Source organism: Oncorhynchus masou, chromosome 19 (genome assembly GCF_036934945.1).
Source record: "Oncorhynchus masou masou isolate Uvic2021 chromosome 19, UVic_Omas_1.1, whole genome shotgun sequence".
Classification (NCBI taxonomy): Eukaryota; Metazoa; Chordata; class Actinopteri; order Salmoniformes; family Salmonidae; genus Oncorhynchus; species Oncorhynchus masou.
The window spans coordinates 14,299,946-14,356,804 of NC_088230.1; the positions used below are offsets into that span (position 1 = coordinate 14,299,946).

General features: G+C 42.9%; 1 protein-coding gene across 1 annotated transcript; it reads right to left on the minus strand.

Annotated features, from left to right (window-relative positions):
* Window positions 1–19,635: 19,635 nt before the first annotated feature.
* Window positions 19,636–56,387, minus strand: LOC135505844 (ankyrin repeat and SOCS box protein 2-like). The gene is made up of 10 exons (XM_064925032.1): window positions 56,306–56,387; window positions 51,330–51,632; window positions 41,315–41,484; window positions 40,465–40,620; window positions 39,765–40,010; window positions 39,434–39,605; window positions 34,822–34,869; window positions 21,625–22,198; window positions 21,226–21,379; window positions 19,636–19,811 (listed from the first exon to the last, which is right to left on the minus strand). The coding sequence occupies exons 2-10, from the start codon at window positions 51,623–51,625 to the stop codon at window positions 19,654–19,656; spliced, it is 1,974 nt and encodes a 657-aa protein (XP_064781104.1). The 5' UTR covers window positions 51,626–51,632; window positions 56,306–56,387; the 3' UTR covers window positions 19,636–19,653.
* Window positions 56,388–56,859: the final 472 nt, after the last annotated feature.

Genomic DNA, 56,859 nt, shown 5'->3' on the forward strand with positions numbered 1-56,859 from the left:
GTCGTTTGACTTAGCAAACGAGGATCGGATGTCGTCGACCTTCTTTTCAAAATGGTTGACGAAGTCATCTGCAGAGAGGGAGGAGGGGGGAGGGGGAGGAGGATTCAGGAGGGAGGAGAAGGTGGCAAAGAGCTTCCTAGGGTTAGAGGCAGATGCTTGGAATTTAGAGTGGTAGAAAGTGGCTTTAGCAGCAGAGACAGAGGAGGAAAATGTAGAGAGGAGGGAGTGAAAGGATGCCAGGTCCGCAGGGAGGCGAGTTTTCCTCCATTTCCGCTCGGCTGCCCGGAGCTCTGTTCTGTGAGCTCGCAATGAGTCATCGAGCCACGGAGCGGGAGGGGAGGACCGAGCCGGCCTGGAGGATAGGGGACATAGAGAGTCAAAGGATGCAGAAAGGGAAGAGAGGAGGGTTGAGGAGGCAGAATCAGGAGATAGGTTGGAGAAGGTATGAGCAGAGGGAAGAAATGATAGGATGGAAGAGGAGAGAGTAGCGGGGGAGAGAGAGCGAAGGTTGGGACGGCGCGATACCATCCGAGTAGGGGCAGTGTGGGAAGTGTTGGATGAGAGCGAGAGGGAAAAGGATACAAGGTAGTGGTCAGAGACTTGGAGGGGAGTTGCAATGAGGTTAGTGGAAGAACAGCATCTAGTAAAGATGAGGTTGAGCGTATTGCCTGCCTTGTGAGTAGGGGGGGAACGTGAGAGGGTGAGGTCAAAAGAGGAGAGGAGTGGAAAGAAGGAGGCAGAGAGGAATGAGTCAAAGGTAGACGTGGGGAGGTTAAAGTCGCCCAGGACTGTGAGAGGTGAGCCGTCCTCAGGAAAGGAGCTTATCAAGGCATCAAGCTCATTGATGAACTCTCCGAGGAAACCTGGAGGGCGATAAATGATAAGGATGTTAAGCTTGAAAGGGCTGGTAACTGTGACAGCATGGAATTCAAAGGAGGCGATAGACAGATGGGTAAGGGGGAGAGAGAGAGAATGACCACTTGGGAGAGATGAGGATCCCGGTGCCACCACCCCGCTGACCAGAAGCTCTCGGGGTGTGCGAGAACACGTGGGCGGACGAAGAGAGAGCAGTAGGAGTAGCAGTGTTATCTGTGGTGATCCATGTTTCCGTCAGTGCCAAGAAGTCGAGGGACTGGAGGGAGGCATAGGCTGAGATGAACTCTGCCTTGTTGGCCGCAGATCGGCAGTTCCAGAGGCTACCGGAGACCTGGAACTCCACGTGGGTCGTGCGCGCTGCGACCACCAGATTAGGGTGCCGCGGCCACGCGGTGTGGAGCGTTTGTATGGTCTGTGCAGAGAGGAGAGAACAGGGATAGATAGACACATAGTTGACAGGCTACAGAAGAGGCTACGCTAATGCAAAGGAGATTGGAATGACAAGTGGACTACACGTCTCGAATGTTCAGAAAGTTAAGCTTACGTAGCAAGAATCTTATTGACTAAAATGATTGAAATGATACAGTACTGCTGGAGTAGGCTAGCTGGTAGTGGCTGCGATGTTGACACTACACTAATCAAGTCGTTCCGTCGAGTGTAATAGTTTCTACAGTGCTGCTATTCGGGGGCTAGCTGGCTAGCTAGCAGGTTGATTGCGTTACGTTACCTTAAAAGAACGACAATAGCTGGCTAGCTAACCTAGAAAATCGCTCTAGGCTACACAATTGTCTTAGATACAAAGACGGCTATGTAGCTAGCTAGCTACGATCAAACAAATCAAACCGTTGTACTGTAATAGTTTCTACAGTGCTGCTATTCGGGGCTAGCTGGCTAGCTACGTTAAAGAACGACAATAGCTGGCCAGCTAACCTAGAAAATCGCTCTAGACTACACAATTGTCTTAGATACAAAGACGGCTATGTAGCTGGCTAGCTACGATCAAACAAATCAAATCGTTGTACTGTAATGAAGTGAAATGAAAATGTGATACTACCTGTGGAGCGACGCGGAATGTTGACCGGGTAGTTGAAGTTCAATTCGGTAGAGGTTGGCTAGCTGTTGGCTAGCTAGCTAGCAGCATCTCCTACGTTAAGGACGACAAATAGCTGGCTAGCTAACCTCGGTAAATTAAGATAATCACTCTAAGTCTACACACTCTAAACTACGCAATTATCTTGGATACAAAGACAGCGAAGACAACTATGTAGCTAGCTGACACTACGCTAATCGAGTCGTTCAGTTGAGTGTAATAGTTTCTACAGTGCTGGTGGACAGTGGATGTTAGCTAGCTGCTTAGCTAGCTGCTGGGCAGATACGTTAGGACGACGAAATACGATAATTATGCAATTATCTTTGATACAAAGACGGCTATGTAGCTAGCTAAGAAGAAATTGCTAAGATTAGACAAATCAAACCGTTGTACTATAATGAAATGTAATGAAAAGTTATACTACCTGCGGACCGAAGTGTAGATGCGACCGCTCGCTCCAACCCGGAACCGGAAATATTGGCTGGATTACAGAATATTACAGAATATCAGCCAATATAGTTACAGTCGCATCATCAATGAGTCTTTTGTAGAGCTTAATGGTTAACTCAGTAATAACTTCAGTACTAAGGTTAGGGGTAAGTAAAGTACTTGTTTAATTGTTTGTTTTGGTGCAGAACAAGAAATTAAAGGCTTTTGCAGAAAGCCTGCCGTTGACAGAAAACACAATGTATAGTTGTATTTCCAAAAAGTGGAAATATAAGTGTGAAAATGTGTATGCCTATTGGTAACTTCAAAATAGGAAACAACTTGTCCATTGCTGTTTACCACTTCTCCAAGTAGATCTTGGATTAAAAGTTAACTTCATGTGAAGTAAGAAAATCAATCTTACATAAACGTTATTTCAACATTGTTCAACATTTGCTAAAGTACTATTTAGAAAGACGGTCTCAGAATTTCTTCTTCAACTTCAACTTTTGACCAGCTGAAACAAGTTGCACAATTTTTCTTGAGGAAACTGACCCTTTCTAGCTAGCTAGCAAGCATAGCTACACACAATAATACCAAAGTCATTATCAGCATGTGAAGTAGCTAGTTAACAGTAAAATCAATTTAGGAGTCTACAATCTCACCATGTTCAACCTGCAGATCGATGTGCCAGATAGGTGAAGGCAGGGGTGAAAGTAGATTTGATTTCTTACCGGTACGGGACACCCAAGTGCTCACACACATTTTTTTATAAAGAAGCTAATGATCCTCTGTGGCCAAATCATTCTTTCTGGTGTAGTACCTATTTTGAATGATTTGATCTATTTCTGTATAGGCTAATTAGGTTAATTAGGCTATATCATTTTGGCTATTTAATTCAATTTACTTTAGGGAATGTTTAGCTTTCCCTATCCTTATGAACACTCCACATACATATTTTAACTTCTGACCCACTGGGAATGTGATGAAAGAAATAAAAGCTGAAATAAATCATTCTCTCTACTATTATTCTGACATTTCACATTCTTAAAATAAAGTGGTGATCCTAACTGACCTAAAACAGGGAATGTTTACAAGGATGAAATGTCAGGAATTGTGAAAAACTTGAGTTTAAATGTATTTGGCTAAGGTGTATGTAAACTTACGACTTCAACTGTAGTGCAGTAATATCTAATAAGTAATATCTAACAATTTCACAACAAAACAATACACACAAATCTAAAGTAAAGGAATGGAATTAAGAATATATAAATATTGGACGAGCAATGTCGGAGCTGCATTGACTAAAATACAGTAGAGTAGAATAGAATACAGTATATACATATGAGATGAGTAATGCAAAATATGTAAACATTATTAAAGTGACTAGTGTTCCATTAATAAAGTGATCAGTGATTTCAAGTCTATGTATACAGTGACTTGCAAAAGTTTTCATCCCCCATTTTCTTGCATTACAACCTGTAATTTGAATGGATTTTTCATGTAATGGACATACACAAAATAGTCTAAATTTGTGAAGTGAAATTTAAAAAATGACTATAAATCAATAAATTCTAAAAAATAAAAAATGGAAAAGTGGTGCGTGCATATATATTCACCCCCTTTGCTATGAAGCCCCTAAAAAAGATCTGGTGCAACCAATTACCTTCAGAAGTCAAATAATGAGTTAAACAAAGTCCACCTATGTGCAATCTAAGTGTCACATGATCTGTCACATGATCTCAGTGTATATACACCTGTTCTGAAAGGCCCCAGAGTCTGCAACACCACAAAGCAAGGGGCACCACCAAGCAAGAGGCACCATGAAGACCAAGGAGCTCTTCAAACAGGTCAGGGATAAAGTTGTGGAGAAGTACAGATCAAGGTTGGGTTATAAAAAAATATCCAAAACTTTGAACATCCCACGGAGCACCATTAAATCCATTATTAAAAAATGGAAAGATTATGGCACCACAAAAAAACTACCAAGTGAGGGCCGCCCACCAAAACTCCCAGTCCAGGCAAGGAGGGCATTAATTAGAGAGGCAACAAATAGACCAAAGATACCCCTGATGGAGCTGCAAAGCTCCACAGTGGAGCTTGGAGTATTCGTCAATAGGACCACTTTAAAGCCTTACACTCCACAGAGCAAGGCTTTACCGAAGAGTGGCCAGAAAAAAGCGATTGCTTAAAAACTTCTTAGGGCTGCAATCCCGTTAACGGGATTGATATGACAACAGCCAGTGAAAGTGCAGAGCACCAAATTCAAACAACAGAAATCTCATAATTAAAATTCCTCAAACATACATGTGTCTTATATAATTTTAAAGGTAATCTTGTTGTTAATCCCACCAAAGTGTCTGATTTCAAATAGGCTTTACAGCGAAAGCACCACAAACTATTATGTTTGGTCAGAGCCAAGCCACAGAAAAACACAGCAATTTTTACAGCCAAAGAGAGGAGTCACAAAAACACAAATAGAGATAAAATGAATCACTAACCTTTGATGAGGTTCATCAGATGACACTCATAGGACTTCATGTTACACAATACATGTATGTTTTGTTCGATAAAGTGCATATTTATTTCAAAAAATCTTAGCATACATTGGCGCGTTATGTTCACTAGTTCCAAAGACATTCGGTGATATTGCAGAGAGCCACATCATTTTCCAGAAATACTCATTATAAATGTTGATGAAAATACAATTGTTAGACATGGAAATATAGATACACTTCTCCTTAATGCAACCGCTGTGTCAGATTTTTAAAAAGCTTTACGGAAAAAGCAATAATCTGAGTACAGCTTTCAGACAACAAAGCAGCCAAAAAGATATCCGCCATATTGGGTAGTCAACATTAGTCATAAATAGCATTATAAATAGCATTATAAATATTCACTTACCTTCATCAGAATGCACTCCCAGGAATCCCAGTTCCACATTAAATGTTTGATTTGTTCGATAATGTCCATCATTTTTGTCCTAAGAGCTGCTTTTGTTAGCACGTTTGGTAAACAAATCCAAAGTCATGAAGCGCATTCCCTAGTTGCAGATGAAATGTCAAAAAGTTCCGTTACTGTCCGTAGAAACATGTCAAACGATGTATGGAATAAATCTTTAGGATGTTTTTAACATAAACTTAAATAATATTCCAACCGGAGAATTCCTTTGTCTTCAGAAAATTGAAATGCGCCTGACCAACACGTGACTGCTGGCAGACCTCTGACTCATTCCTCTCTCATTCGGTCCCACTTTACAGTAGAATCCTCAAACAAGTTTCTAAAGATGGTTGACATCTAGTGGAAGCCTTAGGAAGTGCAACATAACCAATATCCCACTGTGTATTCAATAGGGGCTGGGTTGAAAATCGACCAACCTCAGATTTCCGACTTCCTGTTTGGGTTTCTTTTCAGGGTTTTGCCCACCATATGAGTTCTGTTATACTCACAGACATCATTCAAACAGTTTTAGAAACTTCAGTGTTTTCTATCCAATACTACTAATAATATGCATATATTAGCAACTGGGACTGAGGAGCAGGCCGTTTACTCTGGGCACCTCTGGGCACCTTTCATCCAAGCTACTCAATACTGCCCCTACAGCCATAAGAATTTAATTAAAGAAAAAAATAAGCAAAAATGTTTGGTGTTCACCAATAGGCATGTGGGAGTCTCCCCAAGCACATGGAAGAAGGTACTCTGGTCAGATGAAACAAACATTTAGCTTTTTGGCCATCAAGGAAAACACTATGTCTGGCAAAAACCCAACACCTCTCATCACCCTGAGAATACCATCCACCAGCATGGTGGAGACAGCATCATGCTGTGGGGATGTTTTTCATCGTCAGGGACTGGGACACTGGTCAGAATTGAAGGAATGACGGATGGTGGGTCACTTGAGTGGGTTAAGTCACTGACGTGGTCTTCCTGTCTGGGTTGGCGCCCTCCCCCTGGGTTGTGCCGTGGCTGAGATTTTTGTGGGCTATACTCGGACTTGTCTCAGGATGGTAAGTTGGTGGTTGAAGATATCCCTCTAGTGGTGTGGGGGCTGTGCTTTGGCAAAGTGGCTGGGGTTATATCCTTCCTGTTTGGCCCTGTCCAGGGGTATCATCGGATGGGGCCACAGTGTCTCTTGACCCCTCCTGTCTCAGCCTCCAGTATTTATGCTGCAGTAGTTTACGTGTCGGGGGGCTAGGGTCAGTTTGTTATATCTGGAGTACTTCTCCTGTCTTATGCGGTGTCCTGTGTGAATTTAAGTATGCTCTCTCTAATTCTCTCTTTCTCTCTTTCTTTCTCTCTCTTGGAGGACCTGAGCCCTAGGACCATGCCTCAGGACTACCTGGCATGATGACTCCTTGCTGTCCCCAGTCCACCTGGCCGTGCTGCTGCTCCAGTTTCAACTGTTCTGCCTGCTGCTATAGAACCCTGACCTGTTCACTGGACGTATTACCTGTCCCAGACCTGCTGTTTTTAACTCTCTAGAGACAGCAGGAGCGGTAGAGATACTCTTAATGATTGGCTATGAAAAGCCAACTGACATTTACTCCTGAGGTGCTGACTTGCTGCACCCTTGACAACTACTGTGATCATTATTATTTGACCATGCTGGTAATTTATGAACATTTGAACATCTTGGCCATGTTCTGTTATAATCTCCACCCGGCACTGTCAGGATTTGGCCAGGGTTGTTCCGGGTTTTGGTCAGTAGATGCCCCCATTGTGCTTTTTGTCCCTATGTTTTTCCCTTGATCCCCATTATTATTTGCACCTGTGTCTCGTTTTTCCCCTGATTGTATTTAAACCCTTTGTTTCCCTCAGTTCTGTGCTCTGTGTTTGTATGTTAGCACCCTGCCCTAGTGTTCTGTGTGCTCTTGTCGATTCCGGGTGACGTTCTTGTGGTATTCTGTTTTTTGTTTTTGTTTATTTTTGGTGAGTTTCTTTTGAGGTCTTTTTGTGTTTTACCTACCACCTTTTGGATTTGCCATTTTTTGTATTTTAGGATTTTTTTCTTTATTAAATACACCGTCTTAAGTACTGCTGTGTCTGCCTCATCTTCTGGGTTCTGCTGTCTATTCGTGGCTCAGTGGGTTAAGTGACTGTTTCTCACTCCGGAGACCCAGGTTTGTAACCGGGTCCTGACAGAAACACAGAGCCAAAAATGAACCCAGAGGCAGCCAGTTCCCAGGACCTTTTTGCCACGCTGTCCCACCACCAGGAGACTGTCCAACGCCACGAAGCCGCCCTGGTTCAGCAAGAGGCCTTAATGGCTAGACATTCTCATCTTCTGTCGGAGATGCTGACTTCCATTAAGCAAATATCTGATCGACTTACCCCGGCAACAGTTCCCGTCCCAGTACCTCAAGTTCACGTACCCATGGCAGTTAACCCCCTGGCTGAACCTCGTCTTCCACCTCCCCAACGGTTCTCAGGTGATCCAAGTGCTTGTAAAGGGTTTCTCACTCAATGTTCTCTCTCCTTTGAGCTGCAACCCTCGTCGTTTCCCACCGACCGGTCTAAGATCGCATACATCATCACCCTGCTGTCGGAAAAAGCCCTGGCCTGGGCTACTGCTGTGTGGGATGCCCATAGTTCCTGCTGTGCCAGCTACTCTGCCTTTGCTGAGGAATTCAAACGAGTGTTTCAAGGCCCAAGCAGTGGTTCTGACTCAGCCAAACAGCTCCTGACTCTCCATCAAGGTTGGCGCAGCGTGACGGACTATGCCATCCAGTTCCGCACGGTGGCAGCAGCGAGTGGCTGGAACAACGAGGCGCTCACGGTGTGCTTTCTGAAAGGCCTTTCCGACACTATCCAAGATGAACTGGCCACTCGGGAACCACCGGACAATCTCGAGTCCCTGATCAAGTTGGCCTCACGCATTGACCAGCGTCTGAGAGAGAGAGAACTCAACCGTAGACCTCTAGCCCCTATCAGTCCCAGCTCCGAGTCCCCACCTTTATCATCGCTGGCTCCACCGGAACCCATGCAGATTGGACGCATCTCCCAGGCTGAGAGAGACCGCCGGATGAGGGAGCGACGCTGTCTATATTGCGGCAAAGCGGGCCATTTCCGTTCCACGTGTCCCGGGCTCCAGGGAAACGCTCTGTCCCGTACAGACCGGGGGGAACTGTAACGGGAAACATAACCTCCTCCCATCCGTCCAACTCCCGTCTGCTCATTCCAGTCACCCTCTCCTGGGACAACCACAAGCTTCACCTTCAAGCCTTGGTAGACTCTGGAGCCGCAGGTAACTTCATGGATGGTGTCTGGGCGAAGGAGAATGGCGTTCCCTCTGAGCCTCTAAGTGACCCCATGAGGGTTACTACATTGGATGGAAGCCCTTTGGGATCTGGACTTGTCACTCATGTCACTACCTCCTTGAGACTTTCAGTTTCACAACACCAGGAATTGATGAACTTTCATTTGATCTCCTGTTCCGAGTTCCCTCTCGTCCTTGGATACCCCTGGCTTCACAGCCATAACCCTCACATCGACTGGTCTGTGGGCACTATCAAGCAGTGGGGTCCTACGTGCCAAGCTACTTGTATTTTCCAGAATTCCCGAGTTCTACTCCCGAGTCTTTAGAATCCATCGACCTGACCCGAGTTCCCGAGTGTTACCATGACCTCAAACTGGTGTTTAGCAAACAGAGGGCCACCATGCTACCACCCCATAGACCTTACGATTGCCCCATCGACCTGTTTCCGGGCACTTGCCCCCCAGGGGTCGGATCTTTTCCCTATCTCCACCCGAACGAGCTGCTATGGATACCTACATCAAGGACGCTCTGGAAGCAGGCCTCATGCGTCCATCCACCTCCCCGGCGGGAGCAGGGTTTTTCTTTGTGGCCAAGAAAGACGGTGGATTACGTCCTTGCATCGACTACCGGGGACTCAATGACATAACCGTCCGTAACCGTTACCCGCTACCCCTTATGGCCACAGCCTTCGAGCTGCTCCAGGAAGCAGTTGTTTTCACTAAGCTTGACCTGCGGAACGCATACCATCTTGTGCGGATCAGACCTGGTGACGAGTGGAAGACCGCTTTCAACACGCCTACTGGTCACTATGAATACTTGGTGATGCCCTTCGGCCTGACCAACGCCCCAGCGGTGTTCCAAGCGCTCATAAACGATGTGCTTAGGGATATGCTTAACATATTTGTGTTCGTTTACTTGGATGACATCCTCATCTTTTCGAGCTCCCTTCAAGAACACACTAAGCATGTCAGACAAGTACTCAAACGCCTCCTGGACAGCCATCTGTACGTTAAGCCGGAAAATGTGAATTCCATTCATCCCGAGTACAATTCCTGGGATTTGTAGTGGAACCCGGTCGAGTCCAAATGGACCCCAGAAAGGTAGGGGCGGTAGCGGATTGGCCCACCCCCAAATCCGTTAAGGATGTTCAGCGTTTCCTGGGCTTCACAAACTTTTACCGCAAGTTCATCAAGAACTTCAGTTTGGTGGCAGCTCCTCTCTCAGCTTTAACCAAAGGTGGCAATGCAAGGTTTTTTTGGGGAAGAGAAGCTGAGACGGCCTTCCAAGGACTCAAGCAGCGCATCCTCTCTGCTCCCATCCTGATACTACCGACTACGGATGAACCATTTGTGGTGGAGGTAGACGCATCAGAGGTTGGTGTTGGAGCTGTCCTGTCTCAGAGGGGTGAAGACAAGAAGCTTCATCCGTGCGCTTTCTTCTCACACCGGCTTACCCCGACTGAGAGGAACTACGATGTGGGGATCGTGAACTCCTAGCGGTTAAGATGGCATTGAAGGAATGGAGACACTGGCTCGAGGGGGCTTCTCACCCGTTTCAAGTGCTTACGGACCACAAAAATCTGGAGTATATCCAGCAGGCGAAGCGATTGAACTCTAGACAAGCTAGATGGTCTCTTTTCTTCAATCGATTCCAGTTTATCCTCACCTATCGGCCCGGGTCGAAGAATCTCAAACCGGATGCCCTGTCCCGAGTCTACGCTCCTGCCATTCGAGATGACACGGACATGCCTGTCCTTCCTGCTGCTAAGATTGTGGCTCCGATCTCGTGGCAAGTTGAGGATACCGTGAGACGTGCTCAAGCTAGCGAACCGGACCCTAAAGGAGGCCCTGCCAATCGGTTGTTTGTCCCCAAGGCAGTGAGGACTCAGGTCCTTCTGTGGGGGCACTCCTCTCGCCTCACCTGTCATCCGGGCGTAGGTCGCACCTTGGAGTTCATCCAGCGTAAGTTCTGGTGGCCTACCATAAGAGAAGACGTTGCCACTTTCGTCAATGCCTGCCCCGTGTGCTGCCAGGGCAAATCTTCTCACCTCCGCCCTCAAGGACTCCTTCACCCTTTACCTGTTCCCCACAGACCCTGGTCCCATATCTCATTGGACTTTATTACTGGACTTCCTCCATCCCATGGCAATACTACTATCCTAGTCATAATCGACAGGTTTTCAAAGGCGGCCAGGTTCGTCCCTCTGACTAAGTTACCTTCTGCCAAGGAAACGGCTGAGTTGGTAATTAATCATGTGTTCCGAGTCTTCGGCATTCCTCAAGATGTGGTTTCTGACAGAGGTCCCCAGTTCGCCTCAAGGTTTTGGAAGGCCTTCTGCCAACTCATGGGGGCTTCTGCCAGTCTATCTTCAGGGTACCATCCGGAGTCCAACGGCCAAACAGAGAGGATGAATCAAGAGCTGGAAACCACCCTCCGATGTATGACTCGTGACAACCCGTCCACATGGTCATCCTTTATTGTTTGGGCCGAATACGCGCACAACACCTTGCGCTCCTCCTCCACTGGTATGTCCCCGCACGAGTGTCAGTTTGGCTATGCTCCTCCATTGTTCCCGGACCAGGAGGCAGAAGTCAGAGTGCCTTCAGCCTTGAGGTTCGTCAGACGCTGTCGGCTTATGTGGAGGAAGACCCGTCTTAATCTGATGCGTTCCTCACAGAGGTATCAACAACAAGCCAACAGACGTCGCCGTCCCGGGCCTACCCTGCGCCCCGGCCAGAGAGTCTGGCTCTCCACAAGAGACTTACCTCTACGGGTGGAGTCTCGCAAGCTTTCCCAAAAATACATCTGTCCCTTCAAGGTTGCCAGGAGAGTTAACCCAGTTTCTTATCGCCTACACTTACCCAGATCCCTTAAGATTAATCCCACATTTCATGTGTCATTGTTAAAACCTGTTGTTTTTCTCCCCTTGTCCCGGCAGACAGACCTCCCCCTCCGCCTCGTGTCATTGGAGGCCAGCCGGCTTATACCGTCCACCGGATCCTGGATTCCCGCCGGGTGCAGCGGTCCTGGCAGTATCTGGTGGACTGGGAAGGCTACGGTCCTGAGGAGCGCTCCTGGGTTCCTGCCAAAGACATCCTGGGCCCTGACCTCATTCGTCAGTTCAGGGTCCTCCACCCTGAGAGAGCTGGTAGGAACGTCAGGAGCCGTTCCTAGGGGGGATTCTGTCAGGATTTGGCCAGGGTTGTTCCGGGTTTTGGTCAGTAGATGCCCCCATTGTGCTTTTTGTCCCTATGTTTTTCCCTTGATCCCCATTATTATTTGCACCTGTGTCTCGTTTCCCCTGATTGTATTTAAACCCTTTGTTTCCCTCAGTTCTGTGCTCTGTGTTTGTATGTTAGCACCCTGCCCTAGTGTTCTGTGTGCTCTTGTCGATTCCGGGTGACGTTCTTGTGGTATTCTGTTTTTTGTTTTTGTTTATTTTTGGTGAGTTTCTTTTGAGGTCTTTTTGTGTTTTACCTACCACCTTTTGGATTTGCCATTTTTTGTATTTTAGGATTTTTTCTTTATTAAATACACCGTCTTAAGTACTGCTGTGTCTGCCTCATCTTCTGGGTTCTGCTCTCTATTCGTGGCTCAGTGGGTTAAGTGACTGTTTCTCACTCCGGAGACCCAGGTTCATAACCGGGTCCTGACAGGCACAGCCAGAAGAGGACTGGCCACCCCTCATAGCCTGGTTCCTCTCTAGGTTTCTTCCTCGGTTTTGGCCTTTCTAGGGAGTTTTAGCTTCTACACCTGTATTGCTTGCTGTTTGGGGTTTTGGACTGGGTTTCTGTACAGCACTTTGAGATATCAGCTGATGTACGAAGGGCTATATAAATACATTTGATTTGATTTGATGCTGTTAAATACAGAGAAATTCTGGAGGGAAACCTGTTTCAGTCTTCCAGAGGTTCACCTTCCAGCAGGACAATGACTCTAAGCATACTGTTAAAGTAACACTTGAGTGGTTTATTGGGAAACATTTAAATGTCTTGGAATTGCCTAATCAAGCCTAGACCTAAATCCAACTGAGAATCTGTGGTAAGATTGCTGTACACCAGCGGAACCCATCCAACTTGAAGGAGCTGGAGCAGTTTTGCCTTGAAGAATGGGCAAAAATTCCAGTGGCTAGATTGTGCCAAGCTTATAGAGACATACCCCAAGAGACTTGCAGCTGTAATTGCTGCAAAAGCTGGCTCTACAAAGTATTGACCTTAGGGGGTGAATAGTTATGCATGCTCAAGTTTTCTGTTTTTTTCTTGTATTTCTTGCTTGTTTCACAATAAAAAAAAATATTTAGCATCTTCAAAGTGGTAGGCATGTTGTGTTAATCAAATGATACAAACCCCCCAAAACTAACTTTTAATTCCAGATTGTAAGGCAACAAAATAGGGAAAATGCCAAGGGGGGTGAGTACTTTCGCAAGCCACTGTATAGGGCAGCAGCCCTATGCAGAATCTGTTTTTCAATCTCTCCATCCCAGTTTTGATGCAGCTGTACTGACCTCGTCTTCTGGATGATAGGCAGTGGCTCAGGTGGTTGTTGTCCTTGATTATCTTTTTGGCCATCCTGTGACATTGGGTGCTGTAGGTGTCCTGGAGGGCAGGTAGTTTGCCCCTGGTGATGCGTAGGGCAGACCGCACCACCCTCTGGAGAGCCCTGCAGTTGTGGGCGGTGCCGTTGTCATACCAGGTGGTGACACAGCCCAACAGGATGCACTCAATTGTGCATCTGGAAAAGTTTGAGGGTTTTAGGTGACAAGCCACATTTTCTCAACATCCTGAGGTTGAAGAGGCGCCTTCTTCAACACCCTGTCTGTGTGGGTGTACCATTTCAGTTTGTCAGTGATGTGTATGCCGAATGAACTTGAAGCTTTCCATCTTCTCCTCTGCAGTCCTGTTGATGTGGATAGGGGGGGTGATCCCTCTGCTGTTTCCTGAAGTCCACGATCAGCTCCTTTTTTTTTTATGTTGAGTGAGAGGTTATTTTCCTGGCACCACACCTTCAGGGTCCTCACCTCCTCCCAGTAGACTGTCTCGTCATTGTTGGTAATCAGGCCTACTTCTGTTGTAGTATGGCGGCCCATCAGGAAGTCCACGACCCAGTTGCACAGGGCGAGGTTCAGACCCAGGGCCTGGTGTTGAATGCTGAGCTGTAGTCAATGAACAGCATTCATACATTGGTATTCCTCTTGTCCAGATGGGACAGGGCAGTGTGCAGTGCGATGGCGATTGCATCATCTGTGGATCTATTGTGGCGGTAAGCAAATTGAAGTGGGTCTAGGGTGTCATGTAAGGTAGAGGTGATATGATCCTTGACTAGTCTATCAGAGCTCTTAATGACGACAGAAGTGAATGCTACGGGGCGATAGTCATTTTGTTCAGTTAACTTTGAGTTCTTGAGTATAGGAACAATGGTGGAGGGAGAGATTGAATATGTCCGTAAACACTCCAGCCAGTTGTTCTGTGCATGCTCTGAGGAAGCAGCTAGGGATGTCGTCTGGGCCGGCAGCCTTGCGAGGGTAACACACTTAAATGTCTTACTCACATCGTCCACGGAGAATGAGAGCCCACAGTTCTTGGTAGCTGGCTGCGTCGATGGCACTGTGTTATCCTCAAAGAGGGCGAAAAAGGTGTTTAAGCAAGAGGTCAGTGTCCGTGACGTGGCTGATTTTCCCTTTGTAGTCCGTGATTGTCTGTAGACCCTGTCACATACGTTGCGTTTCTGAGCCGTTGAATTGCGACTCCACTTTGTCTCTGTACAGACGTTTTTCCTGTTTAATTGCCTTGCGGAGGGAATAACAACACTGTTTGAATTATACTACAGCCAATGTGTTGGTAGAACTTCGGTAGAGTTTTCCTCAGATTAGCTGTGTTAAAATCCCAGACTACAATAAATGCGACATGTGTTGTGTTGTGTAGTGGCTTTGCTGGCATGCATCCCCCCAATATTTTTGTTTGCCCCCCCCCAAGATGTACATGCTAAAATCGTCACTTGTCAGTATAGATAATCTTTGCTACCATGGATTTTTGGAAAGATATATATCATGACGTTGGCCTGTTGGGGGAGGTTTATGACCCCGTAAATACCTTTCCCCCTTTCTCTCTCTCTACTTTATGGAGTTGACTCTTGGAAAGCCTTTGTTAACATAGAGAGTCTGGTAACATCAAAAGGTGGGAAACGGAACCATAATCCAACCAGTTGAAAATATGAGTTGGTACTTAATGAATATGATGTCAGGTCAGTTGTTGTCTGAGACATTACTACTAATGATAGTATGTCATAAACTGTATCTTGGAAAGTCTACACATTCTAGTTATCAGATTCACATGGAATTGTTGTGAAATGTAAATGTTTAAATAGGAAACTATTTGTGATAAGATTAAATGTAATTTAAACTTCTTAATGAGAGAATGGTTTGTCATAAAGTAAACTCAGAGGGGGCTGAGTGAACAGACATTGGTTGTAAACTATGAAACACGTCCTTCTATTTACCACGATATAAGCCCGTTGACAAAAATCAAACTTTGTGTTCCAAGGACGAGAGGATGACGGTCCCTATGTTGAAAAGGCTAAGATATGAACCTAACGAAATTAGCATAGAATTTCAACGTGAAGATGATGATCGACACGCCAAAAGGATGAATTTTGACCATACCAGCCAGAGTATAGCATGAGCTTAAAGTATGGCAACTTGGTATGAACTTTAAACTCTTATTCACAACTGTTATTGTGAAGTGGAAACAATGTCTAGGAGCAATAATGGCTCAGCCACGAGTGGCAGGCCAAACAAGCTGACAGAACATGACCGCCGAGTACTGAAGCGTGTAAAAATCGTCTGTCCTCGGTTGCAGCACTCGCTACCGAGTTCCAAACTGACTCTGGGAGCAAGGTCAGCACAATAACTGTTATTTGGGAGCATAATGAAATGGGTTTCCATGACCAAGCAGCCGCACACAAACCTAAGATCACCATGTGCAATGCCAAGCGTCAGCTGGAGTGGTGTAAAGCTCGTCGCCATTGGACTCTGGAGCAGAGGAAACGTGTTCTCTAAAGTGATGAATCATGATTCTCCATGTGGCAGTCTGACGGACGAATCTGGGTCTGGCGGATGTCAGGAGAACGCTACCTCTCCCAATGCATAGGCTAGGCCCCTTAGTTTCATTGAAGGGGAATCTTAACGCTACAGCATACAATAACATTCTAGACCATTTTGTGCTTGCAACATTGTGGCAAAAGTTTGGGGAAGGCCCTTTTCTGTTTCAGCATGAACATGATCCCATGCACAAAACAAGTTCCATACAGAAATGGCTTGTTGAGATCGGTGTGGAAGAACTTGACTGGCTGCAGAGCCCTGACCTCAACCCTATTGAACACCTTTGGGATGAATTGGAACGCTGACTGCGAGTCAGGCCTAATTGCACATCATCAGTGCCTGACCTCACTAATACTTGTAGCTGTCCCTGCAGCAATGTCCTATCATCTGGTGGAAAGCCTCCCAGAAGAGTGGAGGTTGTTATAGCAGCAAAGGGGGGGACCAACTCCATATTAATGCCCATGATTTTGGAATGAGATATTCAATGACCAGGTGTCCATATACTTTTGTTCTTGTAGTGTCTTTGATACCATTCCACCAATTCCTCTCCAGCCATTACCACGAGCCCGTCCTCCCTAATTAAGGTGCCACCAACCTCCTGTGATCTACAGAAGTAGTTATGTCCAACGCTAGAGGGCAAGAGGGATGAAGGTATAAACACAACTTTATCCATAGAGCAATCGGCTGTGAAGTCATTTGGCTCCGTCATGAGGAGTTTGTCTGAAGTGAAGTGCAAGCATGCACACACACACATTCTAATCAACAATTATTATTTATTCAGGAATGCTAGACCTTAAAACTGGTATTCATTGCATATCCCAATGAATACAATCAATGAGTATTTTTTAAATGGTTAATTACTGGACTAATGGATTATTTGAAGACTAATGAGCAACCCATAGAAATTGATATTCAAATTATGTTTATTTTTTCCACAGACACAAGATTGAATTCTTTCCATGATCGGAAATACAAGTACATGGAGGTCACCTTCTAGAGAAATATACCCAAATATTAGAAAGAGGTGACCCGTACCTCAGATGTCATACAGAATACTGCAAATACACAAATTGGAATCTATTTACACATATCAAATTAAATATAGTGCTTTGTTCTCATATTCTCAATCTCTCCTGTGAAATTTACTCTCAGAAAATGCTGTAAACCTTAATGTTCAACTCCTATATTTGGCATAAGTTAAACTGTAAAAATGTAATATTTACAAAAACACAACGTACAGTGCCTTGCGAAATTATTCGGCCCCCTTGAACTTTGCGACCTTTTGCCACATTTCAGGATTCAAACATAAAGATATAAAACTGTATTTTTTTGTGAAGAATCAACAACAAGTGGGACACAATCATGAAGTGGAACGACATTTATTGGATATTTCAAACTTTTTTAACAAATCAAAAACTGAAAAATTGGGCGTGCAAAAATATTCAGCCCCTTTACTTTCAGTGCAGCAAACTCTCTCCAGAAGTTCAGTGAGGATCTCTGAATGATCCAATTCTTCACAAAAAAATACAGTTTTATATCTTTATGTTTGAAGCCTGAAATGTGGCAAAAGGTCGCAAGGTTCAATGGGGCCGAATACTTTCGCAAGGCACTGTATATACTGAAATCGTTGAAGTCGGAATTTTACATACACTTAGGTTGGAGTCATAAAGTCTTGTTTTTCAACCACCACATATTTCTTGTTAACAAACTATAGTTTTGGCAAGTCAGTTAGAACAGCTATTTTGTGCATGACACAAGTAATTCACTTATAATTCACTGTATCACAATTCCAGTGGGTCAGAAGTTTACATACAATAAGTTGACTGTGTCTTAAAACAGCTTGGAAAATTCCATAAAAGGATGTCATAGCTTTAGAAGCTTCTAATAGGCTAATTGACATCATTGGAGTCAATTGGAGGTGTACCTGTGGATGTACTTCAAGGCCTTCCTTCAAACTCAGTGCATTTTTGCTTGACATCATGGGAAAATCTAAATAAATCAGCCAAGATCTCAGAAAAAAAATTGTAGACCTCCACAAGTCTGGTTCATCCTTGGGAGCAATTTCAAAACGCCTGAAGGTACCACGTTCATCTGTACAAACAATAGTATGCAAGTATAAACACCATGGGACCATGCAGCCGTCATACCGCTCAGATAGGAGACGCGTTCTGTCTCCTAGAGATAGAGACTTTGGTGCGAAAAGTACAAATCAATCCCAGAACAACAGCAAAGGACCTTGTGAAGATGCTGGAGGAAACAGGTACAAAAGTATCTATATCCATAGTAAAACGAGTCCTATATAGACATAACCTGAAAGGCCGCTCAGCAAGGAAGAAGCCATTGCTCAAAAACCTCCATAAAAAAGCCAGACTACGGTTTGCAACTGAACGTGGGGACAAAGATCGTACTTTTTGGAGAAATGTCCTCTGGTCTGATGAAACAAAATAGAACTGTTTGGCCATGGCCATAATGACCATTGTTATGTTTGGAGGAAAAAGGGGGAGGGTTGCGAGCCAAAAAACACCATCCCAACCATGAAGCACGAGGGTGGCAGGATCATGTTGTGGGGGTGCTTTGCTGCAGGAGGGACTTGTGCACTTCACAATATAGATTTTAATCACGAAGAGAGAACATTATGTGGATATATTGAAGCAACATCTCAAGACATCAGTCAGGAAGTTAAAGATTGGTCACAAAGGTGTCTTCCAAAAAGACATTGACCCCAAGCGTACTTCCAAAGTTGTGGCAAAATGGCTTAAGGACAACAAAGTCAAGGTATTGGAGTGGCAATCACAAAGCCCTGACCTCAATCCCATAGAAAATGTTTGGGCAGAACTCAAAAAGCGTGTGCGAGCAAGGAGGCCTACAAACCTGACCCAGTTACACCAGCTCTGTCAGGAGGAATGGGCCAAAATTCCCCCAACTTATTGTTTGAAGCTTGTGGAAGGCTACCCGAAAGGTTTGACCCAAGTTAAACAATTTAAAGGCAACACTACCATATACTACTTGAGTGTATGTAAACTTCTGACCCACTGGGAATGTGATGAAAGAAATAAAAGCAGAAATAAATCATTTTCTCTACTATTATTCTGACATTTCACATTCTTAAAATAAAGTGGTGATCCTAACTGGCCTAAGACAGGGAATGTTAATTAGGATTACATTTCAGTAATTGTGAAAAACTGAGTTTAAATGTATTTGGCTAAGGTGTATGTATACTTCTGACTTCAACTGTACATATAAGGTAGCCTAAAATAGTTAAATGTTTCCCCAAAAATACTGTGCAATCAAATAGGCAGCTTTCCAAACCTTGACAAAAATCCATTTGTGTATTTATTTCATATTTATCTTTCATTGAGAAATTGAATAGACTATTCTCAATAACAATATTATGAAGTCTCAACTAAGGTTGAACTTATGCAAAACAATATCACAAATTCATAAAAGCTTGCCTTACAGGGTCCTATAACGCCCCAAAATTACTGTACACTTAAACATGTACATTTTCTAAACTTGACACAAACCCATTTCAATATTTGTTTAAAAATGTTGCTTAAGTTGGTCTCACTGAAACAAACAAGTAATTAATATGTTATTACTATAATTACCATTTTACCATGTACTTGTGAATACCTAGTAATTTAAATAAAAGTAATTACTAGAAAGTACCTAGAAATGTCTACAACAGTCAAATAAAAATGCTACGAACTTTGGTAAGTCTACCTGTCGGGTGAGATTATTAAATTACTATACAAGTCTGATCTTAAAGTTTAATTGTGAAATGTAAATGTACTCAACATTACTGCTCAAATATCAGTAAAAATATTCACACCATAAACACTGATTATGTCAATCGATTTTGTGCGGCATTCCCTGTGTCATCTCTTGTTTTGACTATGATGTCACTCTCTAGAATGCACAAAACTCTTCTTGGTTGCGCTCTTCGTGGTTAAGGTACTTGATTACTCGTGGTGGGAGGGGCAGTTTGTTGATGCACCTCAGTCTGTGGAGTCCAACCTGCTGCCGGATCTTCAGCCTACACAGCTGCATCAGTGGACGCGGGGGCGCTGTAAGCCAATGGCAACAGATACGGTAATATGTGACGCTTGTACATTATATAAACAGTAAACATATAAGATGTGCACAAGTCACTCAAAATAAGTGCCTGTTTGGGCATTGGTGTGTGTGGCTGTGTGTGCACGCGTGCATGATATCCCCCTCATCACAGAAGTAACCCCAGCAGCTGCTAGACATGAGCTCTGGGATCCAGGTCACGGCACCACTGTAACAGGCTGGTATTGAACCCTGGTTATCAACCATGCATACCACACATACCGCTACACCAAAATTCTACCTTCTGTTGTGTAATAGACTCTATGAAAAAGGGTTATTTGGCTGTAAGGGAATTCTTAAGGGTTCTTTGGCTGTAGGAGAACCCTTAGAATAACCTTTTTTGTTTCCATTTAGAAACATGTTTGGTTCCAGATACATTTGAAGTCGGAAGTTTACATACACCTTAGCCAAACACATTTAAACTCAGTTTTTCACAATTCCTGACATTTAATCCTAGTAAAAATTCCCTGTCTTAGGTCAGTTAGGATCACCATTTATTTTAAGAATGTGAAATGTCAGAATAATAGTAGAAAGTGATTTATTTCAGCTTTTATTTATTTCTTCACATTCCCAGTGGGTCAGCAGTTTACATTCACTCAATTAATATTTGGTAGCCTTGCCTTTAAAATTGTACACCTCCAATTCACTCAAAGGATGCCAATTAGCCTATCGGTAGCTTCTAAAGCCATGACATCATTTTCTGTAATTTTCCAAGCTGTTTAAAGGCACAGTCAACTTAGCATATGTAAACTTCTGACCTACTGGAATTGTGATACAGTGAATTATAAGTGAAATATTCTGTCCATAAACAATTGTTGGAAAAATTACTTGTGTCATGCACAAAGTAGATGTCCTAACCGACTTGCCAAAACTATAATTTGTTAACAAGAAATTTGTGGAGTGATTGAAAAATGTGTTTTAATAACTCCAACCTAAGTGTATGTAATCTTCCGACTTCAACTGTATAACCCTTTTAAATTCCATGTAAAACCCGCTGTAGAAAGGGTTCTGTTCTACATGGAACCCAAAAGGATTCTACCTGGAACCAAAAACAGCAGCCAAAGAATCCTTAAAGTTTCTAGACAGCACTTTTCTAAGAGTGACTGCGTCTGTGTGTGTGTGTGTGTGTGTGTGTGTGTGTGTGTGTGTGTGTGTGTGTGTGTGTGTGTGTGTGTGTGTGTGTGTGTGTGTGTGTGTGTGTGTGTGTTTGTGTGTGTGTGTAAGAGTGATTTTCTAAGAGTGACTGCGTGTGTGTGTGTGTGTGTGTGTGTGTGTGTGTGTGTGTGTGTGTGTGTGTGTGTGTGTGTGTGTGTGTGTACAGTATGGGTATGTGTGTCTGTGCTTGTTTGCAAGTCTGGGGACACTCACTTGCTTTCTCCTTGATGGCTTCCCAGTCCCCAAAGCTTTCTAGGTGTTCAGTAAGTCTGGAGCAGAGTTTCACATGGCCAACATAATCCAGGAGTACGTCTATGATGGGTCCTGCCCAGCGGTTTATTGCCTGAGTTGAGATTATCTCACAGAACTATTGATGGAAAGACAAAAAGCGATGGTAGGCTATGGTATATTGTATTTTTAAGTCCCCAAAAGAAAGTTTTCCAAATACCTGTGCTAACATGACAGCATAACAGTTACATAGGAGATTACAGTGTAGGTAAACATTGTTACATAGTACTTATAGCTGTTATACCTGGCTGTGTTATAATTAGTACTACTATGTAGTATAATAACTATACCAATCTATTTAACTCCCATGTACATTTTGTTTACCTGAACAGTTTTCACAGTATTCCTGCGTGTATCGTTATTATAGCGCAAGTCATCCCTCTCAGATGTCTCTTGAATGGGTGGATGTGGACCACTGCCGTAAGTGCAGCTAAAACAGGAGTGGGCATCACAGCCATTGTCCATCAAATACTTCAGCATGGACAGGTACTTCATACTGAACATGACAGTGGCCGGGAATGAGGTGGGGTGAGTCAGGACGTAGGCGTTAACGTTGGCCCCATGCTCCACCAACAAAGTGACCAATTCGATACTACCCTGCCTCACGGCCACCAGTAGCGTGTTGAAGGTGTCTAGGTTGGGGTTGGCACCGGCTTCTAGAAGCATGGTGGTCGCTTCCACATTGCCGTTGGCGACGGCAAAGTATAGAATTGTGCTGCGATGATCCTCGTACATCTTGGAGCGGTCCTCTGACAGCATGGCATTGACATCGTAGCCGGCCTCGATTAGGACCTCCAGGACTTCATCCCTGTTGCACTCTGCGGCAAGATGGAGGGGACTGATGCCACTGCGATTCACTCTGGACTTGCTGGTGGCTTTGATCAGCAATGACACGATACTGAAATAGAAAACCACACAGGGGAAATTAGAGGGTGCCCAGAGTTGAGGATCAAGGGGTAGGGTTGCAAAATTCCCCCAAAACATCCACGTTTTTCAGAAATCCCAGTTGGAGTTGTCCCAGATGGAGAATTCCATCCCTGGTTTTAACCCTCCTGATTGTGGGTATCCTCCAACCGGAATTGTGTGCTCTATGAACTGAATGATTACTGTAGCATTTTCATTAGTTCAGAATCCCTTTCTAACTTATGTTTCTTCCAGTTGATGTGCGGACTCCTGGAGGAATGTGCAAGGCAAGTCGGTAGTCGGAAACATAAACTAGGGGGTAGGGTAGTGTAAAGGATAGAGGCAAGGGGCAGAGCACAATCATTATTAAAAAATATATAACATGTGGTTGCAAGCACCAATGAACAGGGTTCACTGGATCACAGAAAGGTCAAAAGATCAGTTGAATAACAAAGCAAGCACTCTATCATGTAGAAACTATCTTCCTTTACATGGAATCAGTGAAAGCATTACCATGTTTATCTCACAATGCCACAAGGATGAAGCAAGTTAAGTTTAGTCTAGTGCTGTGGGTTGATTATATTTCTCAAATTCATTAGAGGCTACTTCACTGAATCTATAGGTACAATACTCCCATATTAGAATGTAGCAACTATTTTTTCTCAAACCCATTAAAGACTGATGTAATGAGTCTAAATACAAAATCTGGAGTGAATCTGAAGTATGGTTCATGAGGAAAGATGATTGCAGATGATTTTCAGCATTAGTGTTACATATGCAAATGAGTTGTTAATATTTTTTTTTTTGAGACATCAAAAAATCTTAGGGATGTCCATGATAGCGATAACACGTTTCAAGTTGAAAATCCACTGTGGAGCCATTTTACAGGGGTTTAAATGTACACCTAAAATCTGATTTTTGATTTGTCAATAACTCAGTCATCTTTTTACCAATCCCTTAGATTTTCTCAAACTAAGTTAAGAAATGTACCATGGGCATACATTCTAAATGGTTAATTTGGTCCTAGTGTTCATGACAATAAGAATTTTTAAGTGTTTTTAGCATATTGTAGCATATCAATTTTATGTTCTGAAACTCTTTAGGGACTATTGTGATGAGTCCAAAGACCACATTTGGAGTGAATCTGACTTTTAGTCCACAAGAAGATTTTTAATGATTATTTAAGCACTAGCGTTATATAGGCAACAATTAATGATGCACTATGCAGAAATCACGCAAACATTTCCTTTTTGCTAAAATTTGAATAAGTTGCGTAATTTCAGTTCATGTGACAAAAAAGCAAGTGTAGTATAGATAATCATTGTATCATCTTTCCGTAACCAAAAATATTGTATTTTCAGCTGTGAAGCTGGTGTACAAAAAATGTACTTAATAAGGGGAAGCATAGCAATAGCACACACAGAACAGATCTACTGCCTCATAGACTTGCTTTCAATGAGAATGACAGATCAATAACTCACATTTCTATGTGGATTTTGTCAGGTCGCCCAAAAAGTTACACATTGCTGCTTTAAAGGGATAGTTCAAGTTTACAAAATTATATATTAGTTTCCTTATCTTGTAAGCAGTCTATGGACAAGGTATGAAATGTATTCGCATTTGTGGCAAAAACCCAAATAGAAATCATGGGACCGATATTACAATATTTTCGTCAAATCATCTGAAAGTATCGAAAAATGTATTACAATGCTTAACAAAGTCACTTATAGATGATTTGGGTGAGCTATCACTTTAAGAACCTTAAAATGGTAAAAAAGAAACAAAAATAGCTTCTTAGCAAATAGCATTTTCTCAATCAAGAATTTAGCTTGTTCTGTCTTGCGTGTGGTCTGTGTGGGGATGGGGAAACTGAAAAGTAGCTGTAATTGGCATAGAGATTTGAAACTATTTTATTAACTAATTTAACACCTGGAGATGTCACCAGGCATGCCAAAACTCCATCCTACCAAAACAGGCTGAAAACAGACTGAAATAGTTAAGTATTCCTTTTAAAATAATGACACAATGGTGGAAGACTGTATATAAGCAATTTGCTCACCTTGTTCAAGCCCATGATTACATACAGTGCCTTCGGAAAGTATTCAGATCATTTGACTTTTTACACTTTGTTACGTTACAGTCTTATTCTAAAATGGATTAAATAAATCCTCAGCAATCTACACAATTCCACATAAATGACAAAGCAAAAACTGTTTTTTAGATACCTTTGCACATTTATTAAAAATAAAGAACAGAAATACCTTATTTACATAAGTATTCAGTCCCTTTCATATGAGACTCGAAATTTAGCTCAGGTGCTTCCTATCTCCATTGATCATCCTTGAGATGTTTCTTTTTGTGGTAAACTCAATTGATTGGACATGATTTGGAAAGGCACACGTCACGTCCTGACCATAGAAAGCCTTTATTTTCTATGGTAGAGTAGGTCAGGGCGTGATTCCCAATTAAAGGCAGCTGGCTATCGTTGTCTCTAATTGGGGATCATACTTAAGTAGAATATTTTCCACCTGTGTGTTATGGGATATTGTTCTGAGTTAGCACTTAGCATCTCATTAGTCACGGTTCGTTGTTTGTTTCTTTATTTGTTTTGTTCTAGGTTTTTCACTTTAATAAATTATGTGGAAACCATATCGCGCAGAAGCTTGGTCCGACCATCATTACGACGAACGTGACAACACATCTGTCTATACAAAGTCCCACAGTTGACAGTGAATGTCAGAGCAAAGACCAAGACATGAGGTCGAAGGAATTGTCTGTAGAGCTCCGAGACTGGATTATGTCGAGGCACAGGCCTGGGCAAGGGGACCAAAAAATGTCCTAAAGAACACAGTGGCCTCCATCATTCTTAAATGGAAGATGTTTGAAACCTCCAAGTCTCTTAATAGAGTTGGCCACCTGGCCAAACGGAGCAATCGGGGAGAAGAGCCTTGGTTTAGGAGGTGACCAGGAACCTGATGGTCAGTCTGACAGAGATCTAAGCCTTTCCTCATTAAACGCATGACAGCCAGTTTGGAGTTTGCCAAAAGGCACCTAAAGACTCTCAGACCATGACAAACATCATTGCACCATGCCTATGGTGAAGCATGGTGGTGGGAGCGTTATGCTGTGGGGATGTTGTTCAGCAGCAGGTACTGGGAGACCAGTCAGGATCGATGCAAATATTAACGGAGCAAAGTACAGAGAGGTCCTTGATGAAAACCTGCTCCAGAGCGCTGGGGCAAAGGTTCACCTTCCAACAGGACAATGACCCTAAGCACACAGCCAAGACAACGCAGGAGTGGCTTCAGGACAAGTCTCTGAATGTCCTTGAGTTACCCAGCTAGAGATCGGACTTGGAACATGATCAAACGTCTCTGGAGAGACCTGAAAATAGCTGTGCAACAATGCTCCCCATTCAACCTGACAGAGCTTGAGAGGATCTGCAGAGAAGAATGGGAGAAACTTCCCAAATACAGGGGTGCCAAACTTGGAGTGTCATACCCAAGAAGACTTGAGGCTGTAATCGCTGCCTAAGGTGCTTCAACAAAGTATTGAGTAAAGGGTCTGAATACTTTTGTAAATGTGATAGCAGTTTTTTATTGTTAATAAATGTGAGAGAAAAAAATCCTGTTTTTGCTTTGTCATTATGGGGTATTGTGTGTAAATTGATGAGGAAAAAAACACAATTTAATACATTTTAGAATATGGCTGTAACCTAACAAAATGTGGAAAATGTCAAGGGGTCTGAATACTTTCCAAAGGTACTGCAGATGGCCATGAAATGAGCGGCTCCCACGAATGGAGTCAATAAATCATCAGTATCACCACAAGCGAAACTGCAACATTACCAGCTATTAAGACTTAAATTATTAAATCATTAGCTCTTGCTGAAGCAAGCACACTGTTTTTTAATGTTTTAGTATTATATAAAACTAGAAAAGTACATTTCCTGAAGAAAATGTGGTGTGCTTTGAAAGTTGGTTTGGTGTCACTAGCTTGAATGGTTCAAGAGTCACCGTCGGTGAGTTGTTTTATGCTAATTTATGCAAATATATACAGTACCAGTCAAAAGTTTGGACACACGTTCTCAATCAAGGGTTTTTCTTTATTTTTACTATTTTCTACATTGTAGAATAATAGTGAAGACATCAAAACGATGAAATAACACATGGAATCATGTAGTAATCAAAAAAGTGTTAAACAAATATGTTTTATATTTGAGATTCTTCAAAGTAGCCACTTTTTGCCTTGATGACAGCTTTGCACACTCTTGGCATTCTCTTAACCAGCTTCACCTGGAATGCTTTTCCAACAGTGTTGAAGGAGTGGTAAATTACAATACTTCCCATTTAAGCCTATGGAGCTCTTACAAACATTTATAATGGTTATAGTTCTAGCATGCTAGCAGATTGCCACGACTTCCGCCGAAGTTGGTGCCTCTCTTTGTTCGGGCGGCATTCGGCAGTCGACGTCACCGGCTTTCTAGCCTCCACCGATCTACATTTCTTTTTCCATTTGTTTTGTCTGTATTGTACACACCTGGTTCCCATTACGTTTGAATTATTTCCCTATTTAACCCTCTGGAGCCATCATGGTTTTGTACATGTTTATTGCTGTCAGTTGTCTCGTTTATGTGATTCTGGATTTTCGTTCTCCTTGTGGAAGATTATTTTTGAGTAAAATTACTATTATTACTCATCTCTGTATCCTGCGCCTGACTCCGCCTTACCCACATCACCTAGACTCTGACAGAAACAAGCACCTTCAATCTACCTATGGAGGAGCACGTCCAGCAGCACAGCCATGGATCGCGTGCTGCAAACCATGGAGTGATGGGAGAGGGGAGTTTTCCAGCAACCCCATCATCATCACCCCAGCTCCCACAACAACCCACACCGCTGTCCACCCCTCCTTCACCTGAATCCAGTGCGATTCGGCTCGCGCTCCCAACGGTATACGATGGACGGCTGCCGGGTGCCAGGGGTTCCTACTCCAACTGGGGCACTACCTGGTAACCATTCACCCAGCTCTTTCGGGACGCGAGAGTGTAAACGCCCTTATCTCATGTCTGACTGGTAGAGCACTCGAATGGGCCAACGCAGTCTGGGGAAGGGAAGGACCGACATTTGACAATTATGAGGATTTTATCCACCACTTCCCGGGCAGTTTTCGATCATCCACCTGAACCAAGAGCGGCGGGGGAATCCTTGTATCATCTCAGATAAGGGATGAGGAGCGCACAAGACTTCCCTCTAGACTTTCGAACTCTGTCAGCCGGCGCGGGATGGAATGAGCAGGCCCTGATCGACCACTACAGGTGTGGTCTACGCGAGGACGTTCGTAGGGAGCTAGCCTGCAGGGACACCAACCTTTACCTTTGACCGGCTGGTGTACCTATCCATCGGGCTGGATAACCTTTTGGCCTCCCGCGGACGTCCAGATTGAGGTCCGTCAGTTCCATCCCCCCAGCACCTCAGATCCAATGCCAATGGAGCTAGGAGGTGCTGCTATGAGGGGGACCGGAGGGGGGAGGCATTCCCTGCACCACCTGTGGCCACAGAGGGCACACTGCTGGTTGGTGCTGGGGAGGTTCTCCAGGGAGTCGAGGCAGCAGGCAGGGCACTGGTGGATCATCCCAGGTGAGTAGGCACCCAACACACCCAGAGCTTCCTGTTTCACACGTGTGATTTTATAGATTTTCCTGAGTTTTCCCTGCATTCCCAGCATAAGGCGCTAGTAGATTCCGGTGCAGCTGGGAACTTTATTGATCGTTCATTTGCAATTAGATTAGGGATCCCTATTGTTCCTGTTGATGTGCCCTTCCCTGTACATGCCTTAGATAGTTGTCCTTTAGGGTCAGGACTGATCAGGGCGGTCACAGCTCCACTATGTATGATAACGCAGGGGATCATAAGGAGAGAATTAGTCTCTTTCTGATCGATTCACCTGCGTTTCCTGTGGTGTTGGGGCGTCCCTGGTTGGCCGATCATGACCCCACTATTTCGTAGAAACAGGGGGCTCTCAAGGGATGGTCACGTCAGTGCTCAGGGAGGTGTGTAGGTGTTTCCATAGGTGCAACTATGGTGGAGAGTCCAAACCAGGTCTCCACCATGCACAACCCTCTGAATATGCCGATTTTGCTCTCGCCTTCTGTAAAAAGAAGGCGACTCAATTACCACCCCATCGACGTGGGGATTGTGCGATAAATCTCATGGTAGACGCAGCATTTCCCAGGAATCACGTGCATCCTTTGTCACAGGAGATGGCAGCTATGGAAACATATGTCTCCGAATCTCTGGGACAGGGATACATTTGCCCTTCCACTTCACCTGCCTCCTCAAGTTTCTTTTTTGTGAAGAAGGATGGAGGGTTATGCCCGTGTATTGACTATCGAGGTATAAATCAGATCACTGTGAAGTACAGTTTCCCGCTGCCTCTCATAAGCAGTGTTACAGTCATTGCACTGGGCGTGCTTCTTCACAAAATTGGATCTCAGGAGCGCTTACAACTTGGTGTGTATCCGGGAGGGGGATGAATGGAAGGCGGCATTTAGTACCACCTCTGGGCACTATGAGTACCTTGTCATGCCGTACGGGTTGATGAATGCTCCACCAGTCTTTCAATCCTTCGTAGACAAGATTTTCAGGGGCCTGCACAGGCAGGGTGTAGGGGTGTATATAGATGACATTCTAATATACTCCGCTACACGCGCCGATCATGTGTCCCTGGTGCGCAAGGTGCTTGGTCAATGGTTGGAGCATGACCTGTAGCTCAAGGTTGAGAAATGTCTGTTCTTCCAACAGTCCGTCTCCTTCCTAGGGTACCGCCTGTCCGCGACAGGGGCGGAGATAGAGAAGGACCACATTTCAGCCGTGCGTAATTGGCCGACTCCAATCACAGTAAAGGAGGTGCAGCCGTTTCTAGGGTTTGCCAACTACTACCGGAGGTTTATCTGGGGCTTTGGTCAGGTAGCGCCTCCCATTACTTCTGTGCTAAATGGGGGACCGGTGCGACTTCAGTGGTCAGCTGGGCCGGACAGGGCTTTTGGTCACCTGAAGGCTCTGTTTATCTCGGCTCCCATGCTGGCTCATCCTGATCACTCTTTGGCATTTATAGTAGAGGTGGACGCGTCCAAGGCTGTGCTAGGGTACGCCACCAAAGCTCCGCCCTGTGCTTTTTTTCAAAGAAGCTCAGCTCGGCGAAGCGAAACTATGATGTGGGTAACCGGGAGCTGTTGGCTGTTGTCAAGGTTCTGAAGGCGTGGAGGCATTGGTTTGAGGTGGCTAAACACCCTTTCCTCATTTGGACTGACCACCGCAATCTGGAGTACATCCGGGTGGCGAGGAGACAGAACCCTCGTCAGACAAGGTGGGCCATGTTTTTCACCCGTTTTGTTTTCACCCTTTCCTACAGACCAGTTCCCAGAACACTAAGGCAGACACACTGTCCCGGATGTATGACACAGAGGAGCGGTCCACGGATCCCACACCCATACTTCCGGCTTCTTGCCTGGTGGCACCGGTGGTATGAGAGGTGGACACGGATATCAAGCGGGCGTTACATACAGAGCCCACTCCCAAACAGTGTCCAGTTGGGCATCTGTACGTTCCGTCTGATGCCCGCGATCGTTTGATCTGTTGGGCTCACACGTCACCCTCCTCTGCTCATCCTGGCATCGGTCAGACAGTGCGCTGTCTTAGTGGGAAGTACTGGTGGCCCACTTTAGCTAAGGACGTTAGGGTTTATGTTTTCTTGTGCTTGGTGTGCGCCCAGTGCAAGGCACCTAGACACCTACCCTGAGGGCAATTACAACCCCTACCCTTTCCACAACTGCCGTGGTCACACTCATTGGTGGATTTCGTGATGGACCTTCCTTCGTCACAGGGAAACTTTTTTTTTTAAAGTTCTGCCGTCTCCTTCCTTTTCCCGGTCTCCCTAAGGCTCTACAGACTGCAGATGCCCTGTTCACCCATGTCTTCCGGAACTATGGGGTGCCTGAGGATATAGTTTCTGATCGGGGTCACCAGTTCACGTCTAGGGTCTGGAGGGTGTTTATGGAACGCCTGGGGGTCTCGGTCAGCCTCACCTCAGGTTTTCACCTGAGAGTAACGTGCAGGTGGAGAGAGTTAACCAGGATGTGGGTAGGTTTCTGCGGTCCTATTGCCAGGACCGGCCGGGGGAGTGGGTGGCTTTCATCCCCTGGGCAGAGATGGCCCAAAACTCCCTCCGCCACTCCTCCACTAACCCATCTCCTTTTCAATGTGTACAAGGTTATCAGCCAGTCCTGGCACCATTCCATCAGAGCCAGATTGAAGCATCTGCGGTGAACGAATGGTTTCGGGCGCCTAGAAGAAACATGGGGCGCTGCCCATGTGCGCCTGCAACGGGCCATCAGGCGGCAGAAGGCAAGCGCCGACCGCCACCGCAGTGAGGCCCCGGTGTATGCACCGAGGGATCGGTTTTGGCTCTCGACCCGAAACCTACCCCTTCGCCTGCCCTGCCAGAAGCTGGGTCCGTGGTTTGTGGGGCCATTTAAAGTCCTGAGGAGACTGAACAAGGTTTGTTTATAGGTTACAGCTCCCTCCTGAGTACCGTATTAACCCCTCGTTCCATGTGTCTCTCCTCAGGCCGGTGGTGGCTTGTCCCCTCCAGCAGTCTGAGGTGCAGAAGGTTCCTTCACCCACTCTGGACATCGAGAGGGCCCCGGCGTATACTGTGTGAGCCATTATGGACTCAAGGCGTCAGGCGAGGGGCCTTCAGTACCTCGTGGAGTGGGAGGGGTTTGGTCCGGAGGAGAGATACAATAAAAGGACAATAATAGGCCACTCTAAAATGTGCAGTTTTGTCACACAACACAATGCCACAGATGTCTCAAGTTTTGAGGAAGTGTACAACTAGCATGCTGACTGCGGGACTGTCCACCAGAGCTGATTCCAGATCATTTAATGTTAATTTCTCTACCATAACTAGCCTCCAATCTAATTTTAGAGAATTTTGCAGTACGTCCAACCGGCCTTATGGTATGGACAGGCATAAGCTATGGATAACGAACATGATTGCATTTTATTAATGACAATTTGAATACACATAAATACCGTGACGAGATATGGCAGGCCCATTTTTTTAATAAGGTATCTGTGACCAACATATGTGTATCTGTATTTCCAGTTATGTGAAATCTACAGTTTAGGGCCTAATTTATTTATTTCAATTGCCTGATTTCCTCATATGAACTGTAACTCAGTAAAATCTTTGAAATTGTTGTATGTTGAGTTTATATTTTTGTTCATTTATATATTAATTTACTTCTGCCCAATGCATTCAACAAACATTTTGCATTTTCATGCATTTTTGCACTTGAAGTCTATTCAAAATAAATAATGGACACCAGTAGTGAAATCACAGCGTTGGACCGAGGTTACCTGAACGTATCCTCCTGAACTTGAATTGCGTCATCAGTAACCAATCAGAATGGTTATCTGTGGCAAGCTCACATAATGTAGAATGATTCATTATATTTCTATAGACAAGATGGCATTTTGCATAGCAACAAACTGAAGTTGTTTGCACTTTTAAAACATTATCTTTTGCTAAATACATGGAATGTAACGTCTTTCCATCTTGCTGGTTTGGAAGTTATAATCCATGTGTCAGTGGAACAATTTGTCCTCTTTAGTGAGGCAAAGGTTTGATGGTAAATTGTTCCCTACAAGCCCCTGATCAAATTATATCTGATATCATTTACATACATTTACATTTAAGTCATTTAGCAGACGCTCTTATCCAGAGCGACTTACAAATTGGTGAATTCACCTTCTGACATCCAGTGGAACAGCCACTTTACAATAGTGCATCTAAATCATTTAAGGGGGGGTGAGAAGGATTACTTTATCCTATCCTAGGTATTCCTTGAAGAGGTGGGGTTTCAGGTGTCTCCGGAAGGTGGTGATTGACTCCGCTGTCCTGGCGACGTGAGGGAGTTTGCTCCACCATTGGGGGGCCAGAGCAGCGAACAGTTTTGACTGGGCTGAGCGGGAACTGTACTTCCTCAGTGGTAGGGAGGCGAGCAGGCCAGAGGTGGATGAACGCAGTGCCCTTGTTTGGGTGTAGGGCCTGATCAGAGCCTGGAGGTACTGCGGTGCCGTTCCCCTCACAGCTCCGTAGGCAAGCACCATGGTCTTGTAGCGGATGCGAGCTTCAACTGGAAGCCAGTGGAGAGAGCGGAGGAGCGGGGTGACGTGAGAGAACTTGGGAAGGTTGAACACCAGACGGGCTGCGGCGTTCTGGATGAGTTGTAGGGGTTTAATGGCACAGGCAGGGAGCCCAGCCAACAGCGAGTTGCAGTAATCCAGACGGGAGATGACAAGTGCCTGGATTAGGACCTGCGCCGCTTCCTGTGTGAGGCAGGGTCGTACTCTGCGGATGTTGTAGAGCATGAACCTACAGGAACGGGCCACCGCCTTGATGTTAGTTGAGAACGACAGGGTGTTGTCCAGGATCACGCCAAGGTTCTTAGCGCTCTGGGAGGAGGACACAATGGAGTTGTCAACCGTGATGGCGAGATCATGGAACGGGCAGTCCTTCCCCGGGAGGAAGAGCAGCTCCGTCTTGCCGAGGTTCAGCTTGAGGTGGTGATCCGTCATCCACAATTCGCCACCTGGTCGTCAGAAGGGGGAAAGGAGAAGATTAATTGTGTGTCGTCTGCATAGCAATGATAGGAGAGACCATGTGAGGTTATGACAGAGCCAAGTGACTTGGTGTATAGCGAGAATAGGAGAGGGCCTAGAACAGAGCCCTGGGGGACACCAGTGGTGAGAGCGCGTGGCGAGGAGACAGATTCTCGCCACGCCACCTGGTAGGAGCGACCGGTCAGGTAGGACGCAATCCAAGCGTGGGCCGCGCCGGAGATGCCCAACTCGGAGAGGGTGGAGAGGAGGATCTGATGGTTCACAGTATCGAAGGCAGCCGATAGGTCTAGAAGGATGAGAGCAGAGGAGAGAGAGTTAGCTTTAGCAGTGCGGAGCGCCTCCGTGATACAGAGAAGAGCAGTCTCAGTTGAATGACTAGTCTTGAAACCTGACTGATACTACCTGTGGAGCGAAGCGGAATGTTGACCGGGTTGTTGAAGTTCTTATTCGGTAGACGTTGGCTAGCTGTTGGCTAGCTAGCTAGCAGTATCTCCTACGTTAAGGACGACAAATAGCTGGCTAGCTAACCTCGGTAAATTAAGATAATCACTCTAAGTCTACACACTCTAAACTACACAATTATCTTGGATACGAAGACAGCAAAGACAACTATGTAGCTAGCTAACACTACACTAATCGAGTCGTTCAGTTGAGTGTAATAGTTTCTACAGTGCTGGTAGACAGTGGACGATTAGCTAGCTGCTGGGCAGATAGCAGTGTAGACTACGTTAGGACGACGAAATACAATAATTACGCAATTATCTTTGATACAAAGACGGCTATGTAGCTAGCTAAGAAGGAATTGCTAAGATTAGACAAATCAAACCGTTGTACTATAATGAAATGTAATGAAAATGTAACGAAAAGTTATACTACCTGCGGACCGAAGTGTAGATGCGACCGCTCGCTCCAACCCGGAACCGGAAGTCATATATCCTCTCCAAGAAATGTGCTTTCTATGTTTTCCAAAACCTTTATCTGTCTTGTTGTAGTGAGTCTATGCAATAGAATATTCACAGGCTGATAAAGGAATGTTAAAGGAATAATTAATAAAGGAATAGTTATTATTGGGCACATTCTACCGGCAGTATTATTGAAAGAGTTGTGTCAATGTTAGACCAATCCAATTAAAATCAATGGAGCCGTTTGGTGGCCATATTGGAAAATGTGTACAATAGCAAGCCATCAATGTTTAGGCTTTTCCTAGCTTCATGTAAAGTTTGGTGCACTCATTATGATCTTATTACACCAATTATTTATTCAGTTATGGTGGTGGCCATCTTGAAAATAGGCTGCTGGGACAGATCTTGTTCTGTGTAGTTATCATTGGGTTACCCTGTGGTAATAGAGCACATCCCAATGCTGTCCAATTTGGCTCGATATACCCCAAAATGCATACATGTATGACCTTTGACCCCTATGAAAGATTGCATGTTGAGGTAGCCTTTCATGGCCCAAAACATTTTTGGGACCAGATGGTGAATCAATTTATCAGCTTTGGAGCTGTTTTCCAACATCCAACTCACTTTGTGTGAGCAGGTCTCCTCTGATACTGTAAACTGACAGCTTGCTATAATGCTAAAAGCTTAGATAATTCTGTTGTCATACCACACACATTGACCACATAGGGATGAACATCATGGATATCATGCCAATGGATTGAGTGTGAATGATTACATTTACTGACATTAATGACAACAACAAAACACGTTAAAAAGCTAAACACAAAGTAAACCTCCATAAACAAAGCAATGGTTCCAGAAAACATGAAAATATTAATATACAACAATATTACAGAGGACCAAAAAAACATTTTAATAACTCATAGATAAATATTCTACTGAGCAAAGCTTGGGTTAAAGTCACATGTTAAAGGAGTGCTTATCTACCACAACTTCATTGGCAACTCCAGTCAGATATAGTCACTTACTTAACTGACTTGTCATAATTGTAGAAGTCATAGGTCAGCAGGGTTTTTCTGGAAACAATACAATACAACAATGTATGATAATAATAATAATAATAATAATAATAATAATATGTAGGCCAGGGGTATGCAACATAATTATAATAATGTGGCTATCCCTGGTGTAGGCTATTTCTAAAATGGAAATTGAGAATAAACATACAGTGCCTTCAGAAAGTATTCATACCCTTGACTTATTCCGTTACATCCTGAATTCAAAATGGATTAAATCGGTGTTTTTTTCTCTTACCCAGCTACACACAATACCCCATAATGACAAAGTGAAAACATGTTTTTAGAAATGTTGCAAATGTATTGAAATTAAAGTACAGAAATATCTAATTTACTTAAATATTCACACACGTCGCTATGACACTCCAAAGTGAGCTCAGGATCATCCAATTTCCTTTGATCATGCTTGAGATTTCACAACTTGATAGGAGTCCACCTGTGGTCAATTCAATTGTTTGTATATGATTTAGAAAGAAACACACATGTCTATATAAGATCCCACAGTTGACAGTCCAAGGAACTGTCCGTAGATCTCCAAGATTTTATTGTGATGAGGCATATATCTGGGGAAGAGTATAAAACAATTTCTAGTGTTGAAAGTTTCCAAGAGCACAGTGGTCTTCATCATTGAGACGGTGGGAGCTTTTTGAAGAAGGATGAGTTTCTGGTTTCCAGACATCCAGAGCGTGCCACCGTTATCATCGATCCTTTGATTCTCATGACTTTGTAAGGTTTAGGATTGTAGGGAGTCGTGAGTTTTCCTTTGACATGCTGACAGCAGAGTACCATGTCACCTGGTTTGAGTGTCGAGGTTTGTGCTCGGTTCTTGTAGTCAGCAGTCTCTTTCATACGTTGCTTTGCATGTCACATAGCTTGATGTTTGTTGTGAAGTGAGGCATTGTGGGAAGTGTAGTGCAAAGTTTTCTTTCTTGTTGATTAGTTCCGTGAGAGGTTGCGCTGTAGTTTCTCAGAAAACTGTCGTGATTTTGTTTCCAAGGCTTTCCTTCAGAGTTTGTGATTGTGACAGACTTCTTGAGTGTTCTCATTAGGCGTTCTGCTTCAGCATTAGCTCTCAGTCAGTAAGGTGTTATCTTTCTGTGTTTAAATCCAAGGTAGTGGCTGAAATCTGTGAAGGACTGTCCATTGAAGGGAGGTCCATTGTCCATTTTTACAATCTCAGGTACTCCAACGGAGGAGTAAACTTTGTCAATGTTTCGACATAGAGAGTGGTTCCATATGATTTCCTGCAGTGGCAGCTTGACATGGAATGCAGTGTTGAATTGCTTTTTCTACCATGTCATCCATGCCTGGAAACCAAACATTCTTTCTCAGTAGCTGTTTTGTTTTCACAATACCTAGATGTCCTGTTTGAGCTAGGTTGATTGCTTTGTTATGGAGAAAGGCTGGAAGAACGAGCCGTGTTCCGCTCAGAAAGGATGTTTTCTTGTGCATTGATTGTTAGTTCATGTCTCATGCGAAAGAGTGCTTTTAATGTTTGGAAATGAACATCTTGTGTGTCATGTAGTGAATCTTGCCAAGTTCCTGTGGACAATAGGCACATCATCTTCTGTAGAGCTGAGTCTTTGTTTCTTCTTGCACCTCTTTTAGAATCCGCTTTGGGAACTGTGATGTCAATGATAAAGTTCACATATTTGTCTGCCATGCAAGAGGTTCTTTGTGGTGTTTCCCCTGCGATGGGATGTCTTGACGTATTCGGCAGGGTTATTTTTACTGGCTTTGTACTTCACAGTGTAGCTGTAGGGTTGTAGTCTCAGTCTCCATCGCTCAAGTCATGCTGGGGGTGTGGCTTTTGGGTTGTTGAAGATAAGCTCTACTCGTTTATGGTCTGTGATGACCATGAAGTGAGCTCCGTAGAGATACAAGTGAAAGTGTTCACATACCCAGATGATCGCCAGAGCTTCTCTCGGTTTGTGAGTAGCGCTATTCAATCTCTGAAAGCGCTCCGCTGGCATATACGATGATCTGGACATCTTTGTCACTAGTAAGGGTTGTGTTGACTTAGTATGGCACCTAAATCATCTTGGCCGGCGTCAACTAACAGTGTCAACCTCTGGGCTGGGTCAAAGTAGGATGTCGTCGTGTGCTGCACCAGGTGTGATCTTTTCTTGTGAGCTCACAAAGAGGCTGTGTGGTTGTTGCGAAGTCTGGGATGAACCGTGAGCAGTATTGTATCATACCAAGTAGACTGCAAACTTCCGGGACATTTTGAGGTTCTGGCTTTACCAGGGGTCTTGGGTTTTGGCCTGGGATACCCATGGCGTTGGCCCGCTGATTTTTTTCAATGGTGTCTTGGCTTTGTAGTGTGTCAAGCTCCTGTTGAACTTTTTCTTTCATGTGGAAAGGAATCCTCCTGTGTGGTTGTACTGCTGTTTGAACTATGTCATCAATGTGCAGCTTCACTTGAAAGTCTTTGAGTTTTCCAATGCCTTGGAAGAGGTCCTGGTATTCGTTTGTAAACTGGCTTATGAATGAACCATCAGCTGGTTCACTTGGAGTGGACCGAGAGTTTATTATTTTCAGAAGTCCAAGGTCTGTTGCTGTCTGACAGCGAAGTAGTGAGCCAGAGTCACCTTTGACTGCATAGAAAGTGGTATCCACCATCTTAGTCTTGGAGCAGACTGGTACTGTGAATTTTCCTCTCAGTGGAAGTGGTTCGGAGCCATAAGCAAAGATGTTTGTTTTAGCCTGTTTTAATTCACAGCTGGGCTTTAACTTGTCACATGTGACATCAATGTTAACGCTTGCACCTGAATCAAAAATAACATCCACAGTTGTGTTCAAAATGGTAACTTGGATGTGTGGTTGGGATGGTTTCTGTAGTGTACACACAACATTCACATACTCATCATCAGAGCTTGGTGAGGTGTCTTGTTTTTGTGTCTTTTTGTCGTCTTGTGACAGCACTTTATGCACTTTGTGTTTCGGACGCTGTTGGGTTCGTTTTTCAGCAACTGGAGGAGTGGACTTGGTGGTTTGTGATCTACAGCATTTTTTAAGTGATTCAACTTTCCACATCCTTTCCTTTTTTTCCCACTTGCTGGGCAATTTGTTTGTCCTCCGTTGTGGGAATTTTTCTCCACAGTTATTGCGTATTCTGTTTTGACTTTTGTCGCTTTCATTTTTGTAGCCCTGGCTTTTGTTATATTTTTTATTTTGCACAGTGCACACTGAAGGTTAGCCCCATCCGGTGGATGCTAATTGCTTCAATCGTGTGTAGTAAGCATCCAAGGTTTCGTTTTCATTTTGTCTTGCTTGTCTGAAAACGTAGGTTCCATTTTCTGTGTTGACTTTTGGACAGAAATTTGCATTGAGCTTGGCTACAGCTGTAACATAGTCATCATCTGCTCCGGTATCTTGCAGTCTGTCAAGTATACCGTACACATCCGACCCTGCATAGTGTAACAGTAATGCCATTTTCTGTGTGTTATCCGCAATGTCTAATGCAACTAGAAAATTCTTGAATCTGTTGATCCATTTTTTCCACCTCGAGCCGATTGAGTTGTGCTCTAGCTATCGTGGTACTGTACCGTAATGTACGATGTTCGCTGAATATGATGCTAGCTAGGCTGTTGTTGCTGTCTGTGTTTACTCACATAGGTACGTAGTTTGTCTTGTATATTGCATTCTTCTCTTGCGCGTTTCACTCGTCGCCAATGGTAACGTCCCGCTGTTTAGATTGCTTATGTTTGTAAGAACTGAGGTCTGGGCATTCGTATACTTTAGTTTAACTTTGCTCGCAAGTATGCTGACAACACATGGCTCACATGGCATATCACTCCCACTGTCTGGCTACTGTAAAACATGGAACTGGAATCTCACAGTACGAATACACAGACTAGATTATGGCATAATGTTCACTACATTACACTGTTCACCTCCTCTCCCCATTGAATTTAACAGAGTTTGAGAAAATCTGCAAGGGGGGAAATATCCAAATCCAGATGTACAAAACTGATACCCACGTACCCAAGATGGCTCAAAGCTGTAATTTCTGCCAAAGGTTTTTCTACATAGTATTGACTCAGAGGTGTGAATAGTTATGTATATGAGATATTTCTGTATTTCATTTTCAATAAATATGACAAATTCTTAAAACATGGTTTCGCTTTGTTGTCATGGGGTTTTGCATGTAGATGGGTGAGAGAAAAAAAACTATTTAATCCATTTTTGAATTCGGGGTTTAACACACAAAATGTGGAATAAGACAAAGGGTGTGAATACTTTCTGAAGGCACTGTGCCTCTCATATAATGAGACATAGAGCATCAAAAATAATCTGTAAGTAACTTCATTCAGCTGATTTGGACTTGAAGTGCGAAAAATGCTAATATTGGTAGCATTGCCTTGGATATGTGCTACAGCACTTGGAAACAGTGGCCAGGTAAACAAAACATGGATTGCTGTCATACCTTGTCCACAGACTGCTCACAGGGTAAAGGGTAAACCAATATGTCATTTTGTAATTTGGGCAAACTATCCCTTTAAGTGTACTGTGCGGGGATGTCTTCCCATATTTCAAGGTTATTGAAGCTAATTGCGCCTACCCATCAGTTCCTCGTTGGGCAGCGATATGTAGTGGCAGAAGTCCTTTCTTGCCCGCTTTGTTGGCATCAGCATTCTGAGAAAGAAGAAGCTTCACAATGTCTTCATGGCCATTCTTAGCCGCCTCATACAGAGCTGTGGCCCCATCGCTGGCCTCGCTGTTGATATCAGCACCTACAACATATATTCAGTGTGACATACAGTAAGAAACGTCAACCAAAAATCCATGGTTAGAGCTCCATAACAGCTCTATGTGGTGTGTGGACTGTCTCAATTCGGTGTAATGTCATTTGGCCTACAGAATTCACCCGCTTTTCGAGGAGAAAATCATACCGTGTTTAATGAGAAATCGAAGTGTTTCCACACATCCACTCTGGGCTGCAGTAAACAGGGGCGTGATACCGTACATGTTGGTTGGGCTGAGCTTAGCCCCGGCCTTGAGCAACATCTCACATATCTCCACACTGTTGCGGCTCACAGCCTCCTGGAGAGCCGTCCAGCCCTGGATGCAGTGTTTGTTCACCACAGCACCGTGATTCAGAAGCATGGCCACAATCTCAGCATTCTCCCTTTCACAAGCTGTGGAATACGGTCAAAGATTGACAGACAGGGGAGAAATGGAAGATTTCCCAGCCATTGTTAGTCATGGTAGGCAGTGTTTCCTAAACAAGGGTTTGAGGTTATTCCCAGGGTACAGCTTACAGGTACTGGGAGAGCGAATCTGTAATGGCAGATTTTTTATTGGTCTTCCAATCACCTCTCCTTTTCCGGAAGTCTGCACTTGTTCACTAGTACTCCCCACAAATGTAAAAGCATTCAATCGGTGTAGGCATGGTCTGGAGGGATTTTCCACCACCATGTTTCTTATACCAGTGATTTTCTTTCAAATCTGCAGCCCAGCCAAGCCAAAGGCAAGTTTTTCAGCCAAGGTTTCTCACAGTGTTGCTGCCCAACAAGTTATTTTACTATCAGTCAAGTAGTCTATGACTTACTACGCTTAGAATAAAAGGATAATGACAAAGAGGTCAGTTACCTTTGTAGAGGGGGGTCTCTCTCTCCTTGGTGGCGAGTTCTAGGTCTGCCCCTTTCTCCAGAAGCGCCTCTACACAGGCCACCCTTTCCCTGCCCACCGCCAAGATAAGAGCAGTCTGGCCTTTCAGGTCGCATTTGTTAATCATTCCAGGTTGAGCTTGAAAAGTGGAAAGAAGAACACAGGAGACAAACATGAGACTAGGTTTTTTCTTTATTTTATACAGTTTTTTAAAGTCAGCTATTTAGCTGGCATTTACATGGAAAACTGTGAAATACTTGGTAATTAAATGTTAACCATAGAAGCGCTTTTTTTAATGCTTCTGAATTTTTAAAAACTTTGTCAACCAACTACTTAGGGATAAAAAAATATATAATTTATCATGAGTTCTGTGTTAATATGGAGGAATGAAAAATTATATTTATTTTATATACTAGTGAGGGGTGGCACGTTGCGTAGTGGTTAGAGCATTGGGCCAGTAACAGAAAGGTTGCTTGTTCAGTATTATCAATGGTGCATGGCTAAGCTGAAAATATGGGCTCAATAGTAAACTTTGTGGTAAAAGCACAACATTTGGCACAGTTGTAAATGTATGTACCCTTTTCTTTGCAATGAATACCAATTTGGGGTATAAAAAAAAAATGGCCCACATTAGTGCTTTTAAGCAAAAAAATATGTTGGCGTTTTTAGGGTTAAAATGGGTGTATTATTTGGTATGGACTACTATACTACTAAAAAAAAAAATTGGTGTGAGCCCAGAAAATGTCCATTGTTAAACCATAAAGGACAACAATAATCCAATGAATGACTTTGCATCACTATGTACATCTATGGAGTTTTGAATTGCACTTACCCCCAAGAAGAACCCTGACACACTGGTCTTGGCCATAATATGCAGCCTCGTGCAGCGGGATCCATCCATACTTGTCAGGCCGCAGTATGTTATTCCCGGTGTCTTTAGCCATAGCTCGTAACGTAGTCACATCACCATTCAGGATGGCTTTCACAATAGTGTCCTCTTCTCTAATAGGCAAACATACCCACCATCATCCACCCTTTTTCACCTAGTCCACATACAATGCCTTCAGAAAGTATTCACACCCCTTGACTTATTCCACATTTTGTTGTGTTACAGTCTGAATTCAAAATAGATTCACTTTTTTACCCAACTACACATAATCTACCCCATAATGACAAAGTGAAAATATGTTTTATTTATAAAAAAGGAAATACAGAAATCTAATTTACATAAGTAATCACACCCCTGAGTCAAAACATGCTAGAATCACCTTTGGCAGCGATTAAAGCTGTGCATTTTTCTTGGTAAGTCTCTAAGAGCTTTGCACACCTGGATTGTAAAATATTTTCACATTATTATTTTAAAAACTCAAGCTCTGTCAAGTTGGTTGTTGATCATTGCTAGACAGCAGTGGAGGATGCTGAGGGGAGAACAGCTCATAATAATGGTTGGAATTGAGTAAATGGAATGGCATCAAACACTTGGAAACCATGTGTTTGATGTATTTGATATCATTCTACTGATTCCGCTCCAGTCATTACCACGAGCCCGTTCCCAATTAAGGTGCCACCAACCTCCTGCGCAAGACATCCATTTTCAAGTCTTCCGATAGATTGTCAAACCAATTTAAGTCGAAACTGTAACTAGGCAACTCAGGAACATTCAATGTTGTCTGGGTAAGCAACTCCAGTGTATATTTGGCCTTGTGGTTTAGGTTATTGTCCTGCTGAAAGTTGAATTTGTCTCCCAGTGTCTGTTGGAAAGCAGACACAAGCAGTTTTTCTCTCTAGGAATTTGCCTGAGTTTAGCTCTATTAAGTTTATTTTTATCCAAAAAAACTCCCTAGTCCTTGCTGATGACAATCATACCCATGGTACATGATGCGGCCACCACAATGCTTTAAAATTTGAAGAGTGGTACTCAGTGATGTGTTGTTTTGGATTTGCCAAAATAAGCGGTTTATATTCAGGACATAAAATTCCTTTCTTTGCCACATTCTTTGCAGTTTAACTTTAGGGCCTTATTGCAAACAGGATGCACGTTTTGGAATATTTTTTATTCTGTAGAATCTTCCTTCTTTTCACTCTATCATTTAGGTTAGCATTGTGTATTAACTGAGGATGGATCAACAACATTGTAGTTTTCTCCTATCGCAGCCATTTAAACTGTAAATGTTTTAAAGTCGCCAATCCCTGGTTTACATCCTCTCTGGCAACTGAGTTAGGAAGAACGCTTGTATCTTTGCAGTAACTGAGTGTATTGATACACCATGCAAATTGTAATGAATAACTTCACCACGCTAAAAGAGATATTCAATGTCTTTTTTTTAATACCCGTCTACCAATATGTGCCCTTTGTGAGGCATTGGAAAAGCTCCATTGGTCTTAGTGGTTGAATCTGTGTTTGAAATTCAGTGCTCGACTGAGGGACCTTACAGATACTGTAATTGTATATGTTGGGAACAGAGATGAGGTTGTCATAACAAAACAATGTTAAACACTATTGTTGCACACAGAGTGAGTCCAAGCAATGTATTACTTGTTAAGCACCGAGTCCATGCGATTTAGTATGTGTCTTGTTAATCACATTTTTTTAATAACTTATTTTTACTTGCCATAACAAAATGGTTGAATACTTATTGGTTCAAAACATTTCAGCTTTTCATTTTTTATTAATTAGTAAACATTTCTAAAATTATAATCCCACATTGACATAATGGGGTTTTGTGTGTAGGCCAGTTACACAAAATCTCAATTTAATACATTGTAAATGTATTGGTTAATTTAAAGGGGAATTCCACTACTTTTCAACCTCATGTTCATTATCTCCAGCACCATAGTGTCTATATAAAGTATGTGAAAATAGTGTTGTTGATTAAATAATAAGATAAAAAATAGTGCCATTTGTTATTAATTATTATTATCATCATCATCATTATTATTTTGAACCCACTTCCCACATATGGGGGACTAAACTATATATATATTTTTTTTTATTCTTTATTATTCCAAATATTTAAAGTATACATTTTGTTTTGCAAGGAGATGTTTTTTTACTACATTTTTGGGGTTATTTCTTTCCTTGTCTTCCTTCCCATCACTAACATATCAGAGCCTGCAGGGTGCTCTTTTAATGAAGTTACATCAAAGCTAAATCAATGTCATGATCACATAATGCTTCATTTGTGTTCTGCATAACATAACCGAATATAATAGCATAGTATAACATTACTGTTAACACAAAAGCACCACCAAATGTCTTATCACATTTAGGATGATAGTTGGAATGTTCTCATTTCTCTCTCAGCGCACGCCACCAGGCCTGCTCTAAAATTCACTCACGATGCAACACTACATAATTAAAGAAAATATTAATTCATATTCCCATGAAACTGATTGAGATCAAATGGTTCGCAGGCATGTGAAGAGCGTGAAGAATTATCATTCACGATTGAGAAGTACTAAAGGGAGAGGGAGGGTAAGCAGCAGCTAAGGGAAAAATATGTGTTCGTAAAGTAGGCCTCCAGGGGGGGAATTGGTGGTTTAATCACACAGCCTTAGCCTTTTAACTACAGAATGTAGAAATGTGTCCAGAGTGTGAATGATACCATGAAATCCGAGGGAGCCTCTATAATGGGCCTTATCGTAAAGACGTAATGTAAGGGTAAAAATGTATTACATTTGTGGCATGAACACAACCAATCATGATGCTTTCATCTGATTGTTAAACAAAATACTTTAAAAAGTAGGATACCTGCGGCATCAAAATAATTCCAGCATCCAACTGTGCATGCTCCATTTGATGAATGCAACAGATGTCTCTTTCCAAACACCATAAGTGTAATGACCTTCAGCGATTGTCATATGGCCTACTACAGAGACGTGTATTCATGGATGCCAAGGCAAGCCATGCTCCCCCAAAATGTGAACAATAAAAATAAATAAAAACCTATCATATCATGTTTCATAATTTTCCTTCAATTTGCAAAGTGGCTGAAAGCATCTGAGTGAGTGAAATAAGTGCCCCTCTCTCAGTATATGCAGCCCATGTATCTGATGCCATTTGGCCAAAAAGAGAATGATGTGAGATTGATGCATCTTGCTGTCGGCATGGGTCTCTGTCAAATTCGGTATATTTAGAGGCCCCCTAAAGTTGGACATTTGTTGCCCTTTAGAGGAGCCAAGTTAGAAATAATTTAAACTGGTAACTTTTTTTACTCATTCTTTTCTAATCTTTACAGGAAAATGCCACGGGCACTATCTGATGTGTGGAGACATTTCACTGCAGCTAATGTAGAAGGAAAAGCTGTGTACATTTGCAAATACTGTGCCAAATCATATGTGAAGAATGCAACAAAGATGCAGAATCATCTGGCCAAGTGCATAAAGTTCCCTCAGCGCTCAAAATAAGCAACCTCTGACAAAAGTCCCTCTACTTCTATTCGAGGTGAAAATGATGATTCAGACACCTTATCGATAGCAACAGCTCATAGTCCTCCTGGAATCATATGTTTTTTGACTCAATGGAGGAATGTAGTCAGAGAAATGCTGATAAATGTCTTGCTCGAACTGTGTTTGCAACTGTTTCACCTCGGATGCTCACAGGCAATGTGTATTGGAAGAGATTTGTGAATGTTCGTCGCCCAGCACACACCCCTCAAACCAGACATCCTTTATCTACTAATTTGCTGGATGCAGAGTTCAACAGAGTTCAAGTGTAGGTCAAGCAAATCATAGAGAAAGCAGACTGTATTGCAATCATCTCTGATGGGTGGTTGAATGTTCGTGGGCAAGGAATAATTAACTACATCTCCACCCCTCAACCAGTATTCTACAAGAGCCCAGACACAAGGGAAAACAGACACACCAATCTCTATATTGCAGATGAGCTGAAGGCAATCATCAATGACCTTGGACCACAGAAGGTATTTGCACTGGTGACAGATAATGCTGTGAACATGAAGGCTGCTTGGTCTACGGTTGAGACGTCCTACCCTCACACCGCACCCATTGGCTGTGCTGCTCATGAATTTAATCTGCTCCTCAAGGACATCATGGCACTGAAAACCATGGATACACTCTACAAGAGAGCCAAGGAAATGGTTAGGTATGTGAAGGGTCATCAAGTTATAGCAGTAATCTTCCTCACTAAGCAAAGTGAGAAGAATAAGAGCACCACATTGAAGTTGCCCAGCAAAACTCATTGGGGTGGTGTTGTCATCATGTTTGACATTCTCCTGGAGGGGAAGGAGTCTCTCCAAGAAATGGCCATTTCACAGTCTGCCGATATGGACACCCCCATCAAGAGGATCCTCCTAGATCATGTATTTTTGGGAGAGATTGGTAAGCAGCCTGAATCCCCTGAAACCTATAGCAGTAGCCATTGCACGGATTGAGGGAGACAATGCTATCCTGTCTGATGTTCAGACTCTGCTTGCAGATGTAAGAGAAGAAATCCGTACTGCCCTGCCCACTTCACTGTTGCTCCAAGCAAGGAAATTGCAGTTCTGAAATGCATCAAAAAGCGTGAAGACTTCTGCCTGAAGCCCATACATGCCGCAGCATACATGTTGGACCCCAAGTATGCTGGCAGGAGCATCCTGTATTTTGCAGAGATCAGCAAGGTCTATGGTTTCATCCCTACCGTGTCTCGCCACCTTGGCCTGGATGAGGGCAAGGTTCTTGGCAGTCTGGCGAAGTACACTTCCAAGCAAGAGCTTTCGGATGGAGATGCAATATGGCAGTCATGCTAGCATATCTCATCAGCCACCTGGTGGAAGGGGCTCGTTGGATCTGAGGCTCTTTCCCCTGTTGCCTCCATCATTCTCCAAATCCCACCAACATCAGTCTCGTCAGTGCGCAACTGGTCCTTGTTTGGGAACACGCACACAACAGGCTTAACAATACAAGGGTTAAAAAATTTGTGGCCACCCGGTCAAATTTTTGTTTTTTGAGCCTGATATAATATTATGTATCTTTTCTTGTTCAGTGAAATCCTCCCATGTGAAGAGTCAAGTCATTAAATTAAATTTAAATTCGTAACGAAATAGTTTTTTTTAGATTTCTATTGGAAGGATTTAATCATTTGCAATTATGTCTACTAATGATATGGTAAATATATCCAATGCAAAAAACATCTACATTTAAATGGTACTAATATTAATTCCCATATATTCCCATTAATTCCCATACATTCCCATTTTGTATCCTACCATACATTCTCCACTATGCAATCTGGTTTCCGAGCTGGTCATGGGTGCACCTCAGCCACGCTCAAGTTCCTAAACGATATCATAACCGGCATCGATAAGAGACAGTACTGTGCAGCTGTATTCATCAACCTGGCCAAGGCTTTCGACTCTGTCAATTACCGCATTCTTATGACTCAATAGCCTTGGCTTCTCAATTGACTGCCTCGCCTGGTTCACCAACTACTTCTCAGATAGAGTTCAGTGTGTCAAATCGGAGGGCCTGCTGTCCGGACCTCTGGCAGTCTCTAGGGGGGTGCCACAGGGTTCAATTTTCGGGCCGACTCTTTTCTCTGTATATATCAATGATGTCGCTCTTGCTGCTGGTGATTCTTTGATCCACCTCTATGCAGACAACACCATTCTGTATATATCTGGCCCTTCTTTGGACACTGTGCTAACAAACCTCCAAACGAGCTTCAATGCCATACAACACTCCTTCCGTGGCCTCCAACAGCTCTTAAATGCAAGTACAACTAAGTCCATGCTCTTCAACCGATTGCTGTCTGCACCCTCCCGCCCGACTAGCATCACTACTCTGGACGGTTCTGACTTAGAATAGGTGGACAACTACAAATACCTAGGTGTCTGGTTAGACTGCAAACTCTCCTTCCAGACTCACATTAAGCATCTCCAATCCAAAATGAAATCTAGAATCGGCTTCCTATTTCGCAACAAGCCTCCTTCACTCATTCTGCCAAACATACAATTGTAAAACTGACTATCCTACCGATCCCTGATTTTGGCGATGTCATTTACAAAATAGCCTCCAGCCTCCAACACACAGCAAACTGGATGTAGTCTATCACAGCGCCATCCGTTTTGTCACCAAAGTCCCATATACTACCCAACACTGCGACCTGTATGCGTTCGATGGTTGGCCCTCACTACATATTTGTCTTCAAATCCATTGGCTACAGGTCATCTATAAGTCTTTGCTAGGTAAAGCTCCACCTTGTCTCAGCTCAGTGGTCACCATAGCAACACCCACCCATGCATCCGCTCCAGCAGGTATATGTCACTGGTCATACCCATCCTTCTCTGCCTTTCCTTCCAGTTCTCTTCTGCCAATGACTGGAATGAATTGCAAAAATCACTGAAGCTGGAGTCATATCTCCCTCTGTAACTTTAAGCATCAGCTGTCAGAGCAGCTTACCGATCACTGTACCTGTACACGGCCAATCTGTCACGTTCTGACCTTAGTTCTGTTGTTATGTCTTTGTTTTAGTATGGTCAGGGCGTGAGTTGGGTGGGTTGTCTATGTTCCTTTTTCTATGTTTTCGGATTTCTATGTTTGGCCTGGTATGGTTCTCAATCAGAGGCAGCTGTCAATCGTTGTCCCTGATTGAGAACCATACTTAGGTAGCCTGGCTTCACTTTTGAGTTGTAGGTGATTGTTTCCTGTTGTAATGTTTGTTTCACATTTCAGTACTGTTTCAGTTTTCGTTTGTATCATTCACTTAGTTATTTTGTATTCTTTAGCGTTCTGTTTAATAAACTAAAATGGACACTTACCACACTGCACATTGGTCCGATCTCTCCTACTCCTCCTCCTCAGAGGAAGACGAAAACCCTTACACAATCTGTCAATAGCACACCCAACTACCTCATCCCCATATTGTTACTTATCCTCTTACTCTTTTGCACCCCAGTATCTCTACTTGCACATCATCATCTGCACATCTATCACTCCAGTGTTAATGCTAAATTTGAATTATTTTGCCTCTATGGCCTATTTATTGCCTTACCTCCCTCCTCTTCTACATTTGCACACACTGTACATATATTTTTCTATTGTGTTATTGACTGTACATTTGTTTATGTGTAACTCTGTGTTGTTTTTGTCGCACTGCTTTGGTTTATCTTGGCCAGGTCGCAGTTGTAAATGAGAACTTGTTCTCAACTGGTCTACCTGGTTAAATAAAGGTAAAATCTTTTTTTTAATAAGTACATTCCCACGGAAAGTTTCCATGTCTGAATATTCCCCAAAATGGGCAACCCTAACTCAGAATGAGGATTTTATTCTCAAACACCCCCTTTACGACACTTGGAGAAACTTTGAGAACTTTACCACCATGGAGGCACAAATGGGCTTTAGTGATCTAGTCAATTGTTTGCTGACTCATAATGGCTGTCTCCTATTACTTGCAGATTGAGCTAAAGGCCCCTTATTACCTACAGGTTTTTTGGGTCCATTTCGGTAATGAGAACCTTAATTTCAGTAATGATAGTTAGCTAATTCTCATGTAAATTCTTATTTACAATGACAGCCTTGGAACAGTTGTGCTGTGCTGGTAACTTTAGTTATTATTTCTTTTTTATTGAACCTTTATTTTACTATTTTACTTTAACCCTTTGCTATGAGACTCAAAATTGACCTCAGGTGCATCCTGTTTCCATTGATCATCCTTGAGAAGTTTCTACAACTTGATTAGATTCCACCTGTGGTAAATTAAATTGATTGGACATGATTGGAAAGGCACACACCTGTCTACATAAGGTCCTACAGTTGACAGTGCATGTCAGAGCAAAAAACCAAACCATTAGGTCGAAGGAATTGTCCGTAGGACTCAGAGACAGGATTGTGTTGAGGCACAGATCTTGGGAAGGATTCCAAAGTAATTCTGCAGCATAGAAGGTCCCCAAGAACACAGTGGCCTCCGTCATTTTTAAATGGAAGAAGTTTGGAACCACCAAGTCAGTCTGATAGATCTCTTGAGTTCCTCTGTGGTGATGAGAACATGCTAACATAATTGCAAAAGGGTTTTCTAATGATCAATTAGCTTTTTAAAATTATAAACTTGGATTTGCTAACACAATGTGCCATTGGAACACAGGAGTGATGGTTACTGACAATCAGCCTCTGTACGCCTATGTGGATATTCCATAAAAAATCACCAGTTTCCAGCTACAATAGTAATTTCTGTATTTCTGCTCAATTTATGTTATTTTAATGGACCAAAATTTTTACTTTTCTTTGAAAAACAAGGACATTTCTAACTTATCAAATTTGACTCCTAAACTAATTTAGGCGTGCCAAAAACAAAGCGGGTGAATACTTGTACAACTATATTGAACAAAAAAATATAAACGTGACATGCAACAATTTCAAAGATTTTCCTGAGTTACAGTTCATATAAGGATATCAGTCAATTGAAAATAATGTTATTAGGTCCTAATCACAACTGATCAGGGGTGCAGCCATGGGGGAGGGCATAGGCCCACACACATGGCAGCCAGGCCCACCCAGCCAGGCCCTGGTGGACATTCCTGCAATCAGCATGCCAAGTGCACGCTCCCGCAATTTGAGACATCTGTGGCATTGTGTTGTGTGACAAAACTGCACATTTTAGAGTAGCCTTTTATTATCACCAGCACAAGCTACACCTGTGTAATGATCATGCTGTTTAATCAACTTCTTGATATTTCACACCTGTTAGGTGGATGGATTATTTTGGCAAAGAAGAAATGCTCACTAACAGGGATATAACAAGGATATAAACACATTTGTGCACAAAATTTGAGATAGTTAAGCTTTTTGTGCTTATTAAACATTTCTGGGATTTTTTATTTCATGTTAATACATGTTGTGTTCATGTTTTTGTTCAGTGTATATAAAAATGATTTGATATTAGAGTATTGGGTAGATCAATGACCCAAAAAGAAATCACAATTAAATCCATTTCAACCTACTTTGTAACAAAATGTGCAAAAATGTGCAAAACTCCAAGAGGGGTGAATACTCAGTAATACAGCTGACTGCTGCAAATGTGTACTTTAAAATGAACTAAACTAATATGGAGGGATCCTAAACTCAATAGATAATGTGTGTTTCTTGAAAAGTGAATTGTTTGATTCCTTAATCAATTCTCATTGCTCTTATTACATCTAAAATACCTCTCCACTATCACAATTTTAGTTCATATCTCCCTTCAAGTGTTTCTCTGAATGCTTTTCTAAGGGGTAGACTTAAACATATGCATAGTATGCTAATATCCAACATGTACAGTTGGAAGGCACAATTATTATAATTTTTTTTACAATTTCCCTAGATGCTAGAACGCCAATTTACACACACCATCCAGAAATTGTCCTGCCAATACTGTAACGTGAAATAGCTACCTTTTTAGAGCCTGCAACAGTACGTCCAACTCTACACCAAGACTTGTTTTCATTAGTGTTGCTATTTCCCTCCATGGTGGTATATGAACTTCAGACTGCTACTTGGATCTATTCCTAAAATGCACGTTGAGTAAGAATACAGTGCCATGAGATATGATAGGACAGGTGTTTCGCACGTGGCCCAACGGGAAGCAATGAGGACAGCATGTTATCGAGGTGTCGTATGTCAACAACTCATACTCGGGGCCTCTTGGTTTGCCGGCTAGCAGTATTAGCACGTTTAGTCACGTTAACCAAGTCATTCATTTAAGAAAACAGTCAGTCGTGCATACATCTGAAAATAACATGTACTTGTGTCAAGAAATTTGTATAGCATGTAACAATCTGTAGCCTACATCTTAATGTAAAGTCTGTCCCAATGACCCAGTGGATAATGTGGTTAATGAAAAACAATAAAGGATCTTTTCAGCTGGTACATACGCGTCTGTTGGTTTGGCAGTAGGCGGCCTATGGCTTGATTCCTGCCTTGGTGGATTTGGTGGGTTCAGTCTGGTTGGGGGTGGATTGGCCCTATACTGGCCTGTTCTTCTTCCTAGAGCTGTGGTGGTGTTGCTGGCTTCACCCGGTGCAGTGGCATCATGGGTCTCACTGAGGCTGCGTTCGATAGCCAGCTGCATCAGCTCATCATCTGACAGGTTGCTGTAGAGACTGTAGTCATCAAAACCCAGCGTGGGGCCTGCTGTGGAGCCAGGCAAGGCCATGCTGGCAACTGCCATGTTGGATCTCGAGAGAAAAAGAGAGCATGCAGTTACGTATTATGCATTATGACCACCAAGTTGGATCTTGCGAGACCCATTCCTAAGCACACCAAGCAAAAATATTATTTTACCCAAATTACAGAATTACATATTGGTTTTAATTGCGTAGTTAAATTATATTAATTTAAGATGACTTAGACATGAAGTGTGAAAATGCTAATATCAGGGATATTGCAAAAAAACTTGGCCAGGTAAATAAAACTAAAGCATAGATTGCTGTCTAACCTGTCCATACTGCTTACAAGGTAGGGATATCAATATATCATTTTGTCCTGGGTTCAGTGGCAATTTTAGCATTTAAATCTTGGTGGGGCAAACAATAAAAACACTAAACAATACCTTAATTGCACTATAACGGTGACAAACTGCCCATAAACTGTTAAGGCCTACATAAAGCAGTCCCAACACCTGACCACTGCTACACCTGGCTTCAGCGGAGTCTTGTCTGGCAGCGAAACAGTTAATTCAGCCTCATGTATTGCCTTTTAAAGCAACATAGCTGGTATGGCTGACTTGCTTGAACAAATATGGTTTCTACTGACAATTGAGATGTACAAACTATGGCATATGGGGACGACAAGCAGTTAAGAGGCTATCCGTAACTTCGATTAAGACATTAATGAACGAGCGACAAGAGAAGTAGTCAATAACTATTTGTTCAGCACTTTTGAAATGTACAGCGACAGAATTCAGAACATGGACCATTCTTACAGTGCACTACTATCAGTAGCACTGTCAAAGCTATACACAAAACGTTTGCAAACAAGCACACACCGGCCACGAACAATGTGTTTACAATACCGTGTTGGTGAAAATGGACCAAATTATTTATTAGGGTGAGGCACATGGGCTACTAACAGCTTACTACACAACATACACGTAGTATTACATTCTTAGCTACAGTATACATATCTCACTGGCATCCTACATCATTTATGAAGCAACATAAGACATTTTTGGACTCATGTTGTGATGTGCTTGAACAGGAAAGTGTCACGGCTGTCCTTCATGGGTAAATTTTGTCATCAAAGAGAAAGATGCCGGATTTACAATTCCGAGTTGAAGGACTGTTCAAAACGTATTATTCCCGACTTCCCAGTTGCAAAGCTTGCAGTTAGCCACTGTCACCGATTCCTTACAAACCACTTATTGTTGAATTTGAAATCTCCAAACTGTTGAGTAATGTTTATGTCCAATGGCCGATGAGCACAGATACGTTTTAACTATATTTTCTCTTCATTATTTCTCTTCATATGACAAGGATTAAAAAGGATTTGTAGACTTGGATTTGTAGACCAGTAGACTTGATTCATGATGATGACTGCTAGCTAAGATTGTGAAAGTAAGATGTTGACATGATCAATCAAAGCTACTGTATAACGTGAATTGACGTCATTTCTGTGGCCAATGACCTTGAGCCTTCTTGGAAGGGCACTACTAATGTAACTCTATGGCAGCACCCAAAGGGCTCACATTATTGATGTATACCCTTACTAAAGGCAGGTGACGGTGTCCCCATGAGTGACAGAACACTGAGCCAATCACGGTGCAATGCTGAACCAATCACGGTGCAATGCTCCTGTTTTCTGCTGGCCTGCCCCACCACCACAGAAAGCACCAAGCTAGGCTGAAACACCTTCATTTTGGAGCTGTCTGTTTGTATGCGGCTTTATTAACTCAATTATATATTCATTTATTTTTACATTGTTTGCAAACTGATATGTGACAAGTATTAATGCCAAAATAGCATGCAAAAGAGGCACAATACCATATAATGACAATGCAAAAACTGTTAAGAAATTTTAGCAAATGTATATAAAAAAAGAACTGATATCACATGTACATAAGTATTCAGACCCATTCCTCAGTTGAAGCACCTTTGGCAGTGATTACAGCCTCAATTCTTTGTGGGTATGGCGCTACAAGCTTGGCACACCTGTATTTGGGGAGTTTCTCCCATTCTTCTCTGTATATCCTCTCAAGCTCTGTTCGGTTGGTTGGGGAGTGTCGCTGCACAGCTATTTTAGGGTCTCTCCAGAGATGTTCGATCGGGTTCAAGTCCAGGCTCTGGGTGGGTCACTCAAAGGCGTTCAGAGACTTTTCCCGAAGCCACTCCTGCACTGTCTTGGCATTCAGGCAAAAGAGTTCAATCTTGGTTTCGTCAGACCAGATAATCTTGTTTCTTATGGTCTGAGAGTTATTTTTGTGTCTTTTGGAAAACTCCAAGCGGGCGGTCATGTGCCATTTACTGAGGAGTTGCTTCCATCTGGCCACTCTACCAAAAATACCTGATTGGTGGAGTGCTACAGAGATGGTTGTCCTTCTGGAAGGTTCTCCCATCTCCACAGAGTAACTCTAGAGCTCTGTCAGTGACCATCGGTATCTTGGTCACCTCCCTAACCAAGGCCCTTCTCCCCTGATTGCTGAAACTGACCAGGTGGCCAGCTTTAGGAAGAGTCCTGGTAGTACCAAACTTCTCCCATTTAAGAATGATGGAGGCCACTGTGTTCTTGGGGACCTTCAATGCTGCAAAACATTTTTGGTACCCTTCCCCAGATCTGTGCCTCGACACGATCGTGTCTCGGAGCTCTACGGACAATTCCTTCGACTTCATTGCTTGGTTTTTGCTCTGACATGCACTGTCAACTGTGGGACTTTATAAAGAAAAGGTGTATGTCTTTCCAAATCATGTCCAATTTATTTATTTTATCACAGGTTGACTCCAATCAAGTTGTAGAAACATCTCAAGGATGATCAATGGAAACAAGATGCCCCTGGGCTCAATTTTGAATCTCATAGCAAAGGGTCTGAATACTTTCCGAATATACTGTAGAATCATCATTTTCAAACCTTTACAGTCCTTTGCAAATATTGTATACCCCCCAATAAAATGGGAAATATGTTTTTACACTTTTACTATTGCTCAGAAAAAGAGATTGATATTACTTGTTAAACATTGTTTCTCAAAATGTAGGGGTAAAAATTGACACCTCTAAAGATTCAAAAGCTTAGTATTTGGTCCCATATTCCTAGCATGCAATGACTACTATACATTAAGCTTATGACTCTACGAACTTGTTGGATGCATTTCCAGTTCGTTTTAGTTGTTACAGATTATTTTGTGCCCAATAGAAATTAATGATAAATAATCTATTATATCATTCTGGAGACACTTTTATTATAAATAATATGTATATAAACACTTCTCCATTAATGTAATCCTGAATGAATCGTGAATAATAATGAGTAAGAAAGTTACAAAGGGTCAAAGACATGCTAATCTCTCATCCTTACCAATAACAGGGGAGGTTAGCATGACTTGGGGATATGATTTTTTAAATTTTACCTTTACTTAACTAGGCAAGTCAGTTAAGATCAAATTCTTATTTTCAGTGACAGCCTAAGAACAGTGGGTTAACTGCCTGTTCAGGGGCAGTACCTTGTCAGCTTGAACTTTCAACCTTCCAGTTACTAGTCCAACACTCTAACCACTAGGCTACCCTGCCGCCTCTTTGCACTTCTAACTTTCTCACTCATCACTATTCACGATTCAGTTGGGATTGTCCGTAACCATGGTAGCATTCAGATTAATGTAAAAGTGTTTAGAAACATTATATTCTTATTTATAATAAAAGTGACTCCAGAATAATATAATACATTATTTTGAACCATACATTTTAGGGAAGAAATACGACTTGTTTATCAATCTCTTTCTCTGAGCAAGTGAATAAAATAATATAAGTTCCCCATTTTTTTGAGCATACAATATACTGTAGCTCAGTGTTTGAAATATTTGCACGGTCATTATTGCTCATCTTTATCAAGGATGTCAGTCGTTTTAGACACCACTATTTCTCAAGTAAGGAATTAGAACAAGCACACTCAGCATTTGAAGTGAAAAATACTTTGAAAAATAGAAAATAAATACTCTGTTCTATAAATTGTTTTGTCAAGTACAGTTCATTCATTAATTCATTCAAACAATCAGGTATAGTCTTCAACACACCTTATTGCCAAATAAGTTGCCCTACATACTTACAAGTGCCCAGTTGAAGGGCAGCGTATCATTTGCTCCATATAAGATGTGTTTTGCAAGTCATAAGACAGCGACAGTATCCCATTAGCCCATTCGCAAATATCGCCCTGCATGCAATGTAGATACAGTTTATAAATAGTCCTGCAAAACAAAATCCCATGGGTCCATTGCACAGGACTGTTTTAGGCTCTCAAGTACATATGTATTCATGTACTCACTGCTGAACATTGGCTGGCAGGCAGAAACTGCAAGAGCAAAGTACAGGAACATATGTACAGGTGGGCTTGTCAATTAAGGCAAACTCCCTTTGAACACAAGCATGTCATTCAAATCGATAGATTTGAAGAAGAACACAATTGAATGTTGTATTTAGGTTGGCTAATGCTGGAATTATGTTAGGATTGGACAATGAAATGAGGATATGCTCCCCTTCTAATAATTAAAGGATTTCTGAAATAACTAATGGAGTGTACTACTTCTAATAATATTTCTAAAATGCTCATTACTATTGGGTCTATGTAAAAAAAATGTCAATAGCTAACAAAAAAATAAGAGTGCACCAATGTTGTCAAATAACAATTTTATATAAAACTATGTCTTACCTTTCTCCCAAACTTTTACTGTTTTCCTAAAAAAAAAAGTGTCCAAGTTTTCCTCTTTGGTTAGTCTCCCCTACGAAGACTTCTCCACTTCTCTGTCAGTGGAGGTTTCTGAAACTGGGATTCTGATTGAGCAGTCTGGGATATTTCTTGAGGCATATGATAGGGCGGGGGGGAGGGTCAAATTTTCATCCACCTCCTTCATAGCTCAGAATGCTCCTGAGGGGGAGCTGGCCCAGTTTTTTTGAAGAGGGGCGGATAGTACTGAACAACAAAACAAATAGCTGGAAGTCTTGGCGTAATAAATTAAACACGTTTATTTGTCACGTGCACAGGACACAGTGAGTGTAAATGGTACAGTGAAATCTTTACACAAAAAATAGCAAGGTTGAGGAGGAGCTAGCAAAACGGCCACCATCCCATCTTGTCTAATAATAATGTGGTGAATATCTTAATCAGGTAATGTGACATATTCGTACATATTACAATTGAGTGATATTGTCTGTGTTCAATGTAAACCAACTGGTGTGAGTAGTCCCAAGTACAGTGTTCTGGAT

What these genes read in the sequence shown, in the direction of transcription:
- LOC135505844 (XM_064925032.1), bottom strand. Translation starts at nt 51,625, where the DNA reads ATGGCAGTTGCCAGCATGGCCTTGCCTGGCTCCACAGCAGGCCCCACG. An exon ending in ACTGCCAAACCAACAGACGC is followed by an intron (nt 41,485 to 51,329) that starts GTATGTACCAGC and finishes TTTGCCTATTAG; the next exon opens with AGAAGAGGACACTATTGTGA. An exon ending in AATTATGACAAGTCAGTTAA is followed by an intron (nt 22,199 to 34,821) that starts GTAAGTGACTAT and finishes TTTCTATTTCAG; the next exon opens with TATCGTGTCATTGCTGATCA.